Genomic DNA, 58,525 nt, shown 5'->3' with positions numbered 1-58,525 from the left:
CTATGAATAATATTCCATTATTACTGCAGAGAACTTTTGTATTTGGAATAGTGATGGTTTATTTTGAATTATCTAAATGAGACCAAAATGAAACTTGATCTAAACTTTGCCCTTGCTTTGCCAAAGCATCATTAATTTTCATACCTGCTGAACATTGTTGGAGTATTAGAAGTAGGCTCTTCCTGCCGTCAGTAATTGTGATGGATCTTTATTGAGGTACATTTGAAGAACAGTCCGGTGACATTTATATTCACCTTAACAACGTTATTAAAGACATAGGTTACTCAGTGTCTTCCTTCTACTGTTACTCTCTCTCTGAGGCTGTCTGGGTTCCATGGCCACTTTCCTACAAGATCTTTCAATTCCATGTATGTTCCTATCTGCTCTAAAATAAGTGCTGACCTACTGGACAGGTAGCAGTGATCTGCTTCCCTCACACCCAGGCAGTTTTCGAGTGAAAATCCATCCTGATTTGTAGCCTCGCTCTCAGCAGGCAGGTGTTTGCTCTTCAACAACCTCCGTGAGTGTGTCTGGACCACATTCTTCTGTTTGTATATCACATAATTTTGTCTTGTATCCTAGACATATTGAATGTTATATCGTGGAGACTCTGGATTCTCTTCTAGTCCTCCAAAAAATAACGTTTTTAACAACTTGGTCGGCTCAAGCTGAACACTGATTTTGGGGTGGCAGCTCAAATCTTATTTCAATTATTTTTTATTCTTATCTGAGTTACTTTGAATTTGCCCAATACATAGATATCCAAGCGTCATTTGGAGATTTATGTCGAATTTACACACGAAATTTGGGGCCCTCTCTTTGCTCTCACTAGTCTGATCTACCCGTCCGCCTCCTTTCTCAGTGGATGTGACTGCCCCACACCCGCTTCACTGGTACCTCCGGCTAGAATACTGTGGACTTTTTCTTTTAGTCCAAGGTTTAACTCCATTGCAAACGTGTTGATTGCAGACCTCTCTCAGGCAGTAACCTGTAAAAATGGGTTACTGCCTGAGAGAACTAGCTCCATTACCTTCTTTGAGCTGAATCCTCCCGTCCACAATCTGCTATTTTCCATTCTGTGCATCCATGTATTTGGTTTTCTGTTTTGGGTTGGGGGTTAGTTTGGCTTTTGTTCAGAGCTTATAGTTCTTATCTCTTAGAATTTTACTTGTGCGTATTCATAGCAGAAGTTGAAGAGGTTGTTTATCATCTGTTGTATTCTCCCTAAAAAAAATACAATTTTACTTGTAAAAAATTAATTGAGGACATTAAATGTGAAAACTCAGATACAATGCAAGGTTGTGAATGATGTCATCTTCTCCACAGAGAGTTTATTGTGCTCCCAGCTGACAACTAGGCTAGAAACACCAGCTACCTCACATCACCTTTATCCAATTTAGGTTGAGACAGTTTCGAGATGGATTTCGGTCCCTAGGCAGGCTACTCTATGTCTACTTCTCACCTACTCTTATTTTTCAAGGCCCTAGAGTTTCCTGTTCTCTTACAGACTCTGAAAACCACTGTTTGGTTTTCTAAACCCCAGGGTCTGTTGATAGCTCTGCTCATCTTCTTACTCTTCTTTTTTTCTTTAATCTTTATTGGAGTATAATTGCTTTACAGTGGTGTGTTGTTAGTTTCTGCTTTATAACAAAGTGAATCAGTTATACATATACACATATCCCCATATCTCTTCCCTCTTGCGTCTCCCTCCCTCCCACCCTCCCTATCCCACCCCTCTAGGTAGTCACAAAGCACCGAGCTGATCTCCCTGTGCTATGCGGCTGCTTCCCACTAGCTATCTATTTTACGTTTGGTAGTGTATATATGTCCATGCCACTCTCTCATTTCGTCCCAGCTTTCCCTTCCCCCTCCCTGTGTCCTCAAGTCCATTCTCTACGTCTGCATCTTTACTCCTGTCCTAGCCCTAGGTTTCTCAGAACCATCTTTTTTCTTTTTTTTTAAAAAAAAAAAACACTGTAAGCATCTCATTTCAGTCACTGACTTCCGGCATCTTTAATTTGGCGGACAAATGCCTTCCTCTACTCTCTCCTTCCCTCCTTTCCACTCAATCCAGTATGCATTTTTATTAGCTTCTTGGAAACACCATGCTCTTTGCTGTTTTCACGTGTTCTTTCCTCTACCTGAAATGCTTTCTTTTCTCCTTTCAAACCTCAGCCTCCATATTACCTCCTCAGAGGAGCCTTTCTTGGGCATCCAGGCCTAGGTTGTCCCTCCTGGTCCTTGCTGCCTAAGACAGGATCTTTCCTGACACACCACATCTTGTAATGATTTGTTTAATATCTTTCTTATCTACCTGGAGCACAAGCTCCTAACAGCAGAAACAACGTGTCCTATTCAGTGCTTTACCTCCAGTGTGGAGCCTCAGGCCTGGCACATAGTGTGTGCTCAGTATTTGATTCTGTGTGTGCCATTCCTTCTACTTGGAATGTCTTCCCTAGTCTTGTAAACTTAACTTCTTCCAGGAATCTTCCTACAGCCCAGTTAATACCAAAAAAGTTAATTACTGCTTCCTCAATGCCACTCCTTTTACATGCTCCATCGCTGCACTTTTCACACTTTTATTGCTTTAGCATTTGGAGTTTACAAATTGGCTGCTAATGAGTCATGATGTGAGTCACAGATTTTTTTTAGGCACCCCGCCATATAAAAATCAGTAGATTTCACAATTAACAAATCAGAAGATATGGCAATACTGGATACAATATTCCCCCGTGACAATTATCCTCCTTGAGCGAAACTTCTGTTTCCTGGGATAAAGCAGGTACTCAACATCATTTATAAATGGATTCATTGATGAATTAATGGAAAAAGATTAATACCTTTCTTCAGCTTACAAAACTTTACGTACCATTGCTAAATTACTTTTAAAATGCAGAAACCCGCACTTACAACTAAAATCAGGAAGCTAGCAAGCTACCCAGGTTAAAGAGAGCATGCTGTGAGCAGTTCCCCAGAAATACCACTAGACCTGCTTCACCCATCCACGTGTTGTGCCTGCCCCCAGGCATCAGACTTCATGACCAATAATACAAGTTTAACTCTTTTCCTAAACTAAGTAGTTCCTTATTGTGAGTTCCTTGAAATAATGAGCTGAATTTTATTCATCTCTGAATCCTGCGTTACCTAACATGATTCCTGGGACACCACACCTGATCAGTATCATTTCTTAATGGACTGGTCGAATTAATTGGAAAGGATGAATACTTTCCTATTGATATTTCAGTCAAATTTCAATTTTATGAGATCCACTGTGAAAAACTACTCTTGGAGATTAATTGAAATAATGCATATGAACTCAAGGAAGGACAGTTCTAAAACATACATGCTTGAACATTAAATGAATTCATGTTTAATCCACAGAGCTAAGTCCAGGTGTGGCTTCATTTCCAGAGAAGCTCTCATAGCCCAGGAGCAGGAATTGTACATTGGGGTTTGAAGAATGCCATCATACTGGGAAAATAAGGTCTTGCCTTAGAAGAACTGAAGACCTTCTAGGGAGGAAAAATATGCTGTTCTGGGAACAACCACCGGTCCTAACAAGGGTACTAGAACCAGGCAGTGCGTATGAATGAGCCATAATAACAACTGGGTGAGTAACTCTCTTTCACACTCAAAAGTGACAACGCAGTATTTCAGGACCTCTGACAGGTCCTAGTATTACTGACACACCCTTTTTTTGGTGCTTGTAGGTCTCTCTGACTTCAGGTTTTATTTTTCAGAATCTGCATGATTCCATTAATTACCCGATCTAAGAAAAAAATTGACGGTGTATAATATAAAAATAGTAAGGGTTGTTCTTTTTCATAGCTGTGTTCTTTGGGCAACGTTTAAACATGGGGAAGGTTCACTAATTCACAAACCATTTGATTATTAACGAATGGTAGCTAACAGTACAGTTAATTTTAAAAGTTCTTTACACTTAAAAAGTCTGAAGGGCAGTCTCGGCTCATTTAATAAAGTAAATCCTCTAACATGATGTATAGTTTCTCAGCTCTAGTGTGGCTGGTTCTTTTGAATAAATATTGAACTCAAAGTAACAGAAAACCCTGATATTAACAAAGACGATTAAAGACGTGTGAATTTTTGCACATATATTGAAGACAATATAGTCCAGTGAACTGGCATTAGGAACCAGAAATATTTTGATGTGCAATTGATGTTTTAATAGATGAAAGACATGCAGCAAAGATGAGGTCACATGTCAAGTCATCCAAACCAGAAGTGGAACAATAGCATGTGTAGCTTTTATTTATAAAGAAAATGTCCAGCGTAAACAGTTTAGATTCAAATCTTCATGCAAGTAAAAAATCAGAGGTTTTTAATTCAACATTTTTCTTCTAACAATTATGTTTTATAAAGGATTTTATGATGTGTCAAAAATGTTCTTCTTTTTGCCATTCATTTTCATGTTCTTGAGGGTTCTTGATAAGACAACATCCTTGATAAGAGAAAAAGAGAGAGAAGGTGGGGGTTGAAATAAGCATCATTTCTGGTCAAGTATTTATTACAGTCTTAGCCCTTCAATATTTCATATAACTGGTTCTTGTTTTAATGAGGTACTGATAAAAGTAAGTAACCATCCCTGGTAAATTATACCACCAATTTCTTTTTAAAAACTCAATGTCGTTAACTACACTAACACCATTTTCTACAATTTTTTATCTAAGTTACTTATTCCTTTTTCTCTTAGAAATAGGAAATGCAAGATATAATAAAAAATTTAAATAGCACATACATTTTTCTACTCTGATTTCCACTTGTGTGTGTCTTATGAATTTTTTTTCTAGAATGTTCCAAGTATCTAAAAAACTGTCCTTATGTAGTTCATACAGCTCATTCTTTATAACCATTAGAAGAGTACCACATGCACTTTTAAGTCATTTAAAAATGTTCTTAGTTGAACCTAGAGTATAATTCCCATTTTATACTGTATCTTCAAAGGGGGCAAAACTCTGACCCAATAAAATGAATTACATTATTTTATTGCATTCTTTTAACATTTCTCTAAGAAAAGAACAGGATTGTTTTCCATTGATCAAGTAGTAGAAAATATATTTTAAAAATTCCTATGAGAAATAACTTCCAAATTCTTATATAGAACCGTGTTCCTGAAAACAAATACCATAATTTTAATCTTTGTTATTGACATGCTCTTCCCTCAGTATCAAGTTTGTACAACTGTGTTTCCCATCATTATTATGAACTTCTAATGAGAAATGGGAGGAAATGTGATTTTCTCTTATCTCAGAACATGTAGGTTAATTTTTCCACATTTAAATATTGCTCAAATTGATTTATTTACCCGATTGCCAAAGAGTCACAAATATCAAATGGCAAACAGTGCTTTGACTTTAGACCACTCAGAAAGCTTGTTGAATTAGTTAATACGTCTAGGAGTTGGCTTGGTTTAAAAAAATAAAGACAACGGGATTTTTTTCCCCTTTATAATGACCATAAAGTAGGACTGTTGTAGAACCTAATGTTTCTGAAATTTATAACATAATGAATCTCATGAATAACAACCTGAACAGAAAAAAAAATAGTTGCAGGTACAAGCCTCTCCTTACCTTTCTCTTTGAATACATCTTGGATATTTTAACTGCCCTCTGTCACATTGCACTCTCAATTCCGATCCGATAATAGGAAACTCAATGTAAGTATCTCTCTTACAAAGAAACTCAATATACTCGCCGTGCAAGATATATGGCCTATTGTCAAAACTCCATTTCAGGAGCAAATTATTACTTTCCATTGTATCAAAAGATAATGTGCAAGGCTCTGAAAAAAATAAAAAACCAGGAAAACTATCTTGATACCTCTCAGTATTAACGGGAATCATTGTGTTGCTTTCTCATAATAACCTTAAAATTCCCAGGCATTAGAGCAGCAAGTAAGTTAGAATTCATATTCAAGTCAGAAAATATGTTCAAAGCTCACAGAAAACAGCCTGCCATTTATCTCTGTTGCCCTGAATTTGGAAAAAGGGTATGTCCTGCCAGTTACTGAGCTTTTTGCCATTAAGATTTGCAAAGACAGAAGGCAAAAAAGGTGTTTTTTAAAAAACATTAATAGTTAATAATAGTCATTGAGGGCTTCCCTGGTGGCGCAGTGGTTAAGAATCCGCCTGCCAATGCAGGGGACACGGGTTCGAGCCCTGGCCCGGGCAGATCCCACATGCCGCGGAGCAGCTAAGCCCGTGAGCCACAGCTACTGAAGCCCACGCACCGCAACAAAGACCCAATGCAGCCAAAAATAAAAATAAATAAAATTAAAAAAAAATAATAATAGTCATTGAAATAGTGTTCTTTTTCTTTTTTCTTCTTCAGAAAGTGCAAATAAAACACCCATGAGACGAACCATTGATGGTTGGATAGATAATATTTTATGGAAATGTAGAAACAAGCTAGAGTCTTGACACTGACTCAGAATTTATGACCTGATGTATAAAGTATATCCAAAGTAATTAACAGTTTCTTCTCTTTTAAATTTCAGTTATTAAGGATTATTAAGATAGGATTGAGATGCTTTAAATTTTAAGCATTGACAGTATTATTGTGTCCTTCCTCCTTATGCATTAAAACAAAACAAAATTAAAACTTAAGATAAGAACTAGGACACCCAACAAACTTCTCTGGTTTCTTTTCCTTGATAAAAACATTGGTATTTTTAAAATACCAAATGTCAAATCATGTCAGAAAATGGGGCTGCTTGTGTTCATATTTGCCTCCTGGATGACTGAGCACCAAGCAGTTGCTTCTGAGATAAATAAAAAGGTCCAGAGTTGCTAACAGAGCAAATGAATCATACAACTGACACGCTAAAATACTTCTTTATTCAGTCGTTCTCAAGTGAAGGCCTGTGTGTCAGATGTCATCCTAGAAACGCTATAGATAGAAAACAAATGACAGGAATGATTAGAAAGAGTCTAACAGGATCTTTATAGTCACTGATAAATAGTTTTGAAAATGAGATCAAATGGTACTATTGTTTAGAATGTTCTACAAAACATGCAATTTAAATTAAAACAAGTTCAAAATTGTTTTACGGAACTTCTGCTCTCAACCATGACAGTAACCTATATCAGACCAGCACTTCTACTAAGAACTAGAAACTCTGAAAACAGACCCAAAGCAAGTATTTCAAGGGATCAGAGAATTTTCAAGGCAGGCAGTACTCCAGAGGCTAAGGGTCTGGTAAAAGCCCATTCAGATGAGTTCCACACTCTGTGCCATTTTTCTCTTGGGGCTTTGTTGACTTTCAGCGCAAGCTGAGAGACTAGATACAGATGGGCTGGTGACAAACACAGAGCCAGAAGAGCTGCTGGAAATCCCACGGGGTTGAGGATAGAAAAGTGGGTCAGCCAAGACAGCCAGGACTTGACGTGTTAGAGCCCAGAGAGATGGGAGGTATGACGAAATGAGCTTGATACTCTGCCCTGGCTTTGCCAGGGGGGCATCTGCCTATTCTTGATTGTGCAGAGAGAAAATGAGGAGCTCAGTTTGAAGTGAATGGAAAGCTACAGTGAGCAGTGGCCATCTCCCAGGAATATCAGAGCCAGGCAGGAAGGGGGACCTTGGTATACACACCAAACTCTAGTGAAGAACCCTGCAGGGTACATTCTATGAGCAGGAGCAAACAAAGTTCTGAAAATAAGCTTAGAGAAAGCTTTGTCTCTCACTGAATAGAGAATAAATTTCCCTACACTATCAGCCAGAAGATGGGATGAGTATTGTCTGGAATAAGATGGCATCATTGTCTCAAGATCCTAAAATTTTATCCACACATAAATATTTGATATTCAATCAACCATTAACAGAAATAGCAAGAAATGGATCTAGAAAATAGCTTACAGATGATCCAGATATTGGAATTTGCAGACAAGGAGTTAAAAATAAATAATTGCGACTAATATGGTCAAGAAATAGATGTTAAGATGAAGTCTTTCATCAGACAACTCAAATCTACAAAAAAAAATGAAATGGATATTCTAGAAATGCAAAGATAATAGTTGAAATTGAGAACTCAGTATACAAGTTTAAAGCAGATTGTACACATCTAAAGAGAGGATTCATGAACTGGAAAATATATCAGCAGAGAATTACCAAACTGAAACAATGAGAAGATAAAAGGAAAGAAAATATTGATTTTAAGAGACAGGGGACACTGGAAAAAGATGTAACATGTGTTTTATGGAATCACAGAAAGAGTGGAAAGAGAAAATGTTAAAAATATTTGAAAAGACATTAGCCAAACATTTCCAAAACCTATGAAAGATATCAAGTCACAGATTCAAGAAGTCCTACCAACTAGGAGAATAAAATGCACAAAGAAACCAACATCTATGTCCAACCAAAATAACCTACTGAGAAGGCAAAGAGAATCTCAAAGGCAGCAGAGTAAAAGATGCTTACTTTCAAAAACGTACTATTAAAATGGTCTTTGACTATTTAACAAAAAGTACAAAAACAGAAAAGGATGAAATGACATCCTTAAAGCATTGAAAGAAAATAATGGACAAGCTAGAATTCTATATCAGGCAAAAATATTCCTCAAAGGAGAAAAAAAATAAAGAGATTTGCAGACAAACACAAACTGAGAAAATAATAAAGAACTAATTTTTTCAGGCATACAAAAAATGAGAAACAAGAAAAGATGAGGTAGATAGCCTCATCCACCAGAGGGCAGACAGCAGAAGCAAGAAGAGCTACAATCCTGCAGTCTGTGTAACAAAAACCACATTCACAGAAAGATAGACAAGATGAAAAGGCAGAGGGCTACGTACCAGATGAAGGAGCAAGATAAAACCCCAGAAAAACAACTAAATGAAGTGGAGATAGGCAACTTTCCAGAAAAAGAATTCAGAATAATGATAGTGAAGATGATCCAGGACGTCGGAAAAAGAATGGAGGCAAAGATCTAGAAGATGAAAGAAATGTTTAACAAAGATCTACGAGAATTAAAGAACAAATAAACAGAGATGAACAATACAATAACTGAAATGAAAACTACACTAGAAGGAATCAATAGCAGAATAACTGAGGCAGAAGAACCCATAAGTGACCTGGAAGACAGAATGATGGAATTCACAGCTGTGGAACAGAATAAAGAAAAAAGAATGAAAAGAAATAAAGACAGCCTATGAGACCTCTGGGACAACATTAAACGCAACAACATTCACATTACAGGGGTCCCAGAAGGAGAAGAGAAAGTGAAAGGACCCGAGAAAATATTTGAAGAGATTATAGTCGAAAACTTCCCTAACATGGGAAAGGAATAGTCAACCAAATCCAGGAAGCACAGAGGTCCCATACAGGATAAACCCAAGGAGAAACATGCCGAGACACATAGTAATCAAATTGGCAAAAATTTTAAAAAAAGAAAAATTATTGAAAGCAGCAAGGGAAAAACAACAAATAACATACAAGGGAACTCCCATAAGGTTAACAGCTGATTACTCAGCAGAAACTCTACAAGCCAGAAGGGAGTGGCATGATATACTTAAAGTGATGAAAGGGAAGAACCTGCAACCAAGATTACTCTACCCGGCAAGGATCCCATTCAGATTCAATGGAGAAATCAAAAGCTTTACAGACAAGCAAAAGCTAAGAGAACTCAGCACCACCAAACCAGCTCTACAACAAATGCTAAAGGAACTTCTCTAAGTGGGAAACACAAGAGAAGAAAAGGACCTACAAAAACAAACCCCAAACAATTAAGAAAATGGCCATAGAAACATACATATCGATAATTACCTTAAACGTGAATGGATTAAATGCTCCAACCAAAAGACACAGGCTTGCTGAATGGATACAAATACAAGACTCATCTATATCCTATCTACAAGAGACCCATTTCAGACCTAGGGACACATTCAGACTAAAAGTGAGGGGATGGAAAAATATATTCCATGCAAATGGAAATCAAAAGAAAGCTGGAGTAGCAATACTCATATCAGATAAAATAGACTTTAAAATAAAGAATGTTACAAGAGACAAGGAAGGACACTACATAATGGTCAAGGGATCAATCCAAGAAGAAGATATAACAATTATAAATATATATGCACCCAACATAGGAGCACCTCAATACATAAGGCAATGGCTAACAGCTCTAAAAGAGGAAATCAACAGTAACAGAATAATAGTGGGGACTTTAACACCTCACTTACACCAATGGAAAGATCATCCAAACAGAAAATTAACAAGGAAACACAAGCTTTAAATGACACAATAGACCAGGCAGATTTAATTGATATTTATAGGACATTCCACCCAAAAACAGCAGATTACACTTTCTTCTCAAGTGCGCACGGAACATTCTCCAGGATAGATCACATCTTGGGTCACAAATCAAGCCTCAGCAAATTTAAGAAAATTAAAATCATATCAAGCATCTTTTCTGACCACAACACTATGAGGTTAGAAGTCAGTTACAGGGAAGAAAGCAAAAAAAACACAAACACATGGAGGCTAAGCAATATGTTACTAAATAACCAAGAGATCACTGAAGAAATCAAAGAGGAAAGCAAAAAATACCTAGAGACAAATGATAATGAAAACACGACAATCCAAAACCTGTGGGATGCAGAAAAAGCAGTTCTAAGAGGGAAGTTTATAGCTATAAAAGCCTACCTCAAGAAACAAGAAAAATCTCAAATAAACAATCTAACCATTCACCTAAAGGAACTAGAGAAAGAAGAGCAAACAAAACCCAAAGTTAGCAGAAGGAAAGAAATCATAAAGATCAGAGCAGAAATAAATGAAATAGAAACAAAGAAAACAATAGCACAGATCAATAAAACTATAAGCTTGTTCTTTGAGAAGATAAACAAAATTGATAACCATTAACCAGACTCATCAAGAAAAAGAGGGCGAGGGCTCAAATCAATAAAATTAGAAATGAAAAAGAAGTTACAACAGGCAGCGCAGAAATACAAAGCATCCAAGAGACTACGACAAGCAACTCTGTGCCAATAAAATGGACAACCTGAAAGAAATGGACAAATTATTAGAAAGGTATAACCTTCCAAGACTGAACTAGGAAGAAATAGAAAATATGAATAGACCAATCACAAGTAATGAAATTGAAACTGTGATTAAAAATCTTCCAACAAATAAAAGTCCAGGACCAGATGGTTTCACAGGTGAATTCTACCACTTACAGAAGAGCTAACACCCATCCTTCTCAAACTCTTCCGAAAATTTGCAGAGGAAGGAACACTCCCAAACACATTCTATGAGGCCACCATCACCCTGATACCAAAACCAGACAAAGATACTACAAAAGAAGAAAATTACAGCCCAGTATCACTGAGGAACATAGATTTTAAAATCCTCAACAAAATACTAGCAAACAGAATCCAACAACACATTAAAAGGATCACACACCATGATCAAGTGGGATTTATACCAGGGATGCAAGGATTCTTCAACATATGAAAATCAATCAATGTGATACACGATATTAACAAATTGAAGAAGAAAAACCATATGATCATCTCAATAGATGCAGAAAAAGGTTTTGACAAAACTCAACACCCATTTATGATAAAAACGCTCCAGAGAGTGGGCATAGAGCAAACCTACCTCAACATAATAAAGGCCATATATGATAAACCCACAGCAAACATCATTCTCAATGGTGAAAAACTGAAAGCATTTCCTCTAAGATCAGGAACAAGACAAGGATGTCCACTCTCGCCACTATTATTCAACATAGTTTTGGAAGTCCTAGCCATGGCAATCAGAGAAGAAAATGAGAAAAAGGAATACATATTGGAAAAGAAGTAAAACTGTCACTGTTTGCAGATTACATGATACTATACATAGAGAATCCTTAAGATGCCACCAGAAAACTACTAGAGCTAATCAATGAATTTGATAAAGTTGCAGGGTACAAAATTTGTGAACAGAAATCTCTTGCATTCCTACACACTAATGATGAAAAATCTGAAAGAGAAATTAAGGAAACACTCCCATTTACCACTGCAACAAAAAGAATAAAATACCTAAGAATAAACCTACCTAGGGAGACAAAAGACCTGTATGCAGAAAACTATAAGACACTGTTGAAAGAAATTAAAGATGATACCAACAGATGGAGAGGTATACCATGTTCTTGGATTGGAAGAATCAATATTGTGAAAATGACTATACTACCCAAAGCAATCTACAGATTCAATGTAATCCCTATCAAATTACCAATGGCATTTTTTACAGAACTAGAACAAAAAGTCTTAAAATTTGTATGAAGACACAAAAGACCCCAAATAGCCAAAGCACTCATGAGGGAAAAAACGGAGCTGGAGGAATCAGACTCCCTGACTTCAGACTATACTACAAAGCTACAGTAATCAAGACAATATGGTACTGGCACAAAAACAGAAATATAGATCAGTGGAACAGGATAGAAAGCCCAGAGGTGAACCCACATACCTATGGTCAACTAATTTATGAGAAAGGAGGCAAGCATATACAATGGAGAAAAGACAGTCTCTTCAATAAGTGGTGCTGGGAAAACTGGACAACTACATGTAAAAGAATGAAATTAGAACACTCCCTAACACTATACACAAAAATAAACTCAAAATGGATTAGAGACCTAAATGTAAGACCGGACACCATAAAACTCTTAGAGGGAAACATAGGAAGAACAGTCTTTGACATAAATCACAGCAAGATCTTTTTTGACCCACCTCCTAGAATAATGGAAATTAAAACAAAAAGAAACAAATGGGACCTAATGAAATTTAAAAGCTTTTGCAAAGCAAAGGAAGCTACAAACAAGATGAAAATACAGCCCTCAGAATGGGAAAAGAATATTTGCAAACGAATCAACAGACAAAGGATTAATCTCCAAAATATATAAACAGTGCATGCAGCTCAATATTAAGAAAAACAACCCATTCAAAAAATGGGCAGAAGACCTAAACAGACATTTCTCCAAAGAGGACATATAGATGGCCGAGAAGCACATAAAAAGCTGCTCAACATCACTAATTATTAGAGAAATGCAAATCAAAACTATAAAGAGGTATCACCTCACACCATTTAGAATAGGCATCATCAGAAAATCTACAAACAACAAATGCTGGAGAGGGTGTGGAGAAAAGGGAACCCTCTTGCACCATTGGTAGGAATGTAAATTGATACAGCCACTATGGAGAATAATATGGAGGTTCCTTAAACCACTAAAAGTAGAATTACCATATGAGTCAGCAATCCCACTCCTGGGCATATACCTAGAGAAAACCATAATTGAAAAAGACACATGTACCCCCAATGTTCATTGCAGCACTATTTACAATAGCAAGGTCATGGAAGCAACCTAAATGCCCATCGACAGACGAATGGGTAAAGAAGACGTGGTACATATATACAATGGAATATTACTCATCCATAAAAAGGAAAATGGGTCACTTGTAGAGACGTGGATGAATCTAGAGACTGTCATACAGAGTGAAGTAAGTCAGAAAGAGTAAAACAAATACTGCATATTAATGCCTATATGTGGAACCTAGAAAAATGGTACAGATGAACCAGTTTGCAGGGCAGAAATTGAGACACAGATGTAGAGAACAAACGTATGGACACAAAGAGGGAAAAGTGGTGGTGGGGGGGTGGTAGTGGTGGGATGAATTGAGAGATTGGGATTGACATGTATACACTAATGTGTATAAAATGGATGACTAATAAGAAACTGCTGTATCAAAAAATAAATTAAAAAAAAAAGAAAAGATGAGGAACAAATTACTGATAAATATATGGGTAAATCTAAAAGAACACTGTTGGACAACATAATATTAATATATCTTTGGGACTTAAACTATATGTACAATGAAAATGCATGACATAATAATACAAAAAGTGGGAAGAGTAAATAAAAGTGTTCTGTGTCCTAGAGAAATGGTAAAACTACGAATTTGTACTCAATTGTAATAAGGCAATTTTGCATTATGAAATCTCTATGATAACAGCTAAAGGAAGTCTGCAGGAACGTATAATCCACAAGCTAAGAGAGAGTAAAATGGTATAACAAAAAATTTGATTTGCCCATGAGAAAACAATTAAAAAAAAGAGAAAACAGAACATAGAACAGATAGGATATATATCTAGTATAGTAAGGTAGTAGCTATAAACCCAAACATATCAGTAATCACATTAATATGTAAATGGACTAAATAATCCATTGTAAAGGAAATGATTGTCAGACTGAATAAGTATAATTTTACATACACTAACTATATATTGCTTGTAAGACATACACATTACAAGTAAGAATCCAGAAAGTTGAAAGTTAAAGGATGAAAAATTGTACACCTTGTAAATACTTGGCAAACGCCAGTTGGTACAGCTAAAGTAGATTTTACGGCAAAACCAAACAAAAACAAAGCATTACTATAGGTAAAGAAAGACTCAAATTATACAGATTCAACGTTTCAATCTGTGTGCACCTAATAAAATAGCATCAAAATACATAACCAAAATTTGACAGAACTAAAATGATAAATATTTTTAAATGTACCATGTGAGAGAATTTAACACACCACTTTTGATAATTGGTAGAAAAATAAACAAACAAACATAAATCTGGACAGATAAGAATGAACTTAGTAACATGAGAAACAAAATTCAATTCAATTGATATGTATGTAACAACAGTGAACCCAACAAGGACAAAATTAATTTATTTCCAGTGAAAAGGTTTACCTGAAACAAGTATATGCTTGTAATAGACTAAGTATCAGTGAATTTCAAAGAACAGATATAATTCAAAGTATGTCTCAATGGATTTAGACTAGAAATCAACAACCAAAAGAAAACTAGAAAATCCTCCAATGTTTAGAATTTTAAAAATAAACTTCTACATAACTCAGAGTGCATAGAAGATATCAAAATGGGTATTATAAATTTTTAGCTGAATGATAGTAAAAATCAAAAATATAAAAATGTGTGGGATGAAGCTGAAGTTATGCTCAGTGTGAAATTTATATCCTTAAATTCATTTTTAGGGAAAAACATAAAAGATGAAAATTAGTACTCTAAGTATACACCTAAACAAGCTAGAAAAAGAATAATAAAATAAATCCAAGAAAGTAGAAGAGAGGAAATAATAAAGACAAGAATATAAATTAATGAAATAGCAACATTTGATGAAAGTATCAAAAAATGCAGATACTGATTGCTTATAAGGACCAATAAAATTTACAGACCCTCAGCAAGATATATCAGAAAGACATACTTCTTCACAGTAGTATAACAAAAGACACATCACTAAAGGCATTAAAAAGACCATAAAAGGATGTCATGAACGTTATATCAACAAACTTGACAATTTAGATATAATGGACATATTCTTACAAACCACTTCCTACTGAAACTGAGAGAAGAGAATAATAACCTAATATCTATTAAACAAATTGAAGTTGTCATTAAAATCTTTCCTCAAAAAAAACCTCAAGGCCCAGGTGGCATCTCTGATGATTTCATACAATTATTAAAGAAGAAATAGTACCAGTCTTAGACAAAATCTAGAGAATTGATAAAGAGGGAATACTTCCCAACCCATTGTATGAAGTTAGCAGAAACTTGATACAAAACCCAAAAGGAAAATAACAAACCAATCTCCCTCATGAAAATAGTTGCAAAAATCCTACGTAGAGTATTTGCAAATAAAATCCAACAATATATAAAAAGCATAATTCATCACAACCATGTGGGATTTATTACAGAAATACAATCCTGCTTTAACATTCAAAAAAGAAGCAATGTAATTCCAGGGAAAAAAAAATAAATGTAATAATCATATGATTGTTTCAACAGATCTTGCTAAAATTAAACTCACTGAAGGTTTTTTTAAACTCTTAGCAAAATAGAAATAGGTGGTTTCTATATCTTTATTTTGATTTTTTTTAACGTATTTGTAACACCATATTTAAAGATGAACTACTGAAAGATTTAGTTATGAGATCAGAACACAGATACCCACCACTTATACTCAGCATTATACTGAAGTCCAAGACAGTGAAATAAGATAAGAAAATAAATGAAAGTCAGATATAAACACAAAGAAATATTTTCTTTTCATTTAAAAATATGCTATTTTATGACTCCTGAGAATTTTGGGAGATAGTGTTACTTTTATTAGGATGCCTCATCAACAAGGCATTATCATCTTTCAGATTGAGGGGACCATTCCTATATCTGTTTCCCGCTGTCCTCGTGTTTTCTAGCACAGCACCAATAACACTGAATGACCACTGTTAGACTGGTTACCCACAGCACACAGCTTAACCATCCTATAGGTCCTACCAACCCAGTACCTCATGTATGGTTTGTACTTAAAAAGTACTTGTCAGAATGAGCTGAATTCTAGTTATTTATGATCTAGAGGAAAGAGTAGAAACCAGTAATTCAACAAGCACACTAATAAAATAACAAAAATGCAAAATTTAAATTTTATATTAGTGCTATATCAACTCGAAGAGAAGAGGAAGTGAAAAATATGGTTTTATTTTAATAAATAGAGACATATGTGGCAGTACTTACCCAAACACAATGGTGGTGTAGTCCACACGCCCTCTAAACAATAGGACTCCTGAGACCCTTGTAGGAAATGGTGCTCGAAACATCTGTATTCCACTGAGGAACCATTTTCATAGGTCCTGACTGTTGAACTCTTAATAACTCCATTTTTAATAAGTGGGGGAGATGCACATGTTCTTTTAGATTCTGCAAAAATAATAAAGTCTGCAATGAATTGCTACAATAGGCAGCCAGTGTTTTTATAATCTCTACAGAAATAAAACAATACATTTCATGTAAAAGCATTTTTAAGACATCTCTCAAGTAATTTTTAAATATCAAAAGCATTTCTGCAATAACTTCATACATAAAATTTATGATTGCAATTAGTATATCATAATATTAAATACACGTTTAAAACTAGCAAAGTATTAATTATTGTGATTTTACTTTTCCCCTTTCTATTTGCCAAAAGTGAAAGCATATAAGATCCGTCTTGAGGCCATGCTTTCTGTATGCATTCTCTTCCTGTTTCCTTATTAAAAGTGACAGTCCCATGCCCGAGGAGTACACAAAGTCTCTCGCTCTACCTTAAGCCCTCTTCTGAGACACTGCTGCCCTGCAAACCCTGAGGAAAGCAATGCTTTACAGGGTTGTTGATTGCTCACAAGAGGGTGATCCATCCTCTGAAAGTCTGGTGATATGTACAAAATCTCATGATTTCTCTTTATAAAACTGACTTACAGAATTAAAAGAGGTCAGCATAGATCCTATTTAAGGGTATGTGCTGATTGGAAATTGACCAGGTCATTCCCAATTTTATAGATTAGATGATGAGGGTGGTGGATTGCTTAGGGTCTTATCCTTTGAACTCATACTGATCACCTGTGATATTGGTCACCCAAGAAATTGTCAGGAAGCACTATTGTTTTACCTTTTCTAATACATGAAGGATATTTCACTTCACCTCTGTTGCACTGCACCGATAATTCAGAGGGTGCAGTTGATGGAGACAAGTCATACCCCTGTTTACATACAAAATCTATTAAATCTCCATGTAAGATCTTCCCTTCATAATTCCACTTCATCCCTAGGTTATTTCTGCTCATGTCATCCATGTTAACTGTACACGGCTCTGTAAAACAAAGGGTCTTTTCAATTCTTTACTCATGTCACAAGTATGAAAGTGATATATTTTTACAAAAAAAATTATGACAGGCATCAAAAGCGGTATTTTATATTTACCATTTATCATTATTAAAGCTCTTCACACATATACATGATAAAGGATACATTTTATTGCTGTCAAATGAATTTATATATTTTGTATTATCTTCAACATATCATAAATTAAAACCACTTAATTTGAAACATTAAAAATATTGTTTAAGGCAACAACCACTTAGGTTCATCCTGATTTCCTTCCTATAAAATAAAATCTTCAAATAGAAAATGTATTAACTGTGTAATATTTGTGGGACACTTACCACTTGATATTCGTCGGTGAATAAAACAAAGATCCCTGCCCTCATGGAGATTACCTTCTAACTGGGAGACACACACACACAATCAACAATAAATGTAATAAATATATGGATCTTATAATTTGGGGCCATCTTTAAACTACATATAATAAGTGTGATAGGAAAATTAATAGTGGAGGCGTGGGGGAAGGGGGACTGTGCTTCTGGGTAAGGTGGTTGGGACAGGCTTAAATAAGTAATCTTTGAACAGACTTGCAGAAGGCTAAGGAGTGAACCAAGTCATTTCTTTTCACTGTTGTGGCCTCTCCCGTTGCGGAGCACAGGCTCCGGACGTGCAGGCCCAACGGCCATGGCTCACGGGCCCAGCCGCTCCGTGGCGTGTGGGATCTTCCCGGACCGGGGCACGAACCCGTGTCCCCTGCATCGGCAGGTGGACTCTCAACCACTGCGCCACCAGGGAAGCCCCTGAACCAAGTCATTTTTTGCGGGAAGGGCATTCCAGGCGCGGGGAACTACCTTGAGGTGAGAGCACACCTGGCTTACTTGGGGAGGAGTAATGAGACCAGACTGGCTGAAGTAGGATAAGGGCAGGGAAGACCAGCAGTGGGGAGGTTAAGAAGTTCATAACATCTGGAAGAATTCACAGATGGGAAATGCTGCTCCTTATCGCACCATCTTTCCCATTCGTAGTGAGAGTATTTTCAGTTCCACAGGACAAGTAAGATGCACAAAGCTCTCTCCTCTTGCCCTGATGACAATAAATGATCTTCACTCAGTATTTGCTTTAGGCTGTGGGCACCAAGCCTAAATGTCATGAGGCAATTGCTCCAGACAGAAAATGATAGGTTTCCTTAAACCTTATTGTTCCCTATGGGATTGTTCCATTACTAGCTTTTCCTTTACAATTTCGGTCCAGTCTCTATCCTCAGAGATGACTGTACTTCCATTCAATGCAATATCAATCACATCATCAAAAGCTTAACATCAAAATCATTTATGAAAATATGAGAGCAACAGAAAAACTACAGGTGAAGATATATCTGAATGTGACTGTGAACAGCAAACTAAGAATGACTTGAAGGAGAGAAACCACAAAGGAGATGCTGAAAGAGCTGACTTAAAACTTAAATTTATGTATATTAAAAACACTATAAATAAAAGAGGAAAACAAAAAATAGCTGCAATATACATGCCTGTCAAGTTGATAATGTAATTTATATAGATAAAGCTCTTATGGGTATGGGAAAATCGCTAAACTATGAACAATCAGTTCATTGAAAAACCACCTATGGCCATTAGAAAATTGAAAAATGTCAACTGATTAATACCCAAATAAATCCAATTAAAGTAATTTTAATTTTAATTAACAATATGTAAAGATTAAGATATTCACGTTCACAAAGATTAAGAAACTACTTCATTAATTCACTGAGGCTAGGATCATAAATCAGAATAAACTTTATGAAGGGCAGTTTGGCAATTATCAGAAATTTAATTAAAATTCCAGATCTCTTTGATCCAGAAATTCCTCTTCAGATAATCTGAAAACAAAAACAAAACATGTGAAATAAATAGAATTAATTTTATTAAAAACTAAAGATTATTTACATGTACAAATATTTAGTACAAGATGTACTGTGTGGAATATAAAAATGTTGAAAACACACTAAATGTCCATCAAAAAGTAATTAAATTATGGCATATCTGCATTAAGGAAAACTGTATAGCCATTAAAATATAATGTAGAAATATATCAAACCATGTTCATAATATAGTTTAAGTGAAAGAAACAAGATTCATAGCCTCTTCATGATATCATACAGTTTTGTGAATATGTATGTTGGAAGCTGGTGTAGAAAAAGGTGTAAAAGACCATTATCTAAGTCATTGACGTTTCCAGCAAGGTTACTGATATTTTCTGTTTTCTTCTAGTTTATTCTGTATGTTTATTAATTTTCTGGTAGATAACAATGATTTGCTTTTGTAGTTTAAAGGGCTAATATTTTTAACTAAATGTCTTTTTTAACTTATAGGGAGTTTATCATGCAATTTTCTATTTGTAGAAGTCACAATGTAAGAAGTTCTTTGCAACTGTAGTGACCAGGTACATTACTTTTAAATGTAACTCTGACTAGCAAAGTTAAAAAATGAGGCAAATCTATAGGCTTGAAATGAAAGGTGAATATTGTTTTCCCAAAGTAATTTCAATTTAGGTAATTATTTAGATAGCTGCCTCAGTTTTCTACTTGAAAACATTAACATTAATTAATCTATGCCTTAATCCAAAATATAGAGTAACTACAAACGTTTTTATCTGCTCAACAAGATAAAACAAAAGTGAGGAAGCAGTGGCAAAGAAAGCTATAAACGACATGCTCTACCAAGGAAAGAATTGGATTGATTATTCTTCTGTCCAAATGACATTCTGAGGACAATAAGAGAGACAACGAGGAATATAAACAACCAGGGGAAATTCCAGTTAGGAGAAAAACAACACAAATGTAATCAGACACACAAATGTGATTATGTTTAATGCCACTGAAGTAGACACTTAAACATGGTTAAAACGGTAAAGTTTTGTTGTTCTTATGTTACCACATTAAAAAAAAAAATGCAGTGGGGTAAGAACGAGTATAGCCTAAACCCTAAGATACTAGGGATGTTTTTCTGCTGACAGAAACGATAAGGTAAACCACTTGAAGAATGAAAGATATATACAAAATTCTCTTTTCCATGCTATAAAACATTATATGAAAATCACGTAAGAATACAAACATAAGGGTAAAACAAATTCAATGTGTCCTGCTATAAGCAGAATAAGTTCCAGGGACCGAATGTACAAAACAATATATAAAAAAAATAAATAAGATAAAATTTAAAAAAAAACCACCCCAATGTTGTGCACTTAAAAGTTGGTAAGAGTGGATCTTGAATGCTCTCATCATAACAACTCCCAAAATTACATGAGGTGAAGGATAAATAAACTAACCTTATTGTGGTAATAATTTCACAATGTATTTGTGTATCAAATCATCACATTATACACCTTAAACATACACAAGGTTATATGTCAATTGTATCTCAATAAGGCTGGGAAAAATTTTTTTAATTCAATGTGTTCTCTATCTTACCTAAGCAAACAGGTGGGGATGACCATTTTCCTTGTTCACAATGAGATATTTTTGCTCCTCTCAATAAGTAATATTCATTGCATCTATATTCCACTGAGGATCCTGTTGGGTAGCTTGCTAATAATCCACCAATAACAGCTCCATTTATTACATCAGGTGGAGAATTACAATTCTCAGTATTTCCTAAGAAAAGAAGTTATTTTTAAATTAATACAAACATAACAACATAATGATATAATACAGTTGCACATACAATAGTACTTTAATATTTCACTATGTAATTTAGGACAATTGATCTCTCAGTGTACCAGAATCAGAGAAACTTTATTCAGCTAAGTATTGTTAAAATTTACTAAGCCAAACTAAAGAGCAAATGTTTTGCTGAAGGACAAGTATGCAGCGGATTTTTCACTTTTCTTGCTTCTGAAGGACTCATGCTATAGATGTTCTTAAAATGTACAGAAAGGTAAACAGTGTTCTTTAACCTAACGATTATGGTCCATTTAAAAACTGACCTTTGTTATTATCCATTTTTATTTTTTCCTTCTCATCTTGCTTCATCTCAGATCTCAATCAACCCAAGGATGAAAATTTCCATTTTTCTCTCTGTCTTCAGAGTCTTTCTCCTATTCGGCTAATTTCTCTAGCATCTTTAATAGCTTTTCTCTTACACAACAGATATCCTCGGTAAACATGTCTGTGGAGGTCTCTCCAGGAGCTGATCAAGAAATGAGGAGAGGGCTTCCCTGGTGGCTTAGTGGTTGAGAGTCCCCCTGCCGACGCAGGGGACGCGGGTTCGTGCCCCAGTCCGGGAAGATCCCACATGCCGCAGAGCGGCTGGGCCCGTGAGCCATGGCCGCTGAGCCTGCGCTCCACAACGGGAGAGGCCACAACAGTGAGAGGCCCGCATACCGCAAAAAAAAAAAAAAAAAAAAAAAAAAAAAAAAAGAAATGAGAAGGATGGCAGGATGGGTAGCACCGAGGAGTGGTACCCTGGTTGTGCCCTTCAGTGAGATGAAAGAGCAGGTATATGGCTCAGAGGGTGGAGGGCTCAGAATGGCCAGATGCAAAAGTACTATCATCAAGATGTTAAAAACTTGTTTGTTTCCCAATTCTTTATATCCAGTTAAATTCTACAGAGAGCTCCATATGCTCAGGAAAAATAGCAGAGTAAGTGCTCTATCTGTGTGTTTCAAACTCTTCTAAGCAATGGACCGTTGCTGTAAGTGTGTGAATTAAACAAAGGAAAATGTTACACACTAGGCTTAGCTCTGGATGGGAAACGCAGCACACATACCAACACACTCAGGGGGAAGGGTCCATTTTCCACGTTTACAAGTTATTTCTTCTGGTCCCCGGAGGTGATACCCTCTTTCACACACGTATGTCACTTTATCCCCGTTATAATAGACCTGGGAGGATAGGTTTGCTGCAGCATTCTCAACCAAGGGCGGGTCCTCACAGCCCATCCTCTGCTTTTCTTCTGAAAAGGGAAAATTGCGACAGAAGAGACCACTTAGCTCCACATGCACGCAGGTTCATTTTAGGGAAAGCTCATTTGAGGTGCTGCTAACCAGTGCATTTGGGAGGTTCTGTCCATTTTCCACTTTCACAGCGTATCTCCTCTGATCCCTGCCTCTCAAAGTTAAGTCCACACTCTATACGCACTGTTTCTCCGTGACGATAAGTGGTTGAGTACCTTTGAATTCTGGAGGTCAGAGGCACAGGGGGAGGAGGACATCGATTTCTTCTTCCTTTTATGGAGAAACATCAGTATATTTAGTCATGTAATTACCAAAAAATAATAGTTAAGATTTCATAAGCACATTCACTGTGCCAAGGACCCTAAGAAGTAGGGCAGACAGACTGGGGCCACCCCCTGGATCCCCACATCCTGAGGCTGACTTCCTTGAGTCACGCCCCTCCCCAAGAACAGGAACTGGGACTTGCTTCTAAGCAATGATGGTGGGATGCACGTGACCTGTTTAAACACAGCCACGAGGATGGATGCGTGTGATCATGCACACATACTCTCGCAGCACAGTACGGTAAGGCCGTTCTTGCCGAGCTCTTTCGCAGCTGATCTGGAAGAGAAGCAAGCTGCTTCATCGCGAGTTTCCACACGGGGTGGGTCAGAGGGCAGGGGGCACGGGGCTGCCTGCAGGGGCATCCAGGAGGAGACTGACGCCCTCTGCTCAGCAGCCTGCCCAGCTCCAAATGCTGCCACAAACCACAGTGAACTTGAAAGCAGGTTCTTCCCGAGCCCAGCCCCAGATGACACTGCAGTCCCACCTGACGCCTTGACCGCAGCTTTGTTAGACACGGACACAGAGCCAGGTCAGCTCCACCCAGAATCCTGACCCGCAGAAACTGCGAGACACAGGTGTGTGGTTTCAAGCTGTTAAGTCCGTGCCAATAGGAAACTAAAAGCGCCAGCACGTTACGTTCATTGTCTCCTTTAATCTTAAAATCACTTTGTTAAGTGGGGACTATTACATCTCCCGTATTACAGACAAAGAAACCCAAACTTATGAAGTAAGTAAATTATTAGTAAGTGGTGGATCTGTTCCTAAACCCGTGTCTATCTGAATTTAAATCTCCTGCTCTTAACTATTCTAAAATACTGACTATATTAATTTCCCACGGCTGCTGTGACCGATTACCACAATGGAGAGGCTTAAAAAATAGCACACCTTTATTCCCTTACATTTCTGGAAGCCAAAGTCCAGAATCGGTTTCACTGGGCTGAAATCAAGGTATCAGGAGAGCTGTGTTCCTTCTGGAGCCTTTAGGAGACAAGCAGCTTCTTTGCCTCTGCAAGCTTCTGGGGGCTGCGTGCACTCCTTGGCTTATGACCCCTTCCTTTTTCACTCCAACCTTTGCTTCCATCGTCACATCTCATACTTGATCTTCTGTAGTCAAATCTCCCTCTGCCTCCCTCTTATATAATTATGATGCTTATGATTACATTTGGAGCCCACATGGGTAATCCCAGACATTATTCCTCTCTCCAGATCCTTAATTTCATCACATCTGCAAAGTCCCTTTTGCCCTATAAGGTAACATTCACTGGTTCCAGGGACTTGAATATGAATATTTTCTTTTGGGAGGGAGGGAGGCATTACTCAGACGACTACACTGCCCATCCTACATCTAAGGACTGTTTGCTAGAAAACGATAGCAGGAATGTTGGCCCCTGACTTAATTTGGTGGGAGTGGGGCGAACAGGTGATAAGTAGGTAGGGGTCTGCCATTTCATTTTGAAATAATATGCTACAGGTAATTTGCTAACAATCTTCCTCTCTGCTGTTAGAGCAAGGCTGTTGGGCACCACTGGAAAGTTTTAAAAAGAATACTTCTAACAAAAAAAAATTAAAGTCATTGTTTAGAGAATGAGCATTTAGAGAATGATGGCAGCATTTAGAGAATGATGGCAGTTCTGGGAAACCCCACTGCATAACCCTGGTGACCCCTCTTTCTTTCCTCCCAGCAACTGTTTCAAATCTTCACTACTCTCTTCCAAGTTTTCCTTTCCTGTCTTTCTCCTGCCTGTTAATAATGACCCTATTTCCTACATTACAGAGACAATAGAGGCTATCAAGCCCTTTACCTCTCCCCATCCTTCCGAATCCTCCAAGTCCTATTTATCTTTTAAGGCCCAGTTCAGACATTATCCATCACCTCTGTAAACACTGTCCCACACCATATCAATCAGAACCTTCAGTATTTGTTCAAACACCTTATACCTGACTTTATTACACCAGTTGTCACATTGTACCTATGATTTGTATCTGTTTCCTCTGCTAGACCAGGACCTCCTTCATATAACATTGAAGGTGTGATTATATGACTATTGAATTGATGTCTCTTAACAGGTAATCATACCACCTGCTTGAACACAGCCAGTGATATAAATGGAACCACAGACGTCCCATTTGACAGTGGCTCTTACTGGATGACCTGAGTTTTCATTTTCAATCTGGGTAACATTCTGCTGCTTTTCCTGCTCTTTACCCCACTGTTCTGAAGACTATTTTCACATCAGGGAATATGTGGCTAAGTAATAAGAAAGTACCTCCACAAAGCTGCCACCTTGGGACAACTGGATCTAGTTAATTCCCAACAACAAGTATTCATTATAATAAGAGATTTACAATTTATAATAGATTTTTAAAAATATATTTAAAAGATATATCCACTCTACAAACTAATGTAAAAATTAAGATTTCTTCAGATTAAATGTATTAAAGACTGTTGAAAATAGCACTGATTTAAAAGACAATATTTATTAAAAAAAATAGCACTCTGGAGAAGAATTAGATATCATCAGAGACTTTTTTCCATAGAAATTAAAGAAATTAAAGCTGATTCAGACATGATATTTTATTTGTGTGAGTATGAAATTTTAAAAATTACCTTCACAGACAGGAGGTTCTGGGTACCAACCAAAGTTATAGCACTGAATTAAATCAGATCCACTTAGATAATAATTTTTATGACAGAAAAACTGAACTACGTCTCCTTCTTCATAGGTTTGCTTCACAGGATGAAAATAACCATTTTCTATTGATCTTAAAGAAGAACATATTAATTCTAAAAATGAAAGAACAAATAAAAAACAAAGAAGTGTTATTTTTCCTGCTAGAACAAAATTCACCCACTACTTACCTGCCATATCTGAATTAGAAATCAGCAACTTTGCCAAATTTTGTTATTCCTAGTAAAAGCTTGCCAATTTATATATTTATTGAATATCATTAAACTTATTTTTAATTTAAGTATCTGAGCTAAAAGGATTTTTCCCTCTTTGAGAGCTTGAAATGATGAAAGCCTACTGTCAACATCATTAAAACCAGAGGCAAAAAAACATGAAAAAAGGAACATAATTCACATAACAACTTGTACCCATTTCTGAGAGGGAGTTTTCAAAGTGAAAGTAATCGTCTTCAAAGTGAGAACCTACTGGCACATCGTGGGGTGAGGGCCCATCCGTACGGGTGACACTCCACCTCCTCTGTCCTCTTCCCGGAAGCTGTGTGGTACCCAGAGGCACACTCATATCGTATTTTGTCCTTCACTTTGAACATCTTCTGTGTTGTGGAATAATTTCCGTGATGTAATTCAGGGGCCAAACATGTTTCTAAAAAAAAAAATGAAATTAAAGTCATTTGTTTTATGAACTCCATCCCTAAACCTAGAATATTAAAAGGAAATCTCAAAAAGTATTTTCTATGAATTTTAACAATATATGACAGAATCAGCTCTTGGCAAAATTGAAAAATAATCAGTTCGCCTTTGTCTCTGGATTCCCTTTCTTCATGCACCCTGAGTCCTAACTCTACCTGTCTTCAGTCTTTAAAATTCTACTCTAGTGTATTTGGCCAAAGGTCACAATTCAACAGAAAACTTGTGCAGTAGCGATTTTTTGATGATGTCCCATCTGTGGATTTGTATAATTTAAATAGATAACACCACACTAACTATATATATATGTATATATACATATACATATATATATTCAAATAAGTGGGTTATTCTTAAAATAAATTTATTTTTTATTTATTTATTTTTGGCTGCGTTGGGTCTTTGCTGCTGCATGTGGGCTTTCTCTAGTTGTGGTGAGTTGGGGCTACTCTTTGTTGCTGTGCACAGGCTTCTCATTGTGGTGACTTGTCTTGCTGCAGAGCATAGGCTCTAGGAGCGTGGGCTTCAGTAGCTGTGGCATGCGGGCTCAGTAGTTGTGGCTCGCAGGCTCTAGAGCGCAGGCTCAGTAGCTGTGGCACACAGGCTTAGTTGCTCCGCAGCATGTGGAATTTTCCCGGACCAGGGCTCGAACCCATGTCCCCTGTATTGGCAGGTGGATTCACAACCACTGCACCACCAGGGAAGTCCCTGATTGGGTTATTTTTAAGTTTATCTGATATTGGTTTGAGGTATAAAATAATGTGCATTATTTCAAACTCTTCTCTAATGAAGGAAATACTAATTTATGTATGTTGTGACAGAAAGTTTCATTAAGGGTCTTTCCTTTTATTCCACTCCAATTCTGTTTACTAGTAAAAAATAGGAACTGCTGGAGTAGGTGTGTGGTAGAGGTTGGGAATCCTTGGATTAAGGAAACACCCAGCATTAGAGGGAAACAATATAATAACTTCCTGCATCGAGAGACATAATAAAATAACAATTATATTTAAACAAGAATGCCTACCCATATAAGAAAGCATTGAACTCACAAGCTCTTACCTTCAGATTTAGGAGATAATTCTTAAAAACATACCATGTTCCTTCCTACAGGTTGGCTGAGAAGACCATCCAACAGGGAGGCATTGAACCACTCCTTCATCCTGCCCTGTTGTGGTTTTGTACCCTGATGCACAACGATAACGCATGTTCTCTTGAATTTTGTAAAATAATTTTGTGTCAAAGACGTAACCGTTCCTCAGGTCAGGCTTAGGGCATTTTTCTGTGGGGAAAAAATATTTCTGTTCTAAATTGATGAAATTAAGCTTGTTCTTTACTAAGTTGTAAAACTAACAATGCAAACATTTAATATTATTCTTGGAATTTTAAGGAGAAAGAAAAATGTTCACTCCACAATTCCTTGATTTAATTTAATTTTGGAACCATCCTGCTTGCTCTGCATCAAATTTCTTTAAAAGTTGATTCAACTTGACAATAAATTTCTTGGATGTACTAACTTCGGTTCTCACAGTCATCCCACCCCTACCTCATCTACGTTAGAAAATATATCCAGAGATCTTCCTCTAACTAATTGTCATTAATGGAAAATAGAAAGAATTTCTTTTGGGTTTACTTCCTAATACTTTTGAGGCCACTGCATTTGATAATTTTTAACATGATGTAACTAAAGCACATATACCTACTCTATGGATCCTTAAAGAATCATGCAGACAATTTAATGTGAAAAGTGTGTTCATTTATTTTTTAAGCCTCTGATCACCTACCTGCACAGTAAGACTCCATAGTCAGTCCATGTAAACTGTGACTGAGTCACAGACGTGCTACTCAAAACCTTGGAGTTCACAGAGCTAATTTTTACTAAATACTTGGGACTGTGATGTGTTGGACAGTACATTTACCTTAGCATTGTATGGAGTTTAATCATTTTTTAAGCCTCATTAACGGACCCTCATAACAAACCAATTCAGAAAGGTGAAGAGACTTGTCCAAGGTTAATATTAGTTTAAATATATGTTGTACTTGCTGTGTGGCGAGCCCTTTATAAAGATGATTTCATCGAAGCTGTATGATTCGCATTTTATAGGTGAGAAAGTCCAGCTCGGAATGTTTAAGCCACTTTTCAGTGTTGGAGCAGTATTCACAGGCGGCAGTCTGGCCACAGAGGGTGTCTCAATCCTGACACTGCAATGCTAACCCTGCAACATCCTTTTCTGGGTCCTACTTCACTGCTCTCACATCACCTCATCTAAGATGTTTAATTTACTTTTATGCTCTAGTAATGAGTGAGATGTATTTATTACAGTTAATCTGTGGTCCATGTTAATACTAAAAGTGCAATGCTTAAACTGATGCTCCGTCCTCAAGTCATGAAGTGGATAATTATCCCAAGTAGATATGTTCACTGGACATATCGACCACCATAAGCAACATACCCACTTCTTCTGAATGAAACTGACTTAACCAAAGTGCCTTACTCTGCAAAACAGAGCTTGGGGAATGTGTCAATCAAGAGAGGTAACCTGACTCCATGGAAGCCAGCTGATAGTTTGACTCTAGTGTAGCCTCACATGAAATATTGAGATGAGCCGATCAGATTTCCTTTTCACAAATTTGAACTCAAAAAAACACATTTTTCAATGGATATTATGTGAGAAAAAGTTGTCATACAAAGGAGAGTCTTTCAAATGATAAAATACTAGAGTAACCACCCTATATATGCTTCCTAAGGCCAATGTCAAGCATTTTTCGGTCTCCTGCAGAACTCTCTGTAAAATCCCCTCATTCTTTTTTTTTTTTTTAACATCTTTATTGGAGTATAATTGCTTTACAATGGTGTATTACTTTCTGCTTTATAACAAAGTGAATCAGTTATACATATACATATATCAACATATTTCTTCCCTCTTGTATCTCCCTACCTCCCACCCTCCCTATCCCACCCCTCTAGGTGGTCACAAAGCACGAGTTGATCTCCCTGTGCTATGCGGCTACTTCCCACTAGCTATCTCTTTTACATTTGGTAGTGTATATGTGTCCATGCCACTCTCTCACTTTGTCCCAGCTTACGCTTCCCCCTCCCTGTATCCTCAAGTCCATTCTCCAGTAGGTCTGTGTCTTTATTCCTGTCTTGCCCCTATGTTCTTCATGACCTTTTTTCCTGTTTTTTTAGATTCCATATATATGTGTTAGCATATGTTATTTGTTTTTCTCTTTCAGACTTACTTCACTCTGTATGACAGACTCTAGGTCCATCCACCTCACTACAAATAACTCAGTTTCATTTCCTTTTATGGCTGAGTAATATTCCATTTTACATATGTGCCACATCTTCTTTATCCATTCGTCTGTTGATGGACACTTAGGTTGCTTCCATGTCCTGGCTATTGTAAATAGAGCTGCAATGAATATTGTGGTACATGACTCTTTTTGAATTGTGGTTTTTTCAGGGTATATGCCCAGTAGTGGGATTGCTGGGTCATATGATAGTTCTATTTTTAGTTTTATAAGGAACCTCCATACTGTTCTCCATAGTGGCTGTATCAATTTACATTCCCACCAACAGTGCAAGAGGGTTCCCTTTTCTCCACACCCTCTCCAGCATTTATTGTTTCTAGATTTTTTGATGATGGCCATTCTGACTGGTGTGAGATGATATCTCATTGTAGTTTTGATTTGCATTTCTCTAATGATTAACGATGCTGAGCATTCTTTCATGTGTTTGTTGGCAATCTGTATATCTTCTTTGGAGAAATGTCTATTTAGTTCTTCTGCCCATTTTTGGATTGCATTGTTTGTTCTTTTGATATTGAGCTGCATGAGCTGCTTGTAAATTTTGGAGATTAATCCTTTGTCAGTTGCTTCATTTGCAAATCTTTTGGAGGGTTGTCTTTTTGTCTTTTTTATGGTTTCCTTTGCTGTGCAAAAGCTTTGAAGTTTCATTAGGTCCCATTTGTTTTTGTTTTTATTTCCATTTCTCTAGGAGGTAGGTCAAAAAGAATCTTCCTGTGATTTATGTCATAGAGTGTTCTGCCTATATTTTCCTCTAAGAGTTTAATAGTGTCTGGCCTTACATTTAGGTCTTTAATCCATTTTGAGTTTATTTTTGTGTATGGTGTTAGGGACTGTAGTAATTTCATTCTTTTACGTGTAGCTGTCCAGTTTTCCCAGCACCACTTACTGAAGAGGCTGTCTTTTCTCCACTGTATATTCTTGCCTCCTTTATCAAAGATAAGGTGACATATGTGCGTGGGTTTATCTCTGGGCTTTCCATCCTGTTCCATTGATCTGTATTTATGTTTTTGTGCCAGTACCATCCTGTCTTGATTACAGTAGCTTTGTAGTATAGTCTGAAGTCAGGGAGCCTGACTGCTCTAGCTCTGTTTTTCTTTCTCAAGACTGCTTTGGCTATTCGGGGTCTTTTGTGTTTCCATACAAATTGTGGAATTATTTTGTTCTAGTTCCGTGAAAAATGCCAGTGATAGTTTGATAGGGATTGCATTGAATCTGTAGATTGCTTTGGGTAGTATAGTCATTTTCACAATGTTGATTCTTCCAATTCAAGAACATGTTATATCTCTCCATCTATTTGTATCATCATTAATTTCTTTCATCAGTGTCATATAATTTTCTGCATACAGGTCTTTTGTCTCCTTAGGTAGGTTTATTCCTAGATATTTCTTTCTTTTTGTTGCAATGGTAATGGGAGTGTTTTCTTAATTTCACTTTCAGGTTTTTCATCTTTAGTGTATAGGAATGCAAGAGAGTTCTGTGCATTCATTTTCTATCCTGCTACTTTACCAAATTGATTGATCAGCTCTAGTAGTTTTCTGGTAGCATCTTTAGGATTCTCTGTGTATAGTATCATGTCATCTGCAAACAGTGACAGCTTTACTTCTTCTTTTCTGATTTGGATTCCTTTTATTTCATTTTCTTCTCTGATTGCTGTGGCTAAAACCTACAAAAGTATGTTGAATAATAGTGGTGAGGGTGGGCAACCTTGTCTTATTCCTGATCTTAGTGGAAATGGTTTCAGTTTTTCACCATTAAAGACGATGTTGGCTGTGGGTTTGTCATATATGGCCTTTATTATGTTGAGGTAAGTTCCCTCTATGCCTACTTTCTGCAGGGTTTTTTTTAATCATAAATGGGTGTTGAATTTTGTCAAAAGCTTTCTCTGCGTCTATGGAGATGATCATATGGTTTTTCTCATTCAATTTGTTAATATGGTGTGTCACATTGATTGGCTTGCGTATATTGAAGAATTCTTGCATTCCTGGGATAAACCCCCCTTGATCATGGTGTATGACCCTTTTAATGTGCTGCTGGATTCTGTTTGTTGGTATTTTATTGAGGATTTTTGCATCTATGTTCATCAGTGATATTGGCCTGCAGTTTTCTTTGTGACATCTTTGTCTGGTTTTGGTATCAGGGTGATGGTGGCCGCGTGGAATGAGCTTGGGAGTTTTCCACCCTCTGCTATATTTTGGAAGAGTTTGAGAAGGGTAGGTATTAGCTCTTCTCTAAATATTTGATAGAATTCTCCTGTGAAGCCATCTGGTCCTGGGCTTTTTTTTGTTGGAAGATTTTTAATCATAGTTTCAAATTCATTGCTTGTGATTGGTCTGTTTATATTTTCTATTTCTTCCTGGTTGTCTCAGAAGGTTGTGCATTTCTAAGAATTTGTCTATTTATTCCAGGTTGTCCATTTTATTGGCATAGAGTTGCTTGTAGTACTCTCTCAAGATCCTTTGTATTTCTGCAGTGTCAGTTGTTACTTCTCCTTTTTCATTTCTAATTCTATTGATTTGAGTGTTCTCCCTTTTTCTCTTGATGAGTCTGCCTAATGGTTTATCAATTTCATTTATCTTCTTAAAGAACCAGCTTTTAAATTTATTGATCTTTGTTATTGTTTCCTTCATTTCTTTTTCATTTATTTCTGATTTGATCTTTATGATTTCTTTCCTTCTGCTAACTTTGGGGGGTTTTTTTGTTCTTCTTTCTCTAATTGTTTTAGGTGTCAGGTTAGGTTTTACATTTCAGATGTTTCTTGTTTCTTAAGGCAGGATTGTATTGCTATAAACTTCCCTCTTAGAACTGCTTTTGCTGCATCCCACAGGCTTTGGGCCGTTGTGTTTTCATTGTCATTTGTTTCTAGGTATTTTTGATTTCCTCTGATATTTTCAGTGATCTCTTGGTTATTAAATAGTGTTTTGTTTAGCCTCCATGTGTTTGTATTTTTTACAGATTTTTTCCTGTAATTGATATCTAATCTCAACATTGTGGTCGGAAAAGATACTTGATACGACTTCAATTTTCTTAAATTTACCAAGGCTTGATTTGTGACCCAAGATACGATTTATCCTGGAGAACGTTCCATGAGCACTTGAGAAGAAAGTGTATTCTGTTGTCTTTGGATGGAATGTCCTATAAATGTCAATTAAGTCCATCTTATTTAATGTATCATTTAAAGCTTGTGTTTCCTTATTTATTTTAATTTTGGATGATCTGTCCATTGGTGAATGTGGGGTGTTAAAGTCCCCTACTATGATTGTGTTACTGTCAATTTCCCTTTTTATGGCTGTTAGTATTTGCCTTATGTATTGAGGTGCTCCTATGTTGGGTGCATAAATATTTACAATTGTTATATCCTCTTCTTTGATTGATCCCTTGATCATTATGTAGTGTCCTTCCTTTTCTCTTGTAATAGTCTTTGTTTTAAAGTCTATATTTTGTGATATGAGAATTGCTACTTCAGCTTTCTTTTGATTTCCATTTGCATGGAATATCTTCTTCCATCCCCTCACTTTCAGTCTGTATGTTTCCCTAGGTCAGAAGGGGGCATCTTGTAGACAGCATATATGGGTCTTGTTTTTATATCCATTCATCCAGTCTCTATGTTTTGTTTGGAGCATTTAATCCATTTACATTTAAGGGAATTATTGATATGTATATTCCTATTACCATTTTCTTAACTGTTTGGGGTTTGTTATTGTAGGTCTTTTCCTTCTCTTGCGTTTCCTGCCTAGAGAAGTTCGTTTAGCATTTGTTGTAAAGCTGTTTTTGTTGTGCTGAATTCTCTTAGCTTTTGCTTGTCTGTAAATGTTTTAATTTATCCATCAATTCTGAATAAGAACCTTGCTGGGTAGAGTAATCTTGGTTGTAGGTTTTTCCCTTTCATCGCTTTAAATATATCCTGCCACTCCCTTCTGGCTTACAGAGTTTTTGCTGAACGATCAGCTGTTAACCTTATGGAGATTCCCTTGTATGTTATTTGTTTTTTTTCCCTTGCTGCTTTGAATATTTTTTCTTTGTATTTAATTTTTGACAGTTTGATTAATATGTGTCTTGCCATGTTTCTCCTTGGATTTATCCTGTATGGGACACTCTGTGCTTCCTGGACTTGATTAACTATTTCCTTTCCCATATTAAGGAAGATTTCAACTATAATCTCTTCAAATATTTTCTCAGTCCCTTTCCTTTTCTCTTCTTCTTTTGGGATCCCTATAGTTAGAATGTTGGTGCCTTTAATGTTGTCCCAGAGGTGTCTGAGACTGTCCTCAGTTCTTTTCATTTTTTTTTCTTTATTCTGCCCTGCAGTAGTTAGTTCCCCTATTTTATCTTCCAGGTCACTTATCCGTTCCTCTGCCTCAGTTATTCTGCTATTGATTCCTTCTAGAGAATTTTTAATTTCATTTATTGTGTTATTTCTCATTGTTTGTTTGCTCTTTAGTTCTTCTATGTCCTTGTTAAACGTTTCTTGTATTTTCTCCATTCTATTTCCCATATATTTGTTCATCTTTACTATCATTATTCTGAATTCTCTTTCAGGTAGACAGCCTATTTCCTCTTAATTTTTTAGGTCTGCTGGGTTTTTACCTTGCTCCTTCTTCTGCTGTGTGTTTCTCTGTCCTCTCATTTCGCTTAACTTACTGTGTTCAGGGTCTCCTTTTTGCAGGCTGCTGGTTCATAGTTCCTGTTGTTTTTCGTGTCTGTCCCCAGTGGGTAAGGTTGGTTCAGTGTGTTGTGTAGTCTTCCTGGTGGAGGGGACTAGTGCCTGTGTACTAGTGGGTGAGGCTTGATCTTGTCTTTCTGGTGGGCAGGTCCATGTCTGGTGGTGTGGTTTGGGGTGTCTGTGACCTTATTATGCTTTTAGGCAGCCTCTCTGCTAATGGGTGGGGTTGTGTTCCTGTCTTGCTAGCTGTTTGGCATAGGGTATCCCGCACTGTAGGTTGCTGGTCGTTGAGTGGAGCTGGGTCTTTGCATTGAGATGGAGATCTCTGGGGAGCTCTCACCGACTGATATTATGTGAGGCCAGGAGGTCTCTGGTGGTCCAATGTCCTGAACTTGGCTCTTCCACCTCAGAGGCACAGCCCTGATGCCTGGCTGGAGCACCAAGAGCCTGTCATCCACACAGCTCAGAATAAAAGGGAGGAAAGAAAAGGAAAGAAAGGAAAGAAAGAAAGAAGATACAATAAAATAAAATAAATAGTTATTAAAGTAAAAAATAATTATTTAAAAAAGTTACTTAAAAGTAATAAAAAAAAGAAAGAAAGAAGAGAGCGACCAATGCAAAAAACAAATCTACCAATGGTAACAAGCGCTAAAAACTATACTAAAAAACAAACAAACAAAAAAAAAAAGGACAGACAGAACCCTAGGACAAATGGTAAAAGCAAAACTATACACACAGAAGCATAACATACCCAGTCAGAAAAAGAGAAAAAAGGGAAAAAATATATGTACATATCATTGCTCCCAAAGTCCACCTCCTCAATTTGGGATGATTCGTTGTATATTCAGGTATTCCACAGATGCAGGGTACATCAAGTTGATTGTGGAGATTTAATCCGCTGCTCCTGAGTCTGCTGGGAGAGATTTCCCTTTCTCTTATTTGTTCGCACAGCTCCTGGGGTTCAGCTTTGGATTTGGCCCCGCCTCTGCGTGTAGGTCGCCTGAGGGCATCTTTTGTTCGCTCAGACAGGATGGGGTTAAAGGAGCCACTGATTCGGGGGCCCTGGCTCACTCAGGCCGGGGGGAGGGAGGGGCACAGAGTGCGGGGCGGGCCTGCGGTGGCAGAGGTCAGCGTGACGTTGCAGCAGCCTGAGGCGTGCCCTGCGTTCTCCCGGGGAAGTTGTCCCTGGATCCTGGGACCCGGCGGTGGCGGGCTGCACAGGTTCCCGGGAGAGGAGGTGTGGATTGTGACCTGTGCTCGCACACAGGCTTCTTGGAGGTCTCTTGCCTCTTCGGCAGCTCCAGACCTTTTCCCAGAATCCCTCCCAGCCAGCTGTGGCGCACTAGCCCCTTCAGGTTGTGTTCACGCAGTAGTGCCTCTCTTCCTTGCAATGTGATAATAACAATTTCAATTAACTATCAGTATTCTCTTCACAGGGTAATATTACAAACAGATAAAGAAGATAACATTTTAATGAAAGACGTGATTTACAGAATTACAGTATATGCTTTCATTTTGTAAAAAAGACAGTTGGCCCGCAATTTTGTTCTTATATACCAAAAGGTTTAGACACCTGCCATATTTTAGGGGATGCTAGTTTTACAAGCTCATTTATTTCCGTGTTATCACGTGATGTTGACCCCGCCACTGACTTACTGAAGCACCGTGGTTCTGGGGACCATCCTGCTGCTGTACACGTGGTCTGGGTCTCTTGTTTCCCAGTTTCAGTTGTATAACCAGCCAAGCAGGAAAATGACAGATTTTGGTTTATGCTCATTGGAAAGTAATAACTTTCAAAAGTATAGTAATATTGGGCAATCCTTCCATTTTCCACACTTGGAAAACCACAGGGTTTCTCTGAAATGAGAAAATATCAAGCTGAACACTGAAAAATATATTTAAAACCATACAATTTGTGATCAAGTGACAATAGGTTTTTAAATTCAAAGTGTTTGCAGACACTGTACCCAGTACTTATTTTTATTACTTAACATTTTAGGGTATTTTTTGCCAATCCTTTTCAATCAGGAAGTAATCTGCTAGCAACCACAACACCCAAGAGTCAGAATAAATCTGGGCAGGCCAGTTCCTCAGAGAAGCCTTTCCTAACTCTGTCAAACAGTACGTTCTAATAGAAACACAAGCCATATATGTATATTTAAATTTCTAGCAGGCACATTAATAAAAGGAACAGTTGAAGTTAATTTTAATAACAGATTTTATTTAACCCAATATACTAAAAGCATATTATTTTTTTCCTACTAAGTCTGAACTCCAGTGTGTATTTACACTCATGGCACACCCCAATATGGACTAGTCTCATTTCAAAAGCCACATGCGATTACTGGCCACTGTATTATTGGATGGGAAAGTTCTAGAATAGATGAGGTTCTCCTTAAGATACGCAGTTACAAGTTTTCATATGAATGGCTTTTGTCTTGTTTTGTTTTTTAAGAAAAAGACAGACAACCAACTGAAAAAATAAAAGACTTGAGTGAGAACCTTACATTAAACGGTGAGAGGTCTAGCAAAGAGGACTCAGCTTTATCAGTCACCAGGGAAAGGCAAATTTAAATCACTGTGAGATAGAACCATACATCCAGAGGAATGACTGACCTGGAAGAGACTGACTACCCCAGTGGTTGGGGCGGACATGGAGAAAAGGGAGCTCAAGACCACTGCAAGTAAGAGTGTAAACAGGTACGACCTCTCCTGAGAAAACAGTATGACAGAATATGTACAAACCACGTTGAAAGCACATCTCTGTGCACCCACATGTGTAAGAGAGTGTTCCTGGCAAGTCTCTGCATGTGGTACCAACTGGAAGCAACCAAGTGCCCACTGACAGCAGAAAAGACAAACACATGCCAGATTATCCACACAAGGGATATTACACAGCAACACGAGTGTTGATGCTCATGGTGAATCTCACAGACCTATGATTGTCTCCGCCATGCCACCTAATTTCCTACTGAGTCCCCTCCTTTTTCTTTCTGCCAACCTCACCACCTCCCACCTTCCCCACTTGTGCCACTCCTGGAAGAAGGAGCCCCTCCTCCCCTAGGCTTCAACCCCCCACCCCTCCCCCACTCATTCAACCAAGCCCCCAGCCACTCCCCCTGGGCCCTTGTCACCTCACTGGAGAGCTCAGTCATGGACCTGCTCCAGGTCCAATGCCCATCTCTCATCAGATATGCAGGCTGCCTGTGGGTACACTTGCCTGGAACCCCTCCATCAGGTGCCAGATGGGTTCTTACCCCTCAGGAGGACCAGTCCATTCTGGAAGCTGCCACGGCTGTCAGGCAGAGATAGCCAGGAGAAATGTAGTAAAACGGGAAGTAAGAACTGGCCCCACTGCAACAAAAGGTTGAAGGCAGGGATCGGTGCCAGTGGTAGAATGTGAGGGATGGATGGTTGTTCTCAGGTTCTTAGACTGCATGGTGGGAGGTGCTGTTGCAGACACATCAAGCAACCCTACACCCAGACTTGAGGTCCTAGGGTGGTTGGCGCTTTATCTTCTCAAGAGTATCGTGTGGTGGCAGCTCAGAGGATGAGCCCAGCATCTGCCTCCTGTCCCATCAGACCTCCGACCATCAAGGTGAGGGGCGAGGGTCAACCAGGAACTCAGCAGAGATGGCCGAGAAAAATCAGGCCCAGGCGTTCTGCCCTCAATCCCAACAGGCACTGATGAAACACAGACCTTTACCCAAAGCGGTGGTTGTAGCCAATGGCAGCCTGGCGCCCGCGGGTACTGACCCAGGCCACTACCCCGGGCTCAGAGATCCTGTTGGCATCAAGCTCGGACACGCAGGCCAGAGGCGCCTTCCCAGAGCAGAGGACACCGTCATCACAGGCACCACCTCCTCCCACCTGCCTTCCCGTTTTCTGAAAGGCGCCACCACCCAGCTGCCGTGGGTGAGATGCCGCGGGGACGACGGAGCGCATGGAGGACCTGAGACCCATGGGCGGTGCCAGGTGCACGGGGGCGAAAGGTTGACTCGTGGACATTCAGGAGAGCCAGTGCCTGGAGGGTCGTGCTGCGCTCCTGCTTGGTGAGCACCCAGGTGCCCTGAGCATCCCTTCTTCCCACAAGGCCGGGTGGGTCCTCTGGCAGTGCTGCGCAGACTGCACCGCTCTTGCCTCGGCTCCGCCAGCGGCCACAGGTGGGGGCCGTCTGCATCTCCATCAGTTTGCAGAGCTTGAATGGTAACTCGGTTTCTCAGGCCACCTGCCAACCCGAGAAAGGCCAGAGGACAGTCTTGGGGTCCAGAGAGCAGTGTGACCATGAGGAGAAGAGCCTGCCCGGAGCTTCCAAAGACACAGCGTGCGAGGTGAGGAGGCCAGGCTGCGCGACCGGGTCCCCGGCTCATCGCGCAGGTCAAGCCAGGCAGCCGAGGGCATCCGTGCAGGGAAAGGAACCTCTCCCACCAGGACTGGGCTTCACCCAGAGCCGGCCTCGCCAGGAGCCGTCAGACAAGGTGCACACACCCCGCTGTGAGACCCGGAGAGGGAGGCCTAGAGGCAGCCTCCGAGACTGGTCCCTTGCTCCTGATCCCAGGGCCTCCCGTCTGGACAGCCCAAGGGGCCGTGATGGGAGAAGCAGGCCTGGGCCAGGAAGGATGGGTGCTCGCAGAGTGAGAAACGGTCTACACCACAGGACCTCCCTGTTCTTTCGTCTCCAGCCCTCACTCCCACAAGGGGAGAGTCAGGCTTTGGGAGCAAGTGGCAGAGGTCAGAGGGAAAGAGCCAAAGATGACGGCCCTCAGCCGCAGGAGCAGTTCCGATGTCTGAAGGACTTTTTCTTTTTGTGGTGGGAAGGCAGGAGGCCCCCTGGATATAAGAGGGTCCCCCCAGATTCTTCTTTTGGGTGCTTGTCGCTTTGATGTGTGGTTCTGTCCCAGGGTCTATGGCTGGGTTGGGGGCGGTTCACCCCCATCCACCAGCCTCTGCTTGATCCTCTGCTTCAGTAGTTCTCACGCCCCTTCACCAGGCCTCCCACCAAATAACTAACATTATTTGCCTTTGGATGGCTTCTGGAGAGGGTGGGGCTGGCAGCAGCCTGGGCTTCACATGCCCTCCTTGGACCTGAGGCAAGGACCAGAACTGAGGCCAAACCCAAAGAACTCTACAGTCTGGGACCATGTCAGTCCATTCAGGGGAGGGTGCCACCTCAGGAGATGCATGTTGAGAGGCCCAGACCCTGGCTCTCATCTTCGGCAATGCTGTTGCCGCATGGTCGGCAGAGCTTTCATCCTCTGCAGATGGTCCTCTCCTGCTTCCCCTGTGGTGAGGATGGGAGGAGGGTGCCACGGGAGAGAGGAGGATGGAGAGGAGGGTGCCATGGGGAAGAGGAGGATGGAGACGAAGGTGCCATGGGAGAGAGGAGGATGGAGAGGAAGGTGCCATGGGGGAGAGGAGGATAGAGAGGAAGGTGCCATGGGGGAGAGGAGGATAGAGAGGAGGTTGCCACGGGGGAGGAGGATGGAGAGGAAGGTGCCATGGGGAAGAGGAGGATGGAGAGGAAGGTGCCATGGGGGAGAGGAGGATGGAGAGGAAGGTGCCATGGGGGAGAGAATGGAGAGGAGGGTGCCACGGGGGAGAGGAGGATAGAGAGGAGGGTGCCACGGGGGAGAGGAGGATAGAGAGGAGAGTGCCATGGGGGAGAAAATGGAGAGGAGGGTGCCACGGGGGAGAGGAGGATGGAGAAGAGGGTGCCACAGGGAAGCTGGTGGCCCAGGCCAGTCCCACAGCTCTACTGGGGCTCCTATGCTTTTTCTGGGGATGTGTTCAAGCTCAGGGGGTGGGGGAAGGCTCCTCCTTGGTCTCTGTGGAGTTGGAGCTTGGCAGCACTGGCTCCTGTTCCAGGATGGCTCTGGAGAGTATCCCTTTGGAAGCCTCTTCCACCCACCTCTGGCACGTCACCCTCGTGCCAGATAATCCATGGTCAGAGAAGTCAGGATGGTTACCTGAGGTTTAGTCCTTTAAAAAGGGACATTTAGGGGGCTCCCCTGGTGGCGCAGTGGTTGAGAGTCCGCCTGCTGAGGCAGGGGACATGGGTTCGTGCCCCAGTCCAGGAAGATCCCACATGCCGCGGAGTGGCTGGGCCCGTGAGCCATGGCCGCTGAGCCTGCGCGTCCGGAGCCTGTGCTCCGCAATGGGAGAGGCCACAACAGTGAGAGGCCCGTGTACCGCAAAAAAAAAGGGACATTTAGGAGGCTTTTTAGTGCCAATCTATATGTTGATCCGGGTGCAGTAAAATTTAGTAAACATTTATAGAGGGGCATCCTATGATTTTTTGCATTTTTCTGCATATATTATACTCCAAAGAAAACATTTATTTTTAAAAAATCTGTCCTTATGTTGGAGACTTTAAAATCATAAATACACTTAAAAGAAAGCAGTTATTGAGCAGCCCCTAGGGTTTGTGTTGGGAGGAAGTGGCGGGTGTGTAGAAGACCCGGGCGGATAGGATTATTTTGCCTTCAGTGCCTTGGGGACGACAGTCAACCCTCTTGCTACCCTGAGACATAAAATAATAGCAGTGCCCTCCCAGGGCTGAGGGAAGTGGGCAAGGAATTATGAGTAAAAGAAACTTTCCAGAGTCTGATGGAAGGAAGGAGCAGATAAAAACATGCGCAGGGGAGGCCCCGTCCCCTGAGGATTCTCACAATTTTCCATACCCATACCACCAGGGATTTACAAAGAAGACTCTTTAGAACTAGCAGAAACTACAGGCAAAAGTTCATGAATCTGATTATATGAAAATTGAGAATGTCTTTCCATGAAAAGTATTGTTGACAAAACACACACATCACATTTTGGAAGAAGGAATTTGCAATGTCTAAAAGTGACAAGAAGTTAAAATGTATTGTCTGCAAAGAGCTCCCACAAATCAGCTCTTTAAAAGGCAGAAAGCAGAGGGAAATGCTAATGTTATAAATCAGGAAACAAAGAAAAGGAATTGAGCCCATAGCCCCACATGGGGGATATATACAGGCAAGAGAAATCGTCACAGAGAAATAAGGTGATTACATGAAAGCACTCATTTCAGAGTTACTTGAGGTTAGGAGGAAACTATGTGTCCATCCTTAGGAGAGTGGATAAGTAAATATATGAAGGTAGGTAGCACCAAAGGGCAACAAACTAGATTCAGCAACAAGGAAATATGTTTAAACAGTAGCAAGTAAAATGAAACAATGAGATAAAATCTATGGCAAGCTTCCATTTACATGAATGTAAAACACACAAAACCAGACATAGTTTACAAAGATATTTGCATATTTAAGGATATATCAAACATTATAGTGCGTCCCAACAGTTGGGTTTTCAACAGTTGGGTTTTCAACAGTTTGGTTGAAAGGGAAATGGAATTCAGGGTCAGGAATGAAGAGGGAAAATGTATAAATAAAACAAAAGTGACACTTCTCATAGGCCAGTGATGGTCACATGAAATGAGGAGCATATTTAACTTGATCTTGCCCCCAAGATTCCGGATGGGGGTGGGGGAAGCATGGGAATATGAGGTCATGGTCCCTGTCTTCAGGCAGCTGACATTTCTTTGTTTGTGTGAAAGAAGATTATAATTACACAGTAATTAGAAAATTAGCTAGAATATTGCAGTGTTTTCATGGTATAGATAATAGACAATTATATCAGCTGTTTTTTCCCTATTTAGACAGAAAAATAAAAGGAAACTTCACACAAAAATTATCTTATTGTAGAATTAAATGTGTAAGATGAATTCTATTAATTTCACTTTCACAATTTTAATTGCAGAGCCTCTTCTGGCAGAAAATTTGTAGTAAACTATTCAACTAAGGCAATTATATATAATCTGTCGGATATTTTATTTCAAGAAATTTCTTAAGGTGTTTTAAAAGAGGCTTATGGCTGTGGTTTCCTACTTTGTCTACTACTCTTGCTGATACTTAATGACTTGCCTGGCTTCTTATCCCTACAGCCCAAGAACATTGTTAACTCTTCCTAAATAACCCACACTTGCACACTCACATTCACCTCACACATGAGGCAGTCTGGGTAGAAAGATTTCTAACAGTTAGGGAGTCCACAGGTATTGCTTGTCTGGACAGTACTGATTTACCCCTGTTGTCCCATTTGAGTATTAATAAAACCTGCTTTCACCCTGAGGCATGTCCTCATTTACATAAACAATCATATGGTCTTCCTACTAATCATTACTTACTATCTTCAACCAAAGAATAAAAATTAGGATAAAAATCAAGGTGTCAACAGTCAAAGATCTTGCTGATGATTTATGGTTCTTTTTAAAATTTCCCACATGAAAGCTCTCTCTTTAAGAGCAAAGAATTAAAATTGTACAAGCTGTGCAGTGTTAGGAATGAATTCTGTTCTGAAATTAGAATTAAGGTTAACTTACAGCTTCAAATGGTGGTACCGTTAGCCTGTTAGCCTGAAAACACTTTGAAGTCTTTAGATCCTGGTCTACCTATACCCTCAAAACTAAAGATGTAAAAGGTTTTTATTTTTGTCTTGTTTTGGTTTTCTAAGCTATGTTACTCTAAGAATAGTTCAGTAGTTTTTCTCAAAGGAAAAAGTCTGTCTAAATATTATAACGAATTATATTTATAAGTATCTTTTTTATAAAATTGGTACATAAAAATGAAAGACTATATTAAAAGCTCAAGAGAAATAATGTTAGAATTTCCCTTTATAATTATTAAAGAAAAAAGAATATTTAAAGTTAACTTTACCTTCTGCATTGAGTTTTCCTGAGATGATTAATATGATAATCAGAGCCAAGCCTTTCGACCTCATCTTCTATGGTGTGCTTAATAAAGGGTTTAACCATTCTAAAGTACTAGGGACTCCTCATTAAGTACACAATACGTCTCCTGAAAAAAGTTAATTATTTACAACATCTAAGTCCCTTTGTAACAAGCTTTATATTTGATTTAAAACAGTTTAGAATAATACTAAAAATACACAACGACATTAATTGACAGTGCTTTTCATGCCACAGTCCAATAAGAACATGACCACCGATGAGAGCAACGATAACAGCAGCAAAATAATTAACTCAGGCTGCATAAAAAACAGGGTAAATTTTCAATGTTAATTTCCCAATGTAAGTCCATGGAGTAAAGTTCATTGGTGGCCATTGATTTCTTTACCACTGTAGATCAAATGAAGGGATGAACTTAGGTACATGAGTTAATGGATCCCTGATGTGAAAACAGTGTTGTTTAGACTGCACTGCTAAAGGGAAAAGTGGCCTTAATTGTCTCGAGCAGTGATAGAATAATGTTATTGATTGTAAAGTCTAATGTTGAGAGAGGTTGTATGCTGTGGCAGGTGATTAGATAAGCACTGTGCTGAATTATCATTCATGAAAAATGCTTTGACTATCTGGTCTATACCAGGACATGCCCTAGTCTTGGGTTTATAGCAGTGAAAAAATAGATTCCAATGACTGTCCTCATGGAGTTTACATTCTAATGGGTTTTAGTTTAAACTACAAAATAATACTGTGAGGTGGGAACTATTATTATTTCAGTTCAGGAACTTTTTATTAAAATGCAACATATTAAGAGAAAAGTGCATGTACAATTAGTGCACAGATCAATGGATTCTCACTAACTGAACACATCTGTGAACCAGCACCCAGAACAAGAGGATACACTAGTTCCCAGAGTCCCCACTCTGGGTCATTGGCAAGGTCTACTCCCAGTATAAATACAATCTTGGCTTCTGACAGCATAGGTCAATTTTGCCTGGTTTTATTCTACATAAATGAAATCCTAGAGTTTTGTTGTTTTTTTTTTTAAATATCTGGCTTCTTTTGTTTAACATTTTGCTTGTGAGGTTCGTTCCGGTCTTGGGCTGTAGAAGATAACTCCTTCCCTGCAGTTTTCCACTCTGCTAATATGGCGCGAATTACCCACCCATTCTACTCTTCATGGACATTTGGGTGACTTCCAGTTAAGGAATATAAGATGGCCTCTGCTTATTTTCAAAGATTATTTTTTAATTTGAAATTTTTCAAACATAACCTCTCCCTGGATTCTACCGTTCACATTTTATTATACTTTTTAAAATCATGTACTTATTCATCTATCCATCTGTCCTTTTTTGACGCATTTCAAAGTAAGTGGTAGGTATTTGTGTGTGCTCCTCTAAAAACTAAAGCAAATATATCCTTAACCCAGTAATTTTAAAGATTCTTTTGCCATGAAATTTACAAAGAAATGCAGAATTTTTAAGTGTACGTTCTGAGCCTTGAGCAAGGCATACAACGGGATACTTCAAACCGCTGACGTAAACAGCATCTCTAAACGTGGAGCACAGAAGTTGCTGAAGAGCAAACACCTGCCTGCTGAGAGCGAGGCTACAAATCAGGATGGATTTTCACTCGAAAACTGCCTGGGTGTGAGGGAAGCAGATCACTGCTACCTGTCCAGTAGGTCAGCACTTATTTTAGAGCAGATAGGAACACACACGGAATTGAAAGATCTTGTAGGAAAGTGGCCATGGAACCCAGACAGCCTCAGAGAGAGAGTAACAGTAGAAGGAAGACACTGAGTAACCTATGTCTTTAATAACGTTGTTAAGGTGAATATAAATGTCACCGGACTGTTCTTCAAATGTACCTCAATAAAGATCCATCACAATTACTGACGGCAGGAAGAGCCTGTTTCTAATACTCCAACAATGTTCAGCAGGTATGAAAATTAATGATGCTTTGGCAAAGCAAGGGCAAAGTTTAGATCAAGTTTCATTTTGGTCTCATTTAGATAATTCAAAATAAACCATCACTATTCCAAATACAAAAGTTCTCTGCAGTAATAATGAAATATTATTCATAGAATAAAACTCTACTCTCTAAGACTGGTTTCTGAAATAGGCTTCTGTATAATTGGAGAAAAAAAGGGTCCATAATTTATGCAAGATGCAGAAGCACTGCTTTATGTAGACCCCCCTTAAGTATTCCTAGAAATAAGCAGGTTTTTGGACTATTTCCTTCTTCCTTTATATAGGTTGGAATTTTTTACACATACCAACAAATACACATGCCCTCAAATGAAAATTGTAAGTAAATATTTATCTGCATTATATTTACCTCTGATAAAGAAGCTATAAGCAAAATATTTCCATCGGAATTCTCCTTTTTTTTTTTTTTTTTTGCGGTACACGGGCCTCTCACGTTGCGGAGCACAGGCTCCGGACGCACAGGCTCAGCGGCCATGGCTCACGGGCCCAGCCGCTCTGCGGCACGTGGGATCTTCCCAGACCGGGGCACGAACCCGTGTCCCCTGCATCGGCAGTCGGACTCTCAACCACTGCGCCACCAGGGAAGCCCGGAATTCTCCCTTTTTGGTGAAAGTAGAACTATAGTAGATTATCACTCTTTCTGGACTGAGTGAACAATATAAAAGTTAAAAGGAAGCCTGTTAGGAAGCCTAGCTACTAGCAACAAGCAATCCAAAAGACAGTATTTTCTTAATCAGCAAAGACTTTTAAATGAATTTTAAAAAGAATTTTAAATTTTAGATAAAAGAAACGAAGAATAGAAAAAGTTTGTTTGTTACATATACCTTTTTAACTTTAACACAAAGTCAGATTTTAAAAATTGTACAAGGAAAGCAAAAAGCACTTTCCATACATGTGATCAGCTTTCCTATTTCTTTTCCTGTACATACTGAGACGTTTGCCTTTGCTAATAAGGAATGCCAAGTGTGTCCATCACCATTTGAATAGCTTTCAGAGGATTCATGATTTCTTCCAAGTTATCTCTTCTCAAAACCCAATCCGGTTTAAGTCTGTGAGAAGAATAAAAACCTTGCATTAATCCAGTTCCTCTCTTAGAAGACTCACATCCATCGCTTTGTCTTAACTGAAATGTGGTCCCTCCTGGACGCATCACCTCCCTCACAGGCCCTCACGCAGGTGGGAGGCTTCATGTTATGGCCGTTTACGACTTTAGACTATTTCTCTCCATCTTCCCTGAAGGATGATCCTGGCTCCTTTGAAGCTCAGGCGATTCAGCTACCAAACCCCAGCGTTTTGTCTGTAAACCTGGTTCCTGGTCTTCCCTCAACTCCTGCCCCATCTCAGAACTTCAGCAGCCTTGTAGCTAAAGAGCCCACCCCTCACCTCTCCGTTTCTGCCCCCTTTCCTTTGGGTCCACTCAGCACACCCCCCGCCACACAATCACAAGACAGCCGCTGTCACCCTCAGAAAGTGCCCGGCCACCGACTGCTCAGCCTGAGCCTTCCAGCCCGAACCACCCCTTGGGGTTCAGCCACGCCCTTTGACTTAATACTTCCACGGCTCACAGCTTCCTCCCACTGTGGTGTCCACTTCAGGGGACCTCAGCACGTGCCTGTCACCCAGCACAATGCTGGTCTCCTTTCCCTCCCATCTAGCTTGCGTCCCTCAGTAGAATCTCCATTGCAAATGCCGTTAACGCCATTGTTGCTCTTCCCTATTGAATGCAACTGGAAAGCTCTATGTGGATTCCAAGTTGAATCCAGGCATCTGCCTTCTCCATTCCTGCACAGCTGGACGTTGCTAAAGAAAACCTGCACAACCAGGCTGGCTGATTTTATGCCAATGATTGAAATTACCTAGAAATTGCTTCCTTTCTCTTTCCCCAAGATGACTGTTTTCTTCTTTCCAAATGTCCCCTCCACACTGTCCCCCATCGGCTTCTGAGCTAATGTTTATGATCTCCTTCTTCACTGAGGAAACGGCATCACAGCCACCTTCCTCACATGAATCCCTACCACTATATGCACTTCCATCTTCCTGTTCTTTCCAGTGAAAATTCCGAACATCTATGAATTGGGGGGTGGTCAAACAGAGCGGGTATATATACCCCTACCGTGGAACAGCAGTCTGTGAAGAAAGAGATGCAATCTAAGCCATGCATCGACATGGATGAACCTCAAGAGCATTACGCTAAGTAAAAGAGTCCCGTCACAAGGAGCTACCTCTGTATGATTCCATTTATGGGACAAAGCAGAAAAGGCAAAACTAAAGGTACTGAACTCACATCAGCAGGTTCCAGAACCTAGGGGTTAATGGGAGAGAACTGACTGCAAGGGGGCACAAGGCAACTTTGTTGTGACAGAAATATTTTATCTCAGTGGTAGTGGTTTCACAACTGTATACGTTTGTCAAAACTCATTGAATTGCATACCTAAATAAAGGGTACATTTATACTGTTGGGAGTTTTACCTCAGAAAACCCCGACAGTGTCAAAAAGGGAGAAAAAAAAAAAAAAGAATCTACTCATTCATATGTTAATAGTTTTTACAAGATAATTAGTATTAAAATGTACCCAGTCCTTAAATAAAAATCATATGTAGTGATGGTTCCCACTAATAAATTTCATGCAAGTAGACTATTTTTACCTTATACTGTGAAACATGCAGGCACAAAACTAATTTACAACTATTACACATTGTATAATTATGAGTAATTATAAAGCTAACTGCTATATAACCCAGGCCAAGAAATAGGTCACTGTCAACACTGTTGGATTTGCACTAAGTAAAGAACTGATGAGATGTAGAAAGGAAGTAGGGAAAGAGGGAGGGAGGGAGAGAGAGGGAGGGAGGGACGGAGAGGGAAGGAAGAAAATTAAACATCATGAGTTAATCTAGTTCATCAAAATCAATTAAATCTTTTTGTTAATAAGCTAAAATCAATTAATCATTTTTAAATAAAATTTAACTGCCTGAACAAAATGTAAAGTCACAGCTGAAGTTCAGTAATGGAGAATACACCAACAAACAAACCATACAAGTTAAGCATAGCAACTATTTAAAGGAAAAACCAACAAGCAGTATTCTTTGATATACAGACTTGGCTACCACAGGTACACCCTGGGTTTTGTGCCCATCCTGCTGCAGAATCCTGAGGGCATGCACCTGTCTGAGGACCATCAGATTTTCCAACATGACAATGGTAAAAAAAACTAAAGAAAATAGAAGAATGCACCAGTTAAAGACTAAAGGAAATGAAAACATTGAGGATTTTAATAAAAGATAATTTTTTAAAACAGTCAACTCATAGTGGTTTTCTTTTTCTTTTTTTTTGCTGTACGCGGGGCTCTCACTGTTGTGGCCTCTCCCACTGCGGAGCACAGGCTCCAGACGCGCAGGCTCAGCCGCTTTGCGGCATGTGGCATCCTCCCGGACCGGCGCACGAACCCATGTCCCCTGCATCGGCAGGCAGACTCCCAACCACTGTGCCACCAGGGAAGCCCCCAGTTTTCTTTTTTGAAATATATTTTTATTCATTTATTACTTATTTATTTTTGGCTGCTTTGGGTCTTAGTTGCGGCACGCGGGATCTCTTCGTTGCGGTGCGCGGGCTTCTCTCTAGTTGTGGCGTGCGGGTTTTCTCTTCTCTAGTTGTGGTGCGCAGCCTCCAGGGCGTGTGGGCTCTGTAGTTGTGGCACGCGCACTTAGTTGTCTTGTGGCATGTGGGATCTTAGTGGCCTGACCAGGGATGGAATCCACGTCCCCTGCATTGCAGGGAGGACTCTTTACCACTGAACCACCAGGGAAGTCCCCCGAGTGGTTTTCTAATTCAGTTCGTTTTAACATTCTAAATATTATTGAACCATGCACCATGTGAAAAACTCAAATTCCGATGAACTTTTTATGAGCAGTGTTCCATCAAAATGGTTCCAATGGCATCAGATTGCTGTAGATTCCAGTCCTGACCAGTCACTGTCATTCAGCAAGTCACTTAACGTCTGAGCTTCTGTTTCGTCAGTGAAGTAGCAATAATAATACATACCTCACTGGGTTTTATAAAAATTTAAACTAGAAAATGTATTTAAAACATCCTAGTATTGTCATTTGTAAATGCTCAGAAAGGAGTTTATTATACTTGTTGTTACATCTAGTACCACATCTTATATATTTAAGAAACTAACAGGAAAATTGCTATATAACAATATGGCAATAATATATAATGACAGGGTCTATTAACCTAATGAGCATTTATTAAAGGACTTTAAATTTCATACTGAGAGGTCAATTCAGCTAACCAAATGTCTTTATAAGTGAAACCATATTTTATTAAAGAATCTATTAAAAGTATATACTAAAAAAATTATCTTTTTTTTCAAAAATCAAATGGTGTACTTACCTTTAGGCTGATTTGTAGCCACAAAGGATTATATGACAACAGCCAGTTCAGGACTTTCTGTCGTTCTCCTGAAATGCAAGTGAAAAGCAAGTAAGCTCAGACAACTAATCAAACAGAGACAGTAAATAAAATTTCATGGAGAGAATTCAGTGGCAAAAAAGGAAAGTCGCATACATGAAATAATTTAAATAAAGTATACTTCCACTCTTTAACATACATGATCACATTTAAGTTTGTGAGATTTTTAGACAGCAAAGCCAAACTGTGAAATACAACATTTCTAGAGTATATTTGAAGAATTTAAAGTTTAAAGAATTAATCTCAAGATTTCTGTAATGTTCTTACCCACATCTTTCTTCCAAGAATTAACCGCTTAACTTCAATGTCAATTTCAAGATTTTTCATAGCTTTAACCATTTTTTCAGAAGTAAATAAATGACACGCAGCACAACGTAATCTATTTAATTTGTAAGCTCTGAGAGACACTTCATCCTTGGTAGGAGCTCTCGGGACACTTACACCTGCAACTGTATCCCAAGTCGAACCACTCCTCACAACCTCTATTGTCCAGGTTCCAACATGATCACCTCTAACCCAGACTAATGGGAGAGCCTCCTAACTGGTTTCTCTGCTTTCACCCCCTTTATAAATTAGAAAGCTAAGCCTTTAAAGAATTTGATTTGTTAAAATTAAATTCTGAAATGCAATTTGAATTTTTATAAAACATTTTCTTCCCTTAGGAAGTTCTCGGTCTAGCACAGAAGTGTAGAAAGAATCACAATACACTACATAAGAAGTACTCATGAGGAGTCATGGGACAAGGGGAGGGAGATCTAAGTCACCTAAACGGCAGGACAGCCTCCTGGCAGGGGTGACCCTGAGCTGACCGTGCAGTGGATGTGACACACCAGGAACGGGGCCTTCCACTGAACTGCAAAGTGCCCGGAGCCAAGGACACAGATAAGAAAAACAAGACAAAAAAGAGGTTGGAAGAGGTAGAAAAGAATTCAATACTATTAAAAATAACAGTGACAGCTAATAGTTGAATACTTTGTGCCAGGTGCTATCAGAGTCTTGTAATTTAGGTTACCTCATCACATGATGACATGCAGTCATCACTTAAGTTGTTTATTATGGCTGTGATTAGAAATATCCTGAACTGCAGAAAATTTAGGCTGGTTATGTTTTCTTAAAAGTGTAATAATTTGACTTCATTTCTAAAGCTTGGATTTTTCAAAAATAGCTTTTGGAGATTTTGAACCCTGACATTCAGGAATCAAGGTAAAACTTCATTTCTTCTCTCATCTTGAGGAGGTCGTGAGAATTTTCATTTGATGATGGTGATAATTCACATATATGCTGAGATATATATGCCATGTTATCTTTTACACATTGACTTGGGGATAGAATTGGACTAATTGACTCTGATTCTAGATCCTAATTTAGTCTGTAATTATCATTTATGAAAGAATCTGGACTTAAAATTGTGCAGAAAATCTCATGCACACGTTTTGATTCCAAATGCATAGGTTTTGAATAATCTTTACAAACATATCTGGTGAAAGACATTCCACTAATTCTGGTTCATTATTAGCTACACAGCTATTATTCACAAAAAAATCTGGACTTAGAAAATTTCTAAGTTGTGATGTTCAAAGTTGAAAAACAGTTTGGGGGTAAGAATAAGTTTACTATTCTCTTCACTTTGGCCATTAACATTATCTATGGGGTCAAAGGAAGTTTCAGTTATGACTTTCTCATTAAAATTATATCTTTCAAAATGTTGGGGATGGTTGTATATATGTAATTTATTTAGTAGATTTGAATTATAAACATTACCTAGGTGTATGTTTTGTGGCTGCAAAGGCTTTTGATTTTTAGTTTGTCTATTTTCTTTCTTAAGGCATAAGAAAGAAAGGCCTTCTTTCTTAAGGCCTTTCTTAAGGCATAACAAAATGAAGTGCTAGTCTTTTTATCCTTAATTGAAAGGTTAATCGGCTAACCCAGGAAGAGAGCACATGAGCAAAAAAGATGCTCAAAGTGTTCACTCCATCTTTCTTTTCTCTGCCTTCTCCGCTTCCATCCAACTTCCCATGAGGAAGCCCTTCCATCATTTGTAACAATCTATAGACTAAGGCACGGAGAGCGAGTCAGTTCTGAGAGACACAAAGGGATCTATGACTGATACCTGCTTTTCAGACTGCAGTGATAGTCTAGCTATAAAACTTCAGCTTTTATGGAGACAAATGCCCTCAGAGGTGTAAAAACAGAAATAAAACATAAAGCATTTTACTTTTTCCCTTTTGTAGATCTTTATTTGGTCTCCCCCACCCCCCAACTCCACCCTTTAAAAAAATTTCTTCGGTAACTCAAACAAATGAAGGAACAGATCTGTTATACTACTTTCTTTTAAATATGCCTCTATTACCTTCAGTAATGGCATTCTTGGATATGCATCATTGTTAATTTTTTGAACAGAAGCATTGCCATGTGTCTGAGATAAGAATCTTACTATTTTATCTAGATTCTGAAAGATAGCAGAAAGTCAGAATTACAATTAAAAAAGTGGGCTGCATCTCCCTCCTTTGGGAAAAGATTTAAAAAATGTTGTCAATCAATAAACAAGATGGGGCTTCCCTGGTGGCGCAGTGGTTGGGAGTCCGCCTGCCGATGCGGGGGACGCGGGTTCGTGCCCCGGTCCGGGAGGATCCCACGTGCCGCGGAGCGGCTGGGCCTGTGAGCCATGGCTGCTGAGCCTGCACGTCCGGAGCCTGTGCTCCGCAACGGGAGAGACCACAGCAGTGAGAGGCCCGCATACCGCAAAAAAAAAAAAAAAATAAAAAAAAAAAAAAAAATAAACAAGATGATCTCTCATAATTCCATCTAGTCCTAAGATTCTGTGGTCTTTGTTTACAAACTTTTTATTAGTGACAAATCAGAAAATGGTAGTTGCAGCCAGTGACAACTGAAGCGGCCTTGTTATTAAATGGATCTGGCCCGCCCCCTTGTGGCCATAAGTGCAATGACCATGACTGACTGAGAAGCCTGGCTGTGAAGGAGGAGGGAAGAGTCAGGTTTGGGGCTGCCCTGCCAGTCAGTTCATCCAACTCTCCCAGTCACATCAAATTAGAATCAAACTCATTGCACAATAGACGGTGGCTTATTTTCTTGAAGAAGTGCGAGCTGCCTCATGTTGGCCTCTACTCGTTTGCAGAGGAAAAGCTCCTATTTCCAGAACTGGCACCAATGAGTCTGTTAAACCATTCAGTTGAGTTGTTCATAACCCTGGATACAGAGATCATTTGAGGGGTTTGTAAAAAGTAAATACGTCCCGACGCTCCTCTATGTCCTCCCCTGGAGTGATGCTGAAGCAGGGTCCTGGTACCGGTGGTTTTTTTAAAGCTCACCACTGAGGTAACGTGCAGTCAGGATGGAAACACCACGTAGCTTAATCCCATTCAATAGGATGGCTGGTGATTTTAACTGAATGTCATTATGAAGACCTAGACCCAAATGACAAACCCCCTACATTACAGCAGTCCTATGCAGATTCTAACACACCAGTATTATTGAAGTTTTAAAAAGAATGACTAGGAGATTAAAAGAAACCCAAAAGATCATTTTAAAACGTTTTCCTTGGATTGGCCCCAGTAAATCTGCTCTACAAAAATATCCCAAATGACAGTCTTCTGGTCCTCACTCCTTATTAGGCCTAGATACATTGTACTGTAGACCTATTTTCACACTAATTGTGAATTTCTGTCACTATTTGGCAAGTATAACACTTTACCTAGTGGTTCTTGAGATGCCATCTGCGTACATCGAGTTTTCTGTATTTACCCCCAGAAATTCACATTAGTAAGTGTGGAGTGGTGAGTACAAATCTCCCTCATTTAACAAGCAATCCAGACAAATCTGATGCAAGTGGTTGAGGCATCTCAGAGAAATGCTGCTTAGTCATACCGTGACATGCTAATTCACTGAAGGTGTGCGGTGTGTTTTAGTTAAGGGTTGTTCTAATATTTATTTTCTACTACAGTGCTTTTCACAATGTGGTCCCTGGACCAGTAGCAGAGGCATCACCTGGGAACTTCTTAGAAATGCAAGTTCTAGTCCTATTCTACACATATGGAATCAGAAACTCTGAAGGTGGGGACCCAAAAGTATTTTAACCAGCCCTCCAGGTGATTCTGATGCATTCTTAAATGTGAGAACCACCGGTCTCCTCAAAACATCCCAACCTCCTTGACAGTTGTTTGATGTAGCTTCTTCTTGTTCTTAGAATTTTCCCCTCAACCTCCTAACATGTCTTTAGGAAGGAACCATGTCTCACGTCTATAAATCAATATAAGGGAAAGCGCATGGGATTTAAAATTATAAGACCTGGATGGGAATCCCAGCTGTCAATTGCTATGAATAAAACCATGCATAAATATTTCCACCCTCTGAGCATATTTCCTCATTAAAAATCAGGAAGAGAACATTTATTCAGGACACAGAGTCCAGACTTTTGCTTGAAGCTTTTTCTCATTTGAGCACCATGCACAGCTGCAGTTGGCATTACTTCCAACCAATGGATAAGAAAATAGACACGGAAGACTCAGAAGAGTGAACTGAGCTGCCTACCCTGATCCACTGGACACAAACCCTTTGACAGTGTTGCCTTATCTACAAATGTGGATAAGGACTCCATGAGTTTGATGTAAGGATTAAATAAGGCAACAGAGTTAAAAGAATTTGTAAAAGGTAAACATTATGTTTGTATGTATTATCTTAGTGGCTTGGTGGGTTAAGTGGAATCAGCACACTCAGACCTGAAGCTGAGGGAAATCAACAACTAATAAAAGACAAGTTTTGTTTTAAAGCAGAAACCATAACACATCATAAACAATTGGTTTTTAAAAAGAACAGTGAGCTTTTACACTATAAAAGAGTAAATTCTAAAACAAAAGAACAAAACCAAAAAAAAAAATAACACAGCAAAACTTTAGTTCCACATAACAAAAAAGAATAAGTAAAAAAGTATTATGTAGATAGAAAAAATATATACCTTTCCATGTAAAGCAAGCATTTATAAACTAAAGGGGAAGGGCAGGTTCTTAATTGTAGCTGAACCACTGCTTAGATACAAGCCCATGGACCTCAGATTAGAGCCTCTTCTCACTGCCTTAGGAAGCTGTTATTTAGACAAGGAGTGAGACTCCCTCAGCTTTTTTTTTTCTTTTCACACTTTCAGAGGTTTTAATCAATGGAAAGACCAGAGCAGTCAAAATAAGGATGTAAATTCTTTGGATTTTGGTGACAGGAATGGGAGCATTGCTCTGGTCAATGCAATGCAGAAAAGCTACCCAGGAAGTTCTGAAACAAAAGTCACAAAATTTGAATCGCCATTAAAATCACACTGCAGGGCTTCCCTGGTGGCGCAGTGGTTAAGAATCCGCCTGCCAGTGCATGGCACACCGGTTCAAGCCCTGGTCCAGGAAGATCCCACATGCCACGGAGCAACTAAGCCCGTGCGCCACAACTACTGAGCCTGCGCTCTAGAGCCTGCGAGCCACAACTACTGAGCCCAAGTGCCACAACTACTGAAGCCCGCAGGCCTAGAGCCCGTGCTCTGCCACAATAGAAGCCACTGCAATGAGAAGCCCGCGCACCACAAAGAAGAGTAGGCCCCGCTCGCCGCAACTAGAGGAAGCCCGCACGCAGCAACGAAGACCCCAATGCAGCCAAAAATAAAATGTACACTGCAGCATAAAGAACTCCTTAAAATAATTTTGATAGATACAATTAATGGATGTATTATTTATTTAACTATTGCATTATTACAGATTACTATTATCACAAAAGCACTGCAATGAAAATTATTCTGTTGATACATATATCTTTATTTCCCCATCTCTTTAGAAAAACAAAAACAAAAAACTACACTACAGCAAAGGAAACAAAAGAGTAAAACACTTAAGTGTTCATACTTCTTGAAAACAACCCTGAAGAGGTGTTTTTGGCTTTGTTGCTATAGACATTCAGCTAAAAAGGAGCTCACTCTTTCTCTGTGATAAGTATTAGAGTTACCCTCACTCTGTGGAATCAGTTTCCCTATGGAAACTAAAGTGGATATTTAAGATGACTGATGGAAAACAATTAAAAACCCTGCTCTAACCAAAGTACTCCTGGCAGTTTTAAATACAGACAGATGGATGGATGGATAGATGTATGGATAGAGAGACAGATGAAAGAATATTAATTTTAAAAGTGCCATCCATTACTCTAGAACCGTAAGTCTTCTCGAGGGCCGAAGCCTATGAGAAACACTTCTCTGTAACAGAAAGCTAGGAAAGTGCTCCTAAGGATGCTCCGCGCAGGCGCGTGGACGCGCTGTCACCGCCGAGTCCCCGCCGACCCGGCTCCTCTGCCCCGGGGACCAGGGCTCACCCAGCGTTAGAGGGAAGGACCTGGCTTTATCTCCAGGCCTCAGGTCCGCTGCCGCTCGTTCCGAGGCCCCTCCCGGAGCACGGCAGGGTGACTGCGGAGGGCCCACTCCCCTCCTACCTGCAGCACGAAGGCGCTCGGCCAGACGGTGAAGCCGCCCTCGGCGGCCGGGCCACGGGACAGCCTCACGGCGGTCGCCTCCTCGTTGGGGTTGCCCAGGGGGAGCGTCCGCGAGGCTCCCAGGCGCACGTCCCCGAAGCAGAGGAAGGGCGACCTGCAGAAGTGGCTAAGGGACAGGACCGGCGGGGAGGCCGCCTCCTCTTCGGCCCGGGGGCCCCGCGGCCCCGCCCACGGCCTCGGTTCCGGGGGCTCCGCTCCCAGCGGTCGCGCCCCCGATGCCTGGTCGCCATGGCGGCCTCTGGGCCCAACAGGCTGCTCCGAGCCGCCCGTGCAGGAACGCCCACCGTGTCCTCTCGGGAAGCTGGGGCAATTGGAGTGAATTCGCCCCCTTTCTTGTGCGATCGCCGGGACCCGGTAAATAAGCCGGACACACAGACTCGCAAACTGAAACCAGGAGCAAACAGCGCAGGTTGTTTGCTCTGTTTAAACTTCCCGCCGCCACCAATAGGGGCGCCCGGACCCGCCCACCTCCCCGCGGGGCCAATCACCTTTCCCGGAAGCAGCCCCGGCCAATGAGAAGAGGGCGCCTTATTTAAACGTGTCGGCGGCGGCGCGTCGCTCTGCGCGCGGAGACGTCAGTGGCGTCGGGGTCTCGGTGGGCCCCGAGGCCCGGGGCTCAGACTCGGAATTCGCCTTTCGGTTTTGTGAACAGGTTGCTTGAAAGAAAGAGGGTCATAGCACTTCCACCGTAAATGCAGCAGTCATTGCCTTGCTGAGACAGTCATTTCCCTCCCCCAGTATACCCGCCCAGGGTCACAACCCTAAGCTCCCCGCATAGGCTTCCTGGGCCCAAATGGGAGAAAATGAGGAAAATTAAATGTATAGTTGTAAGGCCAACTGGCCCGAGGCAGGGGAACACAATCAGATTCACAGGTTGCATCAGAACGAAATTCTCCGGACCACCCAGTTCCAGAAACTGCCCTGGCGACATTCCGGACCACCCAGTTCCAGGAACTGACCTGGGGACTTTGAAACCAGCCCAGCCTTCCCGCCTTTCGAGGGGCGGGACTAACGGTCCCCCAGGATACCCGAAAAGACCACCAAATAAGGAATACCCTGCGCCCTCCCAGATTCACCACACCCCTTTCCCTTCTTCCCCTATAAAGTCTTGCCCAACCCTCGCCCGGGTGCGACTTCTCTGGCCCCTTTCTCTCGGACCAGTGAACCTCGCCCGGGAGCGCTCCCTAATAAAGCTTACTTGAAGCTTTCCTCTGTTTCGTGGTTCCGTTTGTTAAGATCCGACCTTACAATAGTTAGTGTGAACGTGCTGATGTCAGTGCCTGACCCCAGCAGGGGCTCAGTGATACTGGGAGCAAAACTAGGTAAACAAACAAAACCTGAGATTCCCAGAAATTCATAAGCGATGGTCTTGACTGGCATTGCCCTTGACAAATAACTTCTCGGTTTTCATTTTAATTGTAGACATCTGATAATAATGGTTATCGCTTACATGTTACTCTTTGCCAGGGACTGTTTTAAGCCCTGCATGTATTTATCTCAACCTTCACTTCAACCCTGTGAGGGAGGTGCCATGATTCGTGCTTCACAGCTGAGCGAGACTGGCGTCCAGCCAGCCAGGAAGTGGCAAAGCCAAGAGACAGACACAGGCAGCTCGGCTGGTCTTGCTCTCACCCCTGCACCTACTGCCTCTAAAGACAGGAGGAGACTTTAAAAAATAACGTGTGGATGTGTGTACGCGTGCATGAAATATATCAGGAGGAGACTTTAAAAAATAAATTGTAGATGTGTGTACGCGTGCATGAAAGATATCAAAAGAAATCTCCCTGGGTGGAAAACCAAAATGAGGAAGGTGGGATCTGAAATTATATATTCACTGACACCCATTTTGACCTGATGTTGAACCCGTATCTTAACGATACTGAATCAAAAGTGTTCATGGAGGTTTCTTAATATCCTAATTTAGGATTGATGCACAATGAGACCACTACTCAATAACTTTTTAGCAAAATGTTAATGTGAACGACAATAACCTTCATATACACTTAATTTATATTAATTAATTTATATTTATAAATTTATAATTATATTTTTATAATATGCAATATATATTATATTTATAAATAAATATTTATATTTATTATTTCATACTCAAATTAACATTACACATATAAGCCCTTAAGCTTAAGTCACTGAAATGTTTGTTTCAACCCTTTTTTTTTTTTTTTTTTGGTACGCGGGCCTCTCACTGTTGCGGCCTCTCCCGCCGCGGAGCACAGGGTCCGGACACGCAGGCCCACCGGCCATGGCTCACGGGCCCAGCCGCTCCGCGGCACGTGGGATCCTCCCAGACCGGGGCACGAACCTGCGTCCCCTGCATTGGCAGGCGGACTCTCAACCACTGCGCCACCAGGGAAGCCCTGTTTCAACCCTTTTTAACATGATAGTAACACATCTTGTTTATCTATGCTCTCCCCTCACAGCTTCTCTTCATAAAGCAAA

General features: G+C 39.7%; 2 protein-coding genes and 1 pseudogene across 3 annotated transcripts; 1 reads left to right on the top strand and 2 right to left on the bottom strand.

Annotated features, from left to right (window-relative positions):
- Nucleotides 1-3,971: 3,971 nt before the first annotated feature.
- On the bottom strand, nt 3,972-37,302 carry F13B (coagulation factor XIII B chain). Of its 2 annotated transcripts, XM_032638629.1 has the most exons (12): nt 36,929-37,302; nt 35,969-36,169; nt 27,437-27,622; nt 26,123-26,299; nt 25,576-25,752; nt 22,734-22,913; nt 22,457-22,642; nt 21,160-21,342; nt 17,479-17,679; nt 16,569-16,751; nt 5,589-5,799; nt 4,240-4,459 (listed from the first exon to the last, which is right to left on the bottom strand). In XM_032638629.1, exons 1-12 carry the CDS (start codon nt 37,176-37,178, stop codon nt 4,426-4,428), a joined length of 2,169 nt encoding a protein of 722 aa, XP_032494520.1. In that variant the 5' UTR covers nt 37,179-37,302; the 3' UTR covers nt 4,240-4,425. The 2 variants fall into 2 exon arrangements, with proteins under 2 accessions (XP_032494527.1, XP_032494520.1); XM_032638636.1 differs by lacking the exon at nt 5,589-5,799 and having other exon boundaries at nt 3,972-4,459.
- A 620-nt stretch (nt 37,303-37,922) lies between these two features.
- Nucleotides 37,923-38,390, top strand: LOC116757183 (ataxin-1-like). The gene has a single exon (XM_032638650.1). The coding sequence runs from the start codon at nt 37,946-37,948 to the stop codon at nt 38,366-38,368; it is 423 nt and encodes a 140-aa protein (XP_032494541.1). The 5' UTR covers nt 37,923-37,945; the 3' UTR covers nt 38,369-38,390.
- A 7,250-nt stretch (nt 38,391-45,640) lies between these two features.
- Nucleotides 45,641-56,466, bottom strand: LOC116757189 (annotated as a pseudogene).
- Nucleotides 56,467-58,525: the final 2,059 nt, after the last annotated feature.

This window comes from Phocoena sinus, chromosome 1 (assembly GCF_008692025.1).
Source record: "Phocoena sinus isolate mPhoSin1 chromosome 1, mPhoSin1.pri, whole genome shotgun sequence".
NCBI classification, from domain to species: Eukaryota; Metazoa; Chordata; class Mammalia; order Artiodactyla; family Phocoenidae; genus Phocoena; species Phocoena sinus.
The sequence above is the reverse complement of the archived record's forward strand: the minus strand, read 5'-3'. Positions and strand labels throughout refer to the sequence as shown.

Excerpts from the sequence above, each read along its gene's own strand:
- F13B (XM_032638629.1), bottom strand. The coding sequence starts at position 37,178 with ATGTGTTTGTCTTTTCTGCTGTCAGTGGGCACTTGGTTGCTTCCAGTT. Across the intron at positions 27,623-35,968 it reads CCCAGAACCACGGTGCTTCA|AAAAATGCCCTAAGCCTGAC; the intron begins GTAAGTCAGTGG and ends TTTTCCCCACAG. Across the intron at positions 22,643-22,733 it reads AGAACCTCCCAAATGCACTG|AAGAAAAGCAGAGGATGGGC; the intron begins GTTAGCAGCACC and ends TTCCCTTTTCAG.
- LOC116757183 (XM_032638650.1), top strand. The coding sequence starts at position 37,946 with ATGGCCGAGAAAAATCAGGCCCAGGCGTTCTGCCCTCAATCCCAACAG.